Source organism: Phascolarctos cinereus, unplaced genomic scaffold (assembly GCF_003287225.1).
Source record: "Phascolarctos cinereus isolate Bilbo 61053 unplaced genomic scaffold, phaCin_HiC Scaffold_1;HRSCAF=81, whole genome shotgun sequence".
Taxonomy (NCBI): Eukaryota; Metazoa; Chordata; class Mammalia; order Diprotodontia; family Phascolarctidae; genus Phascolarctos; species Phascolarctos cinereus.
The window spans coordinates 88,930,703-89,002,791 of record NW_027555514.1 but is presented as its reverse complement, the minus strand read 5'-3'; the positions used below and the strand labels follow the sequence as shown (position 1 = coordinate 89,002,791).

Genomic DNA, 72,089 nt, shown 5'->3' with positions numbered 1-72,089 from the left:
ATGGCACCCATTATAGTGGCTCCATGGATCTTAAAGAGAATAAAGCATGTGTTTTGCTTCTTTTTGTATCCGCAGTGCTTAGCATAGTGCTTTTCACATACTGGGTGTTTAATAAAAGCTTATTGACTGACTGATAAGAGTTTAGAACAATAAAGAAATCAAATTCAACCTTACAACCATCTAGTGAATATTCTTCAGACAAATTGAATAGGATGTAGGGAATATCATTTGAATACTATAAAGATCCATGCTCTCATCTCTGTAATGAGTTTTCCTTCTACCAATACAAATTGAAACTCCTCTACATTAAGGAAATGGTTTCATGAATTTCTGTGGCTGAAATGGAAGTCAGTGCCTGATGGCCAGTCATCTGGTGATGAGCTTTTCTTATCCTACCTGGATTGGTACTCAGATGACATTCACATACTCCATTACCAGCTCCATGTTAGAATTCTTTGAAACTTTTTAGGACCTGCCAAAGCTTGTTCTCTACCATCATAGCCTCCAAGAAGCTGTTTTTTTTCTTCTGGAGGCTACTTTAGCCTCTACTTTGTAAACCACAGAGGATCTCTGTTACCTCCATGATCAAATATGAAATCTCTGGTTTGGCATTTAAATCCCTTCACAACTTGTGTCCTTTCTACTTTTCCAGTTTTCTCAAACTTTACTCCCATCCTAAAACTCTACAATCCAGCACATTGGCCTACTTGCTTCTACTCAGACATGATGCTCCATTTTGTGATTCCATGAAGTTTTACTGGCTGTCTCTCATGCCTGAATGATTTTCATTTTCACCTTTGGACCCCTAATGGCTTCCTTCAAGTCTTATCTCAAGATCACATTTTCTGCAGGAGATCTCTTCTATTGTTAGTGCCTTTCTTCTGAGACCACCTCTCATTTATACTATATATCTTTTGTCCATATGTAAACCTATGTATATTGCTTCCTATATTAGAATGTAAACTTCTTGAGGGCAGGGAACTTTTTTTTGCCTTTCTTTGTATCTCTGTCAGCACAATTCCTGGCACATAGTGATTAATAAATGCTTGTTGACTGACTGATTCAACAAATAATTGAAGTGCTCACTATGCAAATCGCACTGTTCAGGTGCATTAATAAATCTCACTAGCCTACTTTTAAAAGGCGGTTAAATTTGGGGAATAATTTGGAATTTACAACCTGTATACCATGACTAGTCTATGCAAGTCTATATTCTAGATATTTAAATAAATTAACTTGAGCCTAACTGCTGGACGAAAAAGAGCAAACTAGATTAGAGGTTTTATCAGTTGGAATGTTGATAAAAGTGATTATTATGTACAGATTTTTCCTAGGAAGGAACTCCCTTTTGATCTGGTTATTTTTATTGGAAAGCATTATTTGATCTAGATTAAGGACAGAGAGTCTTAAATAACTGATTAGGAGAGCTTTTCATCGGACTGAGGGTCACATATCACTTGCCTAGGGGCAACTGAAAGAAGAGCTAAGAAAGAAATAAACCAAATTTTGGTCACGAGATGAGCCAAATGTTGAGAGGTGAGAGCACAAGTCTAGGTGGGGCACAAGTTGGGGCTCAGGGTTGAGGGTGGGTGATTTTTGGTTATAATCCTAGCTCCTTTGCTCTCCAGAAGTCCTCTGATCCTTTAATATAGAAGCTTTAAATCTTGTGTTATCCTGACTATGGATACACAATACTTGAATTGTTTCTTTCTGGCTGCTTGCAATATTTTCTCCTTGACCTGGGAACTCTGGAATTTGGCTATAATATTCCTGGGAGTTTTCATTTTGGGATCTCTTTCAGGAAGTGATTGGTGGATTTTTTCAATTTCTCTTTTACCCTCTGGTTCTAGAATATCAGGGTAGTTTTCCTTGATAATTTCTTGAAAGATGATATCTAGGATCTTTTTTTTGATCATAGATTCTAATTTTTAAGGAATTATTTCTTCAGTGAGCTTTTGTGCCTCCTTTTCCATCTGGCCAATGTTACTTATCAAGGCATTCTTCTCCTCATTGGCTTTTTGAACCTCTTTTACCATTTGGCCTAGACTGTTTCCTTTAGTATTTTTTATGTCTCCTTTACCAAGCTGTTGACTCATTTTTCATGAATTTCTTGCATCACTCTCATTTGTCTTTCCAATTTTTCCTCTACTTCTATTACTTGATTTTCAAAATCCTTTTTGAGCTTTTCCATGGCCTGAGACCACTTTATATTTTTCTGGGAGGCTTTGGATGTAGGAGCTTTGACTTTGTTGTCTTCTTCTGAGTGTATATTTTGGTCTTCCTTGTCACCATAGTAACTTTCCATAGTGAGAGGTTATTTCTATTGTTTGCTCATTTCCCCGGCCTATTACTTGATTTTTACTTGACTGTTAACGTAGGGCTCTGCTTCAAGGGTGGAAGGTGTGCTTTACCTAGCTTTCAGGGGTTTTATACAGCTATTTTCAGAGATACTTCTTGGGACTTGTAAGTTTTCAGTTCTTCCAAGGTTGTACGATCTGAGGAGAGGTGTTTACCACTCTCCTGGCCTGTGCTCTGGTCTGTGAGCAACAATAAGCACTCTCTTCAGCCCTGTAGCAGTGGAGGTCTCCCCTCCACTGTTGCCACAAGCTCTGCTGTGTTAGTGCTCTTCCTTGCCTTGGAACTGCCACCCAGATCTGAATATAGGCAAAGCAACAGAGTTCTGCCTCAGTGCTAGCAAAAAGACCCTGTAATCTCCTTCCAACTGGTTGCTCAACCCTCTTACTGTCTATGGGCTGAGAGCTCTGGAAGCAGCCACTGATTCAATGGCTCCCAAGGTCTACTCTTGGTTTGCTGGGGCTAGGGCTGTGCTGGCATGGCCTGAGCTGAACTGTGCTCCTCTCTCTCTCATCCTGATGCAACAGACCTTTCCTGCCAACCTTCTAAGTTGTCTTGAGCTGTAAATTTGTTTCACTAAGTCTTTTTGCACATTCTCCTGCTCTAGAATTTGTTTAGGTAATTTTTAAAGGTATTTGGAGGGGTTTGGGGGAGAGCTCAAGTAAGTCCCTGTCTTTACTCCACCATCTTGGCTCTGCCCTATCGAACTCTTGGCTCTTGAAAATGTATCTGGAAAAGTCTGTGCATCCTCCTCTAGGGCTGTTCTTAGAATCATTCCTCTGGATCAAGGTGTTATCTTAGGTTAAAGTACAAATGCCTTTGTACGACATAACAGTTGCAGACAAGACAGCTCACCTTGGTAGTCTTGGGGCTTAGCCCTGCTGAGTACAAGTACTAATCTCTCTTTGCTTGTTAGATAGTGAGAGACCTTTTATCCCTCAGCTTTGCCACTCTCTAAGTGACCATGCCATCCAGCTCTGGAGCAAGGGTTGTGTGAATTTATCAAGTTAGAATTAGCTCTGAACCCCTATTCTACTGGAAACCATACCTCCTTCCTGAACTTTCAGTGATCCCTGGATATGTGACCTTGGTATAACAGAGTTGACTTCCCAAAGGAAATGCAAGTATGCTTGGATACTATATACGGTATATTACTTTTGGTCATGCAATCAATAAGGGCAATAAAACAAAACATAATAAAAAATCTACTACTCAGCTGCACCTTTATAGCCTCTCCCAGACCCAGGCAGTTTCCAGACAATACACAGGCCTCCCTGAACTTAAGTGTTCCAGGAAATTCATGGTTCAATTTCCTTAGTTGTCATAGTGTTGCTTCCTATTAGGGGGTAGAGGACTGTAGGAAACACAATAGTACTCAACCAATTGAACATTAACTCATGCTTCCAGTTGGGTCAATCTTTGAATGAAAATTGAAGAATTTGGTGCTTGGGGCTTGTCTATTCTTCAGAACCATGAGACATGAATTTGGGAACAGTTGGGAATACCAACACATCTGGAGTCTTCTTGTTGAGAAGGCCTCTGACTGTTTCATTTTGTAGTTTCCTCATCACACATAGAACAGGGTGAGGAGACTCAGCTGCAAACCTAGGAAAGGAGAAACCCATCACTGCTCTTCCTTGGCTTTGAAGTTTAAAGTTTCTGTGTCTTGTGGTTGAGATCTAAGTCCTTTCTGTCCTTACGAGTCCAGTCAGTTTCTCTATGGCCCCATCCTAGGGGCATGCTGGAACTAGCCTGAAGTCTCACAGAGTCTATTGTTAAATTTTCAGTGTGAGCATTTACAGCTGAGAAATCTGCAAATGTTACAAATCAGGGCTTCTTTTATTCATTCATTCATTTACATATTTATGTATTTATTGTTGATTATCACTCAACTTCGGAAAGTGGTGGAGAAAATGTTAATAATGGAGATTTAACTTAAAAAGCATTTAATGCACACTTTTTCCTCCCTCCAGAGCAAGTCATGAACATCCCTGACTCATTGGTGCCGTATCTCATCACTTCCCATTTTGTATTTCTTCTCTCCCTCCACATGGTCACTCAAAGCCCTACTCCCCCAAGAAACAGAGAAGGTGTGGATATAGCAAGAGAGATGCTTCAAAGTGAATGGAATTCAGTTCAACAAACATATATTAAGCACTTTACTATGTGTAAAGCACTTTGTTATGCACTGCAGTTATAAAGACAAGACAACTTGGGACTTACCATCTCAGATCAAGACTGGCTACATTTTCCTCTCAGGGTTCTAGGGTACCCCTTGAGAAAAAGGATTATTTTCTTATTATATTAATAACCAATTTTTATATATGGGACACAAAGATCCTCTCTTTTGCCTTTGCTCATTCAAAGCCAGGTCTCTCAAGGACATTTCTAACCTTGCAAAAATTCACACACACACCCACCAGGCCATCTTATCTAGGTGGAATTTTTACTGTATCTCCACCATTGTTCTAATCCAGTAGGCTTGGGTATAAAATAAATCCTTTTGCATAGCTTGCAGGAGGTGGGATGATCTGGAAGTGTTCATATGATCAAAGTCACATGCTTCCAGCCCCTCCTTAGAAAAAAAGCACACCTCTCATTATAATATTCACTTTCTCATTGTTAACCAATCAGGGTTGATTTTCACCCTTAGGGACACCCCCTTTCCCAAAAGTATTTAAATATTCAATGGATTTCTTGCAGGATCTTTGGTTTCTGCAGGGGCTACTGACCTCAATTTATTGATTATTTGTTAACCTAATTAATAAAGTGGTTATTAATTACCTAGAAACTTTATCCTTCATAATTTCTATTCATCTCACCCTGAGAGTTTAGAGGAGTCTTTTGCTATAGAGGTTTAAGCTCTCATTCAGATGTGTTCTCCCACTGTTATCCATTAGTAATGCCCCAGTTCCATTTACTATATTAACATCAATTAGATTTTATAAAGGTATGTTTACTTCAAAGATGTATATGGCAGGAACATGAATATAAACAGCCAATCAAAATGGATCCTTTTCACCAAATGTTTAGAATACTGGAAACAATTCCATAATGTCTGCACCTGCTTAAAAGTTAATTTGGGAGTTGCATGAGTTGAATATCCTGTTCATGCTCACAAAACCTGGTTCATTGGCCAGTCCTGTCATCCACTCCCTCTCCTTTGCAGATATAAACTAAACAGTCCCTGCCCTTATAGACCTTAGATTCTACCATGGTAAAGATATATAGTAAGTAAATTCAAGGTGGAGGGTGAAGATGAAAGGGTGAGATAAAAAAAAATACCATATTTCACTGCATAATCATGGCAGATTTTTATGCCAAATTTTTTTGCAAAAAAGTGGGGTATGACCATTATATGAAGCTTAAAAAACTGTGTCAGTATTAGTTAAAAATCATTTATTACTAAACTGTATTGCTGGAAGATGAATTAATTGTACAGTTTAGCTAGCATAGGAATATGCAAGTCTTACCATATCATGTGACTTACTCATGGCAGCTTCGCCTGCCTGCCTGTTCCCCTTTGCTCCTCCAGCTGTTCCTTGGGTTGAGTGACTATTAACAATACTGTTAGTCCTGCAGTGCTCTAAACAAAGCAAACAAGTTGGCTTTTGGAAATAGACCGACAATGTGCATGTACTGAGAATTCTAGGCTCGTGGCTTGCAATGAGCAAGAGGTAAATTCACCATATGCCACTGGTGAATACATTGCTGCTCTGGTTACCTTTTAAGCGGCATGATGAACAGAATTATACTATGCAATGATTACACAATGAAAAGTTATAAACCAATTTTTAGACTGAAAAAACCAGGGTGTGACAATTATGCAGTGGTAATGATTATGCAGTGAAATACAGTGAAGCATGCTGGGAAAATGTGAGGTAGGAGAGAACATTAATAACTGTAGGGAATCATGGAATGCCATGGAGCTGTATCTCTGTCTCTTCATTGTTTCTTGTCCTGTGCCTTCATTTTACCTGTTGACATAGGCCTGCCGAGAGTGTGTGCTGACTGTTGGTGGCCTGTTTTTGACCATCTTGGATCCCACACCCCTCCCTACTGAATTTTGTTGGCCTTTTCCTAGACTATTCACCCCACTTGTGTGTACACTCAGCAGCTGACCTCTATTTCCTGCCTTCCATCTGGCTTCCTTGATCTTGGCCATATGAAACAAAGAGTAACTCATCTTCTGTTATCTAGCATGAAATATATGGCATGTGTACATACATGTGTCTCCAAGGATCTTAAGGTATTTCTGGGTTTTGGGTTAGCCTGGCAGCCAGCCACCTACAATGTCTACCTTTCTCCTATTCCCAAGAGCCTATGGTTACTATGTGCATAAATGACTGATGAAACCGCTATGGAAATGGTATTTGAAAACCTGTTTTTCATCCTTTCCTTCTGGGCATAGAATCATCTTTATATTGCCTTCAACGAGCTCTTTTGTGCATCCCTGGAACGTTAATTGCTGGACTGTTTGAATTAGCTAGGTATATTAAGCGTTTTTTTCCCCCTGTTTTGAAAAATAGCAAGCCAATTGATTTACAAAATCTGACAAATCCAGACTGAGTTGTGTTGCCCAAGGTTTTTGATTGCCGGTTTTCTCCAGAGATCCCTGTCAAGGTCTGCCTCACCCTGACTTTGATTCCTTCCTTTGTTTTCTATTCTTGGACTAGGTGAAAATGAAGTTCCTGTCCTGGTTGTCTGGGCCTATGACCCCAACAAAGCAGGCAGTTAAACAAAGGGGCATCATTTTCTCAGGTGGAAGGAGGAGTTGAAGTGTGGTATAGTGGAAAGAACACTGAATATGGAGCTACATTCTCTTCTCTGTCTGTCCTAGATGCCCAAGCTCTGATAACTGTGTCCCAGAAACCTTATCTTAGTATGACCTTGGGTGGACCCTGGCAAATTACTTAACCTCTCAGTTCCCTAGACACCAAATTCTCTAAGACTAAGTTGCTTAGCAGGTGGTGATCTGCATTTGGTGAAGGGAGTTTCCTTACTAGGAGGTGCTGTGCAAATGAAACCATAGATTTAGTTCACTTTGCCTCTCTCCCTTCAACAATCTCATAATACAAATAGGATCATAGGAGCACAAGGTTTTGAACTGGAATGGACCTTAGAGGTCATTTTGTTGTTGTTTGGTTGTGTCTGACTCTTCGGAACTCCGTTTGGGGTTTTGTTGTCAGAGGTACTGGAGTGGTTTGCCATTTCCTTATTCAGCTCATTTTACAGATGAGGAAAGTGAGGCAAACAGGGTTAAGTGACTTGCCCAGTGTCACACATCTAGTGAGTGCCTGAGGCTGGATTTGAACTTGGGTCTTCTGATTCCAGGCCCAACACTTTATTCACTGTGCCACCAAGCAGCCCTCTTAAAGGTCATTTAGTCCAAACTAATTTGGGTTTTATAGATGGGGAAAGGGAGTCTCAGTGAGGTTAAGTCACTTACGTAACATCACACAGGGGCTAAGTAGCAGATCCATCATTTGAATCTAGGCCCTTTGACTCCAAATCCAGAGTGTTTTTTACACACTTGGACATTGTTTCTCTTGGTTGTCCTGAAAGCTTTTTATTCCGTGGATACCCCAGAGAGAAAAGCATTACAGATGTTGCACATAAGTGGTACAAAACTGTTATGTAGGATTTGGGATTTGTCTTCCTCCTTTTCAGAAGAAGAGAAAATCACTGAGCTCAGCATTTTTGATGAGGAAAGGGTTACGTGCTAGTGGCAGGCAACAGCTCAATAAGGGCATTGCAGCTACTCAGCATTTCCAAAAGTGCTTTGCATCTTCAGTACGGCCTGAAAAATCCAGCAGGGCCCACCATAGGCTTGTGAAATACAGTTAGCTTTGCAATAATTGCATTTCAAACCCACAGAAACAATACGGTGCAGAAAAAAAAAAGATTGGTTGGCTCACCATACAGTGCAGCTCTGGAGTCAAAGCTAGCCTTTGGTTTTTCTCAAGGGAACAAAAATAGTTCTGCCGCAAAGATCAGTCAAAATCCTTATAAGGAAACAACACCAGACTGGAAGGGCCCTAGCACTCACAGATGCTGTTCTGCGGTAGGAGAGAGTTACCCATACAGCTGAACTCCAGACTCTAACCTCTTCGAGGCAACTAACTAGCAGGCTGGACAGAGTGTTGGAGTAGAAATGAAGAAGATCTGGATTCCAATCTAGCCTCAGGCACTTACTGCTGTGTAACCCTGGGCAGGTTACTTAATTTCTATCTGCCTCAATTTCCTCATCTGTAAAATAGTGGTAATAACAGTGCCTATTTCCCAGGGTTTTTGTGAGGATAAAATGAGATAATATTTGTAAATCACTTTGCAAACCTTAAAGTGCTATATAAATGCTTGCTACTTTTTAAAATTGAGATTTTCTTACTAGGGGAAGAGGAAAGGAGGGAAATAAGCATTTGTTTATCACTTACTATGTGTCAGGCACTGTGCTAAGCACTTTACAAATAGTATCTCATTTGATCTTACTAAATGTGGCAGTATATGTTTGGATTATTGTTCCTTTGATCCTTTTATGCCCTGAGGAAGTCAGTGACCTATCTCATGCTGGCACTATTCTGAATGGAGAATTTCTATACCAAGACACTTACCCTTCTGCATTTGGCTCTTATGGAGGTTTGTTCAGGCCTAAATAATTGAGGTGGAGAAAGAAATGAAATTGAAATGGTTCCCCTATCTGTAGTCATGAAACACACTTCCCCCTCTCCCAAAGCTGTTTTCATTGGGAAGTATAGGAAAAAGGATGAGTCAGGAAGGGCATTATCAGGCAACCTCAAGCAATGGCATGCTTTTATTGCTTCCAAAAGCATGGACCGGTTAAAATTCATTTTGGTAAGCAATACTGACTTGGAGTCAGTAAACTTCAGCCTCCACTGCTATTGGGATCTTGAAGGTTGGACCTTGCTCACAGAACATTTACTCAGTTGAATATTCAGAACAATTCTGTTGAGTTCAGCCTTTCATGAATTACCCTAGGTCTTAAAAGGACAGACTCCCACAATAGACATTTATTAAATTTTTATTTAGAAACATGAAAATGGCAGAATGTAGATTCCAGTAGAATGTAAACTCTTTGGGAACAAGGGTTGTCTCTCTCTCGCTCTTTTTTTTTATTCCCAGTACTTAGCACAGTATCTGGCATAGTTGGCGGTATGAGTGCTTAGATGTTTAACAAATGCTTGATTGGTGAAAATATTATATACTTTACAGAGGGCACAAGTGAATGCAAAAAATTGTACTTTGAAGGAGATACTCAAGTTTGCTGGAGTTATTATCTTAGTATATATGTGTTTAATGATGGCAAGAAGAAAAAAAAAGAAAAAAGAAAGAGAAAGAAAAAAGAAAAAAAGAACAGGGATTTGATAAGTGAGCACAGAAAAAAACATTTGCTTGATAACTTGACAATAGAAAGAATGATTTTGGAAGAAGAGAAAGAGAAAAGAAAGAGGCAGGTGGGATATACTAGCTGTAAGCATACTGTTTTATTAAGTGCTGTTAGGCACGCTAATATTTGAGGATAAGGGGGCGTGAAAGTCTGCTGGGATGGGGGTGAACAATATCCTGGGTACGTAATTGCCTATTAACTCATTTGTTTTCTGGCCGAGAAGATTTTCACCTCCACCTTGAAAAATTTTTATGGAACATATGGGAATAATAAGGAGGGCCTACTGAAGGTTTTCAGGTAATCAATGAAAATGACAATGAGGATGAGCCCTTGAGAGAAGAAAATAATCCGTCACTTAACACAATGTATTACAGCCTCTTTGGTATAGTGGAAAATAATGGAGTTGGACTAGACTAGTGATGCTTAACCTGTGATCCATGACCTTGTTTTAAAATATATTTTGATTACTCTATTTCAATATCATTGATTTCATTTGTAATCCTATGTATTTTATTTTATGCATTCGAAAATGCTACTTTCAGAAGGGATCAATATGCTTCACCAGACTGCCAAAGGAGTCCCTGACACAAAAAGGATTAAGGAGTCTTTGACTAGGTAGCCTTTGAGATCTCTTCCAGGTCTAAGTCTATGATTCCATAAACATTAGACTGACCCCAGAGAAAGAGGAAAATGTGCAAAAATGTTCATTGCACTTCTTTTGGTGGTGGAAAAGAAGTGGAAACAGAAAGCTAAGGGTGTGTCCATCATTTGAGAAATGACTGGGCACGTTATGTGATAGGCACATATGTGGGCACATATATGAAGGGCATATATATGAATGTGATAGCATATTACTGTGCTGCAAGGAATGAGGAAAGGAATGGTTTCAGAGAAACCTGAAAAGATTTATATGAATGGATGCAGAGTGAAAGGAGGAGAACTGGGAGAACAATTTATGTAATTACCTTAATATTGTAAAGGCAACAGCTTTGAAAGACTTAAAATCTCTGATCAACAAAGTGACCAACCATGATTACAGAGGACTCAGGTTGAAACATGCTATCCTGCTGCTGACAAAGAGGTGATGGATAGACTAAGAATGCAGATTGAGACATATTTTTTTAGACGTGTCCAATGTGAAAATGTTTTGCTTGATAATTCATATTGGTTATGTGGATTTTTTTTTCAATAGAAAGGGTAGAAAGGAGAAAAGATAGATTTTTTATTAAGTAAAAAAATAAAATAAAATAAATTAAAAAACCCCAGCAGTGGATTGGGATGGAGAAGACCTGAGTTCCAATTTTGATTCTGCTTTGTGATCCAGGACAAATAATTTAACCTATAACATCATTCTATAGGCTTGTCTTTCTGTTGTAAATTATAAGTTAAATTAACTCTGAGCCTCAACTTCCCTGGCTTATTTCATAGATAGGCTTTTGGGAAGATCTAATAGATACTGTATGTGAAGGTACTTTGAAAACTGTAAAGCATTATTCATATTAACATCTTTCTAATAGGTAAAAAGAGAGAGAGGAAGAGGAGGTAGCCAACAGTAGAGTGGAAATGGGGCAAAAGTTACCTGGGAATATTAGTCAGTTGAGCTATTGGCAGTCAAGGAGACTTGGCAGAACTGAGGAATACAAGTGGATTTCTAATTACTGTTGAGTGCCTAGAGCCTTAAGTGGTAAGATGTGATTTAGCAATTGCTGTAATTTATATTCCTCTGAGATCCAGTCCAACTCTGCCTATTATAAAGTTCAAACTCCTTTGCTGGTCTTCAAGGCCCTCTGTAGTCTGGTGCTGTCTGAGATTTTTAGGAATCTCATATTATCTCCCTTCTTTTGTTATGCTGAACTGTTCTGAACCTTCAGTCTGGCTACAAACCATGTTCATGCTGTTCTCTTCACTTATAATGTGCTCCATTATTCTCTTTGCCTATTGAATTCAATCCATACTTTTAAAACCCAAATAAAACACCAGCTCTTCCCCTGAACCCTACCTTCCCAAAGCAGAAATGGTCATCAGCCTTGTAACAATCTGGTTTGTGCCTGGCTAATTAATTGACCAAGCAATATTGTTTATAGTACAGTTGTCTGGAGGCTAAGGGTGGGAATAATTATGGTGTAGAGGATAGAGCAATGGACCTGAAGTCAGGAAGGTCTGGATTTGAATCCTGCCCCAGATACTTGCCAGCTCTGTGAACTTGGGCAAATCACTTAACATCTTTGAACTTTAGTCTGTAAAATGAGGGATTGGACTCAATCTTGAAGATTCCTTCCCACTCCAAATCTGGGATTCTATGATCTATGTTCAATTCTTTCTTATCCATACTATATTGTAAGCTCCATGAGAGCAAGGATAGTAGCCTGCTTAATAAAAATGTGATAAATGAATTGAATTGTATGAACTTATATTAAATATATAGCACTTATTAATATAAATACTTTTCACTATAAGTTAGTTTATTTTATTCCTCTGCATAATTTTCAGTTGCTTAGAGACCCAAAGGAAAAGTATTATCTTCGTTTTCTAAATTCCTGTTTGTGGTTTAACGGTAGACGCAAGAGAGGATAGGTCTTAATGTAGCATTTTTGGGATGGGCAGGTAGTAATAATGTTAGTTAAGGAGAAATGGAGGAACTGTTCTTATTTTTTTTTTTAGAACATTAGAATTTTGTTACCTAGAGACATGCCTACAGGCCTGCCTCACAAACCAGGTAAGGAAGAAGTAAAGGATGGAGTGAAAAATGCGTAATAAATTATTAAAAAAAGAAAAGAAAAATACGTAATAAATACAAAAGGACATCAAGGGCATGCTATATATAAATTGGTTGAAGGAAATGAGGGTATTTAACCAGGACAATGAAAGATTTGGGAGACATGAGTAGCTAAAGAACTATCAAATTAAACTTATTTTGCTTGACCCCAGAGGACAGAACTATAAGCAATGGGTAGAGAGGCAGATTTATATTTGATGTAAGGAAAATTTTCCTAACAGTTAGAGCTACCCCAAAGGAGAATGGGCTGCTTTGGGAGCTTGGAAAGGATAAGTGATACCTTTTTGGGTATGTTGTTGAGAGGATTCTTGTTCTTGTTGAACTGGTTGGTCTCTGAGGGCCCCTTCAACTCAGACTTTGTAGCTTGGACTCTATAGACAGCCTGAGCATGTGGTTGTAAACATCACTTCACTTTTTGCAGTTAAAGAGTGATGCAGCATGTAGGACTACATTACTCCATAGGCTTGCATTCCTTTCTGTTGTAACTTGTAGAGCAAAAGTGCCATATTTTTCTTCCTAGATGTTTTATTTCAGCCACAGATAGAATTATTTTTGCTCCTATGTCAAAGTACTTTAATATGCATTCCCTCCCCCCCCAAAAAAAACCCCAGCCACCTATAGATTCTTGTATTGAGGCCTCACCTCTCTTGCTGATGATATATTTTCTCATTTTTTCCCCCCTCAAAGGTGCTCAACACTCATTTTCACCTTTGGTTTTTGGTGTTTACTGTTTCCCTTTATTCCCTCAATTCTCCCAGTCTTCAGTATCCTCTAAGGCAATATCAGCCACTTCCTTCTCCATGAAGTCCTCCCTGACTAATTTGGACCATATTGATCTCTACCAGCTACTTGATTTAGGATCACAGGGTCTTTGACTGAAAGATGGTAGGGACCTCAAAGGACAAACCCCTCATTTTACAGAGGAGGAAAATGAGCCTGTGGAAGTTGTGACCTGACCAAGGTGAATGTAGCATTTATTGTCTGTAACTGATGTAGCAATGGTATGTGCTATGTGTTCATTTGATGTGTGTGCCTAAACAAGGCATTGAAGTTGTAATAGCAGCCCATAGTGCAAGCCCACAGACAAGCAGGTTGTCAGTTAATTGGTTAATTAACCATCAAGGTAATGAGACATATAATTTGGCCATAAGGTGAGATTATATGCAAGTCACCTGCTCAATGACTACCTAAGTGTGTATCACCAATGCCTTTCCTTAGTTGCCAGGACTTCTGTGCAGACCTCCCCAAAGGTTATATTTCCCATTAGAGGGTACTCTTCTACAGACTACTATCACATTATGCCACTGAGCTTGCTCCATTTATGTATAGTGCTGACCGCTATTCAATATTGATCTAAGTATGGAAAGGAAACGGAATATGAAATATTCACTGAAATATTAAAAATTATAAACATCTCAATTGGCTTACTCTGTATCTCAGAAAGTTCTTTTAAGCCAACCAACCCTTTATATTTTTATTGCAAAAGTAATCCACACTGTGGCCTTGTGATTTATTAAAACATGATAAAATAAAAATAACAAGTAACTGTTAACCATTGTCATCTCTATTTCTCTGCTTCAGGCTACATGGAATAAAATAGAATTAAATCAGGCCAGTCTTTCCCCAAAGAAAAAGGGGGAATGGATTTAGGAAGGAAACCTTCAGCCAGCAAAAAATTAAAAGAAAAAAGGGCCAGCTTTTAAAATCACAAGCAAAAATCTCATCCTCCATCCCAATATGGCTCCATTCCTTCCCACAGTCAGGCAACCACAGTCAATGACCTGATGATTCAATTTTTCCTTTGGCAAACCTTAGGGCCCCTCCAGTTCTCACAGGGGTGAAATTCATTGTAGATTCCTTTTCCTTGACATGCCAGACCCATAAACAGTGGTAGAATGGAGTTTACTGACTAGTTGTCAAGACTCATAACAAAGGAAATATAAAATTACCGGAACTTGTAAAATGATGGGATAAGATGATTTAGAGATCATATAGTCTAATATCCTCATTTTATAGATGGGGAAACTGTGATCTAGAACAATGAAACAACAGGCAGTAAGCTGAGGAGACAGGATTCAAACACTAGTCTTCTAATTCTAAATTCAGTGCTCTTTCCACTACTCTAGAGTGCAGATGTGAGATCTACAATCTAATAAGGCATGATGAAGGTTACTTAATTTATAGCAAATTAGGATGTTACAATCCCAGATATAAGCTACAGGTTATAATAGGCAACTAGATATCCAAAGTCAGAGAATCCAGAGGTCCCAGAATCCAGGTAGACAGGTAGGTTGGGTCAAACCATTAATACTTACTGTGCTATAATGTGAATCTGATTCTGAGGTCAGAACCTCACAGCTGGTGTCTAATTACATAATCCCTGACAGGCAAGGAACCAATTGCAAGGTGTGAATGGGAAAATAGCTACCTCTGACTGGGCAGGGAGAAATAAAGAGGTAGTTGCAACTATTCGTAAAATCCTAGAATATCAGAGGTGGAAGGGTCCCTTAAAGGTCACTGAGTACATCTGTGCTTTCTTGTACAGTTGAAGAAATTGAGACTCAGAAATGTGACTTACCTAAGCCTAAGTAGCTGGTTAGTGGTAAATTCAGGACTGGACCCTAAGCCTGTTTATTTCTGGTCTGGTGCCCTTTCCCCTAAATCATGGTCCACATATGAGATGCTGAACCTTTTGGTCATGGGGAAAATAGTGAAAATGCTGACAAGGCTTCTATGGACAATATGCCTACTATGCTAGAATCAATCAGATTAATGCAGATTAATGCTTCTTAATTATGTTAGCACTGTACCATCACTCAAGTTTATAGATACCAGCTGGTAGCAAGTAGAAGATTTACAGTTATCTATATTCATTTGACACCAAAGATAGACAGTGAATAACTTGACCATCTTAATTTCAGGGGCTTATACAATCTCCAAATTTCTGGACAATCTGCACAGTAAGCTTTTTAAAAAAAAATTCCCAAGCAACCATTTGCTTGGGTTTTACCCCAGAGACACTGGAGCAGAGACTGGGGAAGCTGGTGTTTATTGTGCTTGCAAGTCATTACTTTCTTGTCACTTGATTTCCGCTTCTCTAGCTGCCAGCTCTTTATTTATAGTCACTCTCCTTGGCTGGCTTTAGTCTTCACTTTATCCATTCAATAATTTTACTCTACAGACCAGTATACTCTCCTAGGACAGCTCCACAAAATAATAAGTAAGCAGAATTCAGTTGTTTTGACTTGTGTAGCCTTGAGCTTTCACAACATCCTATGCAAAGTAAGCTAGTTTCAGACAGACTCATTGAAGAGTTGAGGATGAACTGGGAATTAGAGACATTTTGAGTGAGAAAAAATCTTAATGATTATGTGGTCCAGTTATATGAAACTCAAATAGAAGAGGAGGCCATGTAACTGTACATAAGGATCTTCGTGGGTACATATTGAATTGGAAAACTACATATTAACATCATTTGTGTTTTATTGCATTTTTATTTATTTTGGTTAAATATTTCTCAATTACATTTTAATCTGGTTCAGTAAGTGCTCAGGGGTTTTGTGGTCCACATGTGTACTTGAAGCCGTGTGTTTGACACCTCCAATCTTGTCTACTCTCCTCATTTTTTTTAACCAGAGGGGAAACTTGGGCCCATAGTAGTAAAGTGACTTGACTAAGATCAGGTCAAGCTCGTATGTTGTGAATACGTAACCATAGATAGAAACATCCAAGTATTCATCAAGAAGGTGAAAAATGTTTAGTACCACTTGGGAAAGTTTGGTAGAGTCAGAGAACAGATAAGTATGAGACAACTAGACAACCAACTGGAAGAGGTAGATAGGTTCAGCTGTGAAATTGCCCTGGAAAGCATTTGTATAAGAAACCTGCAGGCAAATCCACTGGGCAAATGCAAGAGGGAGAAATTGAAGGGGAGAGGAAAGAATAGATATGGAGGGCAAAACGTGTTAATGAGAGAAACACTGCTAAGAGAGAGAAGAAATCAAAATCTATCATTAGTGTCTCAAAGATAGGATTTGGGGTCACCAACAGTAGTTGCTATACATATATTCTTCCTGCTCTTTCTACTTCTCAGAACCAGCTTAAGCCTAAATTGGACTTAAATCTACTTTCAGAAGAGAATAAGACAAAATTATTTGTGTGCCATTGAGTGATTTGTACCCTGGGGATCTGGGAGTTAAGAAACCATATTCCTATTTATTCCCTACCCCTTTCTTACCATTTTAATCACTAGCAACAGTTACTGGCGGAGCTCTAAGCTCAAGATTTAGCTCAGGTGCTATAAATTATTACCCAAGGGCTCTACCATGGATGTGTTGACCAGATGTACCTTGTCTATTCATCCATAACTTGGAAATGGGTCTCCACTGACTGTAAATTTATATAGTGATAACTCATTTACTTGGCCTAGATAGGAGAATGAAATGTTCTACCAATGTAGATTTTCTATATAGCTGAAACTTAGTTTTTGTACTAACCCTTTTAATTTGAATGACTTGAATGAATGAATGAATGAAAAAAAATATTCCTTGTGGTGCTTTGCATCAGACACATAAAATGAGGATATAAATGCAAAAGTGAGACAATCTCTCTCCTCACAGAATTTGCCTGGTAGAAAAGGGATGATAGGTTAAAAGATTTGGAGCTGTTACAAAGCTTATTGGGTGGTGAGAACTAGGGAAGGGAATTTTATTCTGAGGCTTCACAGGGATGTATATTGATCCATAGGTCATTGGATTGATATGCCTTTCCATGTGGGAGAAGGGAAAAGGTAAGGGGAATAGTGTTATAAAATAGGACAGCTGGCAAGAGAGCCAGAATGGATGGCTGGATGAGATATGAACCATAGTTCAAACTGCATTTCCCTACCATGTATAATGATCGTAATTTAACTTGTTCCTGCTAGCTTGAGATTATTTTCAATTCAATTCTACAAACATTTATTAATTATCTACTTTGTATGATGCATTATGCCAGGCATGGCTATGCAAAGACAAGAAATAGAGAAACTTATTAAGTATTACAAGGGTCATACAATAAGTATACAGATAAGTAAATAAAAATTAACTTTATTAGAGATGACTAAAAACTGGGAGAATCAGGAAAGGCTTCATATGAGATGTGGTATCTCATATGAGCTGTAAAGAAATCTGGAGATTTTAAGAAACAGAGATGAGGAGGAAGGGCATTTCTGAAATGGGGGAATGGAGCCTGTGCAAAGGCTTGGAGGTGAGAGATAACAGTATGTTGAATTTGGTAGAGAAGCTAGTAGAATATGTAAAGTATCTGAAAAAGAAGGTTGGAGATACATTGTGAATAGCTTTGAATACTAGGCTGAAGAGTTTATATTTTAGTTTAGAGTCAACAGATAGTCACTGAAGTGTTTGAGAAGGGGAGTGACATAGTCTGACCGGTATTTTAGGACTATTCATTTGTTAATGACATGGAGGATGAATTGGAGAGAGGAGAGACTGGAAGCAGTTGAGAGGTGAAAGGTAAATAATATAATCTAAATAGTTTCTGATAGCTCAGAGCTATCACAATAAAATTTATTTTAAAATTCATTTCTACAAACATTTATAAAGACTTATTATATGTTAATGAATTGGCAGTTTTTCAGCAGAATTAGTAGGGGTCAGGGGACAAAGGAATGAGTACAACAGGCAAAAATTGCTCAAGTTCCAGTGAAATTGTATTCCGTTGTATGAGTTGCTATGATTTTGCTTTTTATCCTTTTTATCCTTTATTAGGTGCTTGCAAAAGCCTCCTTTGGGAGGAACAGATAATTGTTTTGTCATTGCAACCAAGCCAAGCATTACAAATAAATAACAAAATAAATGATTAGTTGGAGTGGAAACATGGTATGGGGAAAAGAATATTAGAGCTTGGAAACAGAAAATTTGGATTTCCATCACCAGAGTGGCAGAGTATGACCTTAGGCAAGTCACTTCAGTTCTTTGTATTTGAAAGTCATTTTTTTTTATTCAGCTCTGGTCTTTTCATCAAGAATGCTTGAAAGTCCTCTATTTCACTGAATAACCATTTTTCCCCCTGAAGGATTATACTCAGTTTTGCTGGGTAAGTGATTTTTGGTTGTAATCCTATCTCCTTTGCCCTACAGAATATTATATTCCATGCCCTGTGGTCCTTTAATGTAGAAGCTGCTAAATCTTGTGTTATTTCTGATTTCCACAATATTTGAATTGTTTCTTTCTGGCAGCTTGTAATATTTTCTCCTTGACCTGGGAACTCTGGAATTTGGCTACAATATTCTTAGGAATTTTCCTTTGGGGATCTTTTTCAGGAGAAGATCGGTGGATTCTTTCAATTTCTATTTTTCCCTCTAGTTCTAAAATATCAGGGCAGTTCTCCTTGATAATTGCTTGAAAGATAATGTCTAGGCTCTTTGTTTGATCATGGCTTTCAGATAGTTCAATAATTTTTAAATTCTGTCTCCTAGATCTATTTTCCAGATCAGTTGTTTTTCCAATGAGATATTTCACATTGTCTTCTATTTTTTCATTCTTTTGGATTTGTTTTACAGTGTCTTGATTTCTCATAAAGTCACTAGCTTCCAATTGCTCTATTCTAATTTTTAAAGAACTATTTTCCTAAGTAATCTTTTGGACTTCCTTTTCCATTTGGCCAATTTTTCTTTTTAGGGCATTCTTCTCCTCATTGACTTTTTGGACGTCTTTTGCCATTTGGGTTAGGCTATTTTTTAAGGTGCTATTTTATTCATTATTTTTTTGGGTCTCCTTTAGCAAGCTGTTGACTTGTTTTTCATGATTTTCTTGCATCACTCTCATTTCTCTGCCCAGTTTTTCCTCTACTTCTCTTATTTGCTTCTCAAAATCCTTTTTTAGCTCTTCCAAGGTATGGGACTGACTCATATTTTTCTTGGAGGCTTTGAATGTGGGAGCTTTGACTGTGTGTGTTGTCTTCTTCTGGTAGTATATTTTGATCTTCTTTGTCACAAAAGTAAGATAATATAGTCAGACTCTTTTTGTGCTGCTTGCTCATGATCCTGGCCAATTACTTGAGTTTTAAACTCTCTGTTAAGGTAAGAGTCTGCTTCCAATGTGGAGAATGTACTGTCCAAAGCTTCGGGGGTTTGTACAGCTGTTTTCAGAGATACTTGTAGGGACCTGTAAATTTTCAGTTCTTCCAAGGTGGTATGATAGGGGATGAGGTGTTCACTCCTTTCCTGGCCTGTGCTCTGGTCTGTTAGTGACCACAAGCACTCCTTTCTGTCCTGGAACTGTGAGGAGGGTTTTCTCTTCACAGCCACTACAAGCTCCACCATGCCAGTGCTTCTCCTCACCCCAGGATTGCCACCCAGAACTGTGACCCAGATCTAAGCATGGGCAAAGCAAGAGAATCCTGCCTCAGCACTGGCAAAGAGATCCCTGCAATCCCCCTCTTATCAGCCACTCGATTCCCCCTCAGTCTGTGGGCTAGAAGCTCAGGAGGCAGCTCCCACCCCGGGCCACACTCAGGGAATGGAGCTGAGACCCCGTACTTCTTTCTCAGCACTGCAGAAACAGACTTTTCCCACTGACCTTCTAAGTTGTCTTTGGTGTTTGTGGGTTGAAAAGTCTGAAAACCGCCACAGCTGCCCACAATTCAGTCCTCTGAGGCCTGCTCCAGGTTTGCTACAGCCTGAATGCCTACGCCACACTGAGCTCCTCTACCAGCCTTGCACGATATACCTTTCTAATCGATCATCCAGGTTGTCTTGGGCTGGAAATTTGTTTCACTCTGTCTTTTTGTGGGTTCTGCTGCTTTAGAATTTGTTTAGACCCATTTTTTATAGGTATGTGGAGGGGTTTGGGGGAGAGCTCAAGCAAGTTACTGCTTTCACTTGGCCATCTTGGCTCTACCCCCAACTTCAGTTCTTTGAACCCCCATTTTTCTCATTTGTAAACCAAGGTTGTTGGATTAAAGGATTCCTTCCACTTCTGAGATGCTGTCATTCTGTGAAGGCTAAGAAGCTAGGAATAGTCAAAGCAGTCATAAAACATTTGGGACTTATTGAAACAACCCATCATACGATTGCTCTCTTGGGTCATAATAGCCCTAATTTGGGTGATCTTCTAACCTCAGAGCTAAGAGGTTAAGTGAGTTTAATCATCCCCAAAGCTGCATAATCTATTTACATTGCCCTGCCTCAAGTGTTGATTCCCTAGAAATGTCTTTTGTATATTGAAATAAAAGAAACTGATTTTTCAGACCCTGGGCACACTGCTGTCAAAGCTGCCAGTAGCGCTTCAGCTCACTAGAGCAGGATCATTGCAGATCAAAGCCTTCTGAGGTAGGACAGTAATGGATGCTCAAAGGCACTCTTTCTCCCCTTTGGGACCCCAGGCAGAGTAGGACCAGCTCTTAAAATGTCCTCACTGACAGCATCACAAAACATCATTTGTGGCTGGAATGGAAAAGACCTCTTTAAGCAGCCAACTCTACTAGTGAAGTACTTTTAGAAGACTTTTTCTGTGGCAAGGGTGGGAATTGGAGGGGATAGGGTATGTGTGTGTGTGTGTGTGTGTGTGTGTGTGTGTGTGTGTGTGTGTAAGTACCAAATGATGTGTGTCATTTGATGGTATGACTTAAGGCTGGCCTTATATATAGGTAAAATGAATAGCTTCTTGTTTGGTATGATTTGAGGGCCCTTTTTGCCCAATAGTATTTTGCCCTTCTATGGGCCTATAAAGTTACTTGAAATCCTACCCTTAGATTTGCATTCCTTTGTGTTAAGGTCAGTCAACAAGCATTTATTAAGTGCCTATTAAGTGCCAGGCATCATGCTAAGTGCTGAGGATATAGGGCAAAGCCAAAACAGAACAAAACAAAAAAAGTCCCTGCTCTCAGCATTGTTGACTCCAGGACTCTTTTTTAGAAATGAAAATAACCCTGAAAGGACACTTTAAAGGAGGTTTCCTACATTGGATGGGAAGTTAGACTACATGATCTCTAAGGTTCCTTTAAACTAGGATCATAGGTTCTTAGATCTAGAATTGAAAGGGAGAACAGAAATCATCAAGCCTAATGTCTTCATTTTATAGACAAGGAAACTGGCACAAAGAAGTTATTTGCCCAGGGCCATACAGGTAATAAGTAGTGGAGCTGGCATTCAAATTCAGGTCCTATGACTCCATTTTCAGTGCTCTTTCTACTGAACTATTATGCCTCCTCTCAGATGAAAGGATTATATAGTTCTTTTGAGGACATACTACAGTATTATTCATCATTAACACCTTAGGCAGCATTTGTTTGTGAGGTTGCTTCATCTTAAGCAAAGGAAGAGGAATAGGTTTGTGGCATGAACTATTCATTGAGGGGAAGGCTAAGTGTGAGGGTTCCAGGAAGCCTGAGGTATTGGGTACCTATATTATATGTTGATACTGGGAGAGGGAAGTGAGGCACAGAAGCAGGGGATGCAGGACCCACAAGCTTATTCAACTTATTTTTTTATCTCATTTTATTTCTATATGGGCCATTCTTTTTTCAAGAAAAGTATTTATGGCCCCATTAAGGGTAATCAGTCTAAGTAGTAGTACCATGGACAGTGCTATGTAGCACATAGATGTTCACTGGCCCTTATTTGTTGGGGATGGGGCTGCCAGAGAGTTGAGATGTGTTTTCTAAGTAAGCTCTAGGTTTGGTTGGTGACAGTTGTATCAGCCACTGAATCGATACTGTTTGCAGGTCAATAAAGAATTTACATGAAAGCAAAGGGAATCAATCAATTTGGAGCTTAATATCAGTACCCCTCAGTCCTAAACTGCTTCTGATCCTTTGCCTCTGTACCACTGGCCTCATGGAGGTGCTACCAGTTTCCAAGCACAATGATAGCTCTCTCTCTCTCTCTCTCTCTCTCTCTCTCTCCCCCCCCCCCAAAGCTGCTATATTCTTTGAACAATAGTGGTTATATATCCTTGAATCTGGAGTTGAAAAGATCCAAGTTCAAATCTTGCCCTAGAAACTTACTAGCTCTATGACCCTGGGCAAGTTATTTTACTTCCCTCACCCTGAGTTTCCTAATCTGAGGATAATAACTCCTCACTTTCAGAGTTTTTGTGAAGATAAAATAAGAGAATATTTGTAAAGCACTACAAAATGCTATAATAACGATAATATTGCTTCCTTTCACCCTTGGGTTGGGCCACTCTAGACCCACGGAAAGAGGTAACTTTTTGAAGTGCCCATTAGACTTTTCTTGGCTCACTCCTATTCTTTTAATATCAAGTTCATATAGAAAGGGAGCAAGTTTAGGCTTTGAATGATCTCTAATAATATCATTAATAGTTGCATAGATGCTCTATTTGTCTCTCTTTGATTCTGACCCCCAAGCTTCTATTAAGGGGAAAAAAATTTCCTATCCATTTCAGTGGTTTGGCTTCCCTTCCCTCCTGCTCTCACCTATCTCTTTCCATGTCTCTTTCCAAACTCACCTCTCCCTCTCTCTCTGACTCTCTCTTGTTCTCTCTTTCTCCTTTTCTCTCTTTCTGGAAACTTAATAACCAAGGAGGCTGTGAATTGATGATTATCAAATTTCTACAATAACAGCTTAAGTAGCAAAGACATAAAAGTAAACAAGGAAACCAAACTTACCCAATGCCATCGAACAAGGGGAAAAACAAGAAGTGAAAGCATTGACTGGCAAACAGAAAAACCACTTCTCCCTCAAGGGATGAATATAGAGTGAATGAAAGATGTAATTAATTGGGTTGATGTTCCTTACTTGTTCCAGGGTCTGAAGATCACTATCTTGCTTCTCTTGTTTCACGCATAGTTAGCAACTGTAGAACAGTCTCACTTTGGATCTTCGTGTAATTAATTGACTCCACCATCTTCTACTCCTGGCCATTACTGTTCCATAATCTATGATCTGGAATGGAGTCCTGGGGCTACCCATCCTGTGCCTTCATCAGTTCTGTATGTCATACCCTTTGCCTCTACTGTCTCCCTTGCTTTTTCCCAGAATTATCTTCAAAGTCACATGTAAGACCATCAGTACTTGGGAACTTTAGGTAGTCTTCTGGGCTCACTAGCAGATACCTTATTTGTAGGTAGATGCCTCAGTTACCACATTTCTATGGCAATGACTATATGGGTAGGACATATATTATCTGTGAGATTTTGGGAAAGTGACTGAAGCTTTTTGTACTTAAGTTTCCTTTTTTAAAGATGGAGTTAATCATGGTTATTCTCCCTGTTTAATAGGGTTAGGTTGAGCTTCAAATGAAATAAAATATGAAAGCACTTACAAACTATATTTATACATGTAAAAAGTATATTATTATCAAAACAAGGGTATATTACAGTTCATTATATTAGAATGTAAGTTCATTGAAGTCAGGGACTGTTTTGTTTTGGTACTCCAATGGCTTGCATGATAGGAACATAATAAATATTTGTGGAGTTGAATTAAATAACCCATTGAGTGTTTATAGTCCTTTGCAGTTTATAAGACACATTTGCATGCATCACTTCATTTGATCCTCATTACATCCTTGTCAGGTAGGCAGGGATAACCATTGGATAAATAATTTGCACCAGGTTTTAGGATAAGAGGATCATAGATTTGGAGCAGGAAGGGACCTTCGAGGCCATCTAATCCAACCTCTACATTCTGCAAATGTGGAAAATAGAACCCAGAGAGGTTAAGTAACTGAAGCAAGGTGACAAAGCTAGTGAATGTCAGAACCAAGAATGTCAAAACCTGGTCTCCTGACTCTAAATCCAATGAAAACCAGGGTATTAGTGATTATTGTTATAATTCTAAATGATTTAAATTCTTTGCACAGTACCAAACACTGTAGGTGTGATACCAGAAGTGCTCTCTATATTTAGGTATAGCTTCACAGAGCCTTCTCCCTCTCTCTCTCTCTCTCTCTCTCTCTCTCTCTCTCTCTCTCTCTCTCTCTCTCTCTCTCTCTCTCTCTCTCTCTCTCTGTATTCAGGGCAGATGCTTTTTTTCTTGCTTTGTTTCTAATAGCAGTAATGATAGCCATATCATGATTTGTCTGCTGGGAAGCTGCCAGATTTTAAATCCCACTTCCTAGCCCTCTTAGTCTCTCTGTTCCTGTCTGAACTCTCCAAAGAGGCTTGTCAGTGAGGATTGTGATCAAGCTGTTTGTACTACTCTGCTGTCCTTTCATTGTTGATGTGCTTGTGACTGTTCCAGGAATCTCTACCTGGTGCAAGCTTGAAAGTAACTTTGGCAGTTCACTTAATGCTCAGACTTCCAGTCTCTCTCTCTGTCTCTCTCTCTCTGTCTCTCTGTCTCTCTGTCTCTGTCTGTCTGTCTGTCTGTCTGTCTCTCTCTCTCTCTCTCTCTCTCTCTCTCTCTCTCTCTCTCGTCTCTACTCTTTCTCTCTGTCTCTTTCTGTCTCTCTTTCTCTGTCTCTCTGTCTTTGTCTCTGTCTCTCTGTCTCTCTCTCTGTTTAAATTTTTAAGTGAGACTTCTTTGGGAGGCCATCTGGATTGGTGGAAAAACTGTTACATTAAGAGTTAGGATTTCTGGGTTCTAGTTTTCCCCCTACTGGTAGCTGGAGACATAATCTTGGTGATGTCATAGGATTAAGAATTTTTACAAATTCACAGGTGCTTTAGCCAATCCTGTGGGTTGAGAACCTATAGGTGACAGGTGGATATAGGATGAGAGTTAGGGGAGTAGAGAGGCTACAGATTTGTTGCAAGGGTTTCAAATCAATTTATGCACTAAGCACTGTCATTTTAATATTCCTTTAGCTCCAACAAAATATGCAGTGTGAATTTACCCATGAAATTTTTTTGTGCTAAAAAGAGGAAAGGTTCCATACATGAGTAACTGTAATTGGCCACTTTACATGATATGTGCATTGGAGAGATGAAAAACAAAATGCTAAGTGAGATCTGATGGGGAATGAAGGAATACTTTACATTTGTGTAGAATCCTTGAATTTCAGGTCAGGAAGGGGCCTTATAGATCATTTAGTCCAGTCTTTCATTTTGCAGATGAAGAATTTGAACCTCAGAAAAGTGAAGTGACTTGTCTCAGGTGATACGGATATAATTACCACAGTAAGGATTTGAAGACCATTTTTCTCACTCCACATTAAGCACTTGCCCTACCATACTTCATAACTGTTTTGAGCCTCAGTTCTTTCCTCTGTAAAATGGAAATAACAATGCCTGCCCTGCCTATTTCACCAAGGTCTTAGGAGAATCTCATGAGAAAAAAGATAAGAAAGTATTCACCACACAGTTAGTAGACATGTGACCTTGAACAAATCACTTTCATTCTCTGGGATTCATTTTCCTCATCTGTACAATGAAGGGGTAAATTAGATGACCTCTGAGTCTTCTTCTAGTTCTAACATTTTAAGATTTCATCTAGATATAGATTCCCTGATTCTACCCTTCATCTCAGTTAATAATGATCTTTCCTCTTACATCTCCCTTAGAACTTTGTGTCATATCAGTCAAATGTAATTTTTGTGTGATATAGTGAATTATGGTTATCAGTATATGTGTGTGTGTGTGTGTGTGTGTGTGTGTGTGTGTGTGTGTATATATATATATATATATATATATATATATTGTCTTCTTATCAAACTGTTAACTTCATATGGGCAGGGAGTATGTCATATATTGATGTCAATTCCATATGGGCAGGGAAAATGTCTTATCAAATGCAGTAAAGCACTTTGCAAACCTTGAAGTATTATATAAATACTAGTTATTGCTATTATTATCTAAACTTTGTATCTATCCTAGCAGCCTTTACAATGTTTCTCAGACAGCAGGTGCTCAAATATTTGTTGAATTGAATTATGTAAAATAGAATCCATCTTTCCATTGGGGAATGGCTAAACAAATTGTGATACATAAATGTGATGGGATATTTCTTTGCCACAAGAAACAATGACTATGGGGAATTCAGAGAAGCAGGGGAAGACATGTAATGTAGTGAAGTAAGCAGAACCGGGAAACAATATACACAATGACTACAACTATACAAATGGGAAAAAAAGAAGAAAAAACCACAAAACTGACACTGTATAATTTTGATGAAGAAATTTGGGCTTGGAGAAGAATTTTTTTTTATTAAAATGCACCTCCTTTCCTTCATTATTGAGGTGGGAGATTATAGGTGTGGAGTACCTACTGTATTTACCATCAGATATAGTCAATGAATTAGTTAATTTTGATGAACTTTTTTTTTAAACCTTTGTTTTAAGGGATGGCTCACTAGGTAGGGGAGGGAGGAGAGATATATTTGAAAATGTGATGTAAGAACAAAAGATATAGGTAAAAATAAGAAATAATGGTCAGCTTCCACAGTTTCCCCAACTGTCATTCAGGAATGAAAAGTGCTTATGTATTATTTTTGATAATGCTTTTACAATGCTTGTCAGTGAATCTTCTGCTTGTTTTTTGTAAGATGAAAGATCCATGGTGACATGCATAAAACATTTCAAAATCACCTAAATATGATGCTATGAGTGCTGAGGAAAATTACAGGCATACATTTAAGATGCCATTTTTATAAGCCCTGAGACTTTTTTGGTACTCTGAAGAAATTACATATTTCATAACGGCTTTACATTGTGTATAAACCATATCCATTCATCACCATGTAACTAGTAAAAAGGAAAATGTTCCAGGGCCCTGGCATGCAAAATCTTTTTGCAAACTATTTTTGCATCTTCCTTTTCTATCTCCCAGTCTTTCTTCTCTTCTTTTATGTTTATAGGCAGTAAGTGGGTTAATAAAAACTACCTCCTCTGGATTCACTAAATTACACCTGAACTTAATCATTAAATGGAAGTTTGCTTGGAGACTCATAAAACAGAGGGAGAAGGAGCAAACTGGCATTTAGAGTTAGCAACAAACATCCTGCACTGAGAAAGGAAGAACTGACCTCACTTTCACCCAAAGCTCAAATGAGCCTTTGAACTGACCTTGTTTTGAGGACCCTGTTACACCCATAACATTTAGGTCCTGCCTGCTATTTGTTGTGTTATAGCTGTTGTTTTATAGGGATCCCCCCCATGGAGGCATCAGCATGTGGCAAGGAAATTGTTCTATTTGTGTTTTTAACAGAGAAGGGCTAAAACTTGTGTCTATTTGAGCAAACTTTTCTGATGTACTTTGGCTGAGCCAAGGGCTTTGAATGATGTGTGGAAATCAGATAATGGAGATTGTCCTACTATTCCTTAAAAGTGATCTTCAAAGACAGGGAAAATGAGTTCTAGATAGAAATATTTACAGCTATGCCACATGGCATGTTAAGAGTCAGGGGGCATGGGGTTTGAGTCATAACATCACAGATTCAGAGGCAGAAGAGTCCTTGGAGGCCATCTAATTCAACCCCCATCCCCATCCCAATTCATTTTACATTGATAGAAACAGGTCCAGAGAGGTTAATTGACCTTCTTCACATCCTCCAGGTAGTGTCAAAGATGGGATTTAAAGCCAGCTCTTGTGACTTCGGTGCCAGGGATTTTCCCCTTCTGCCATACCCTGGCATTGCTACCACTAACTCGTGTGGTATTGGGAAAGTCATAGAAATTTGCAGTTCTCCATCCTACTGGGCTGCAGGTTCATAGGATCATACATTAAGAGCCAAAAAAGATGTTAGAAGCCTTCTAGTCTAACTCCTACCCTTTCAGGATGAGGAACTAAGGGTCAAAGAAGTTACATTACTTGCCCACAGTAAGTAGCAGAATGTCAATCTCCAAGTAAAGTTCATTGCCCACCTCTCAGATAGTAAATTCTCTGAAGGAAGCACCATGACGGATTTATCTTGGTAACCCACAATTCCTAGCGTATTATATTATATGTAGTAGTAAGTGCTAGTTGAAAAGATGGCCTGTCTCACTAGCTTATTGTTTCATTTTATAGAGATCCTTGCATGGAGGCATCAGCATGTGGCAAGGAAATTGTTCTATTCATGTTTCTAGCAGAGAGAGGCTAAAACTCAAGTGTCTTTTGAGCAAACGTTTTTAATGCAGTTTGGCTGAGCCAAGATTCTTCACAATTTATGGGAAAATGGCACACATGTATGTATGTATTTTATGTATATGTGTATATACACATGATCTATATCTATATCTACATCTATCTATCTAGTCTCCCTTACTGAAGCAGAAAGTGCAAAGGTTGTTAATGGTCCTTGTCTCACTGATTGGCATAGGAGGTTTGATCTGTTTCACTTCTGACCTTGATCTATTTGTCCCTCTTTAGAGCACCTAGTAACAGCCTGCTCCCTCAAACTCACCATATTAATGCTGAACTTTGTGCAGGCATTTGATTTGCTTGTCCACTGAAGCTCAGAACACCCGAGCTTAAGACAGCCACTAGCCTCTGTTTGGATTACAGGTATGCACCACCATAGCTGATTTGACAACTCCCTGGAAAAAAGCCTGAGTTTGCTACAATATAAAACATTAAATGCCAAGTCAATTTTCCTTTTACCGATACCTTCACATCATTAGAAAGTTACATCTTTAGTGAATTATTTAGGGTACCCGTTGATTTAAAAAAATCAGCTATACAGAAATATAGAAAACCATATATGCAACAAAGACAAATTAGAGGATGGTTTATAAAAGATACCATCATAAGATTACTATGAATAGATGACCTCCTAAGTCATTTAAGATATAATTTACTAAAATCTGATTAACATGATTTTTCAAGAACACATTTTTTAAGTTAAGCAAGACACATCAGGAGTCCACTAACTTGTACTTGTGTGGTTCCAAGTGTTAATAAAACTACCCCAGTTGGCCAATTCATAATTATAAAATAGTCTAGTCAACTGGAGAGGGTAATTTCTTGTGGTTTCTGACTCACGTGATAGATAAAATTGGATGATCCCACTGGACAATTGGGAATTTGCCGTTTAGCTATAGCAGTGTTCTTTATTTTTGGAGTTTGAAAGGATATTGTTGTAGTCGTCGTCGTCGTCGTCGTCGTAGTAGTAGTAGTAGTAGTAGTAGTAGTAGTAGTAGTAGTAGTAGTAGTAGATGACTACCTCTGAAAACTTCTCCAACTGGCTTGCAAGTGTGGGAAATTGCTCAGACTGGTGTAGGTTGTTTACACCACTGGCAGAAGCGGAGAGTCAAATCATAATAGACTCCATTACCTAGGACAGAGTCTTATAGACATTGGAACATATGGGGGAAAGTGGCAGACTTGGGAGTTGGGACCCCTGAATTCAAATCCAAGTATGATTCTTATTATCTCTGTGACTACTGGAAAGTTGCTTAAATGCTCTGAGCCTCAGTTTCCTTATTTGTAAAATGGGGATAATAATGCTTGTATTAACCATTTTGCATGTTGTGGTGAGTATTCTCTCTAAATCTGGCTTCAATATGGTAAACCTTCGAGAGTAGGTGGCCACCAACCTAAGACAGGTAAAGTGGTTCAGGCTTGACACGGGGCAGATCAAAGCTTCTGTGCCAATCAACAGTGGTATTGGGCATGTGAGGGGCTGCTAGGTGACATGGGGAGATTCAGTTTCACACAGAAAAAGAGCTTGATGGGAGACTAATATGCTTGTTATCTGGGGACTAGTCTAGGTAAATTTGAAGAGGCTTATCAACAGAGGAATAGGCACAAGTAATGAATATTTTTGATTATAGCAAGTCATCAAATTATCCACTAAGGTGTGATGGGTTTGTAATCTAGGTTCATGGAGGAAGTTCCAGGTTGGCTGCAGGGTTAGAAACTTTTTAGTCACTGCAACTCGTAAGGGCCCTCCTCCAGGTAGTTGAGGGGTTGTGATCTGCTTTGGTGGTAGCTCTCACAAGGATGAATTGAAGAATTGAAAATAAACCTGGGATTACTATTTAACTTTTCACATCCAGGCATTTTGTCTTCAGGTACTATCATTCTAATGCAAATTCCTCAAGATTCAAGTTAGATCTTTCATGCTCCTCACAGTGCTTAGCATAGTGCCTTGCAATAGTCAACAAATATCAATCGAAAGAATAGGTGTTCAGTAAATATTTGCTGAATGAATGAATGAAAGAAAATCCTCTTGGGATTCAGTGAACATTTAGTCAACGCATATCATATGGAAGGTACCCTACAAGATATTGAGGGTATAAGGATGAAAAAAAAGACAGTCCCTGTCTCCAAAGAACTTCTAATCTAAGGCAAAATATGAGGAAGTATGACACATGATAGAATTTGATATTTGTGCAAAGGTGAAACCTAGATAAAGCAATCTGGGAAAATTGAAGGAAAGAGAGTAAGCATCATAGTGTAGTGGAAGGGGTGATAAATTTGGAGTCAAAGGATCTGGATTTGCCTCCCAACACTGTTGCTAGTTACTACTTAGGTGATTTCAACATTGTCACTTTTGTTTTGAGGGGAGGCAAAGTTTTATTTATTATTACTTTTTTGTGGGGGGGGGGTGGGGGTGGGGGTGGGGAGGAAACTGGGGTAGGAAAGTAGTTTGGGCCTCCTGTGATGAAGGCCTCATCTGGCTCAAACCAAAGTCATTCTCAGCTTTGATCTGGTCTGGACCTGATGTGGTGTTTGGATGCTTATGCTTGGGTGCTTATGTTTGGGTGCTTGTACTTGGACCCCAATTTCTCCCTAGCCTCAGAAACCCTGTCCCTGACAGTTTCTCCCCAGCCCAAGGGCCCTGTGCCTAGCAATTACTCATGAGTGGGCCCCAGCAAGACCCTTATCTCTCTCCCTGGTACAGTTCCAAACAGCACCTGAAGGATTTATTAGTTTAAACTGGCTTTGCACTGGGTCATAAAGATATTCTTACCCACTACTATACTATCCTACCACCCTATCTCATTATCTACATCCTGGGCTCCTCATTAACTGCATTCTAGACTTAAGACATATGTATACTCCCTACATCTATCTTGTCAAACAAAACATTGATTGGTGGCAGACTGGACAACTCTCAGTTACCCTGAACTCTGGTTGACTTAGTGATGTAGCAGGCCTAAAACCACACCTCCATGTGGCCCCCCCTTGTGGGCTTTTCCTAGTGAACTCTGGGTAAAACGCCTGGGCGTTAGGTACAAGAAGTGCATGTTCTTTTAAGAACTGACCACTCCTTAACCACTCCCTAATCCCACCCTGAATCACCTAGTTAGCATATTTGGCACATGTTTTATTGTATTTTATCCTATATAAACTTTAACTGTACCTCTCTAAGGTTGCAGGAATCCTTAAGAATCCTTGCACACTGAAAAGCGTAACAATAAATTTTCCCACCTTGACTTAAAGAATGCTTGAGTCAGTGAATTCATTCCAGATGACCCATCCTGTATTCAGGTCTTTGAGGTGTCACAACCTCTCAACCTCTCACACTGCAACAGACCTAACTTTGGGGTTAGCAATGCCCCACCTTGGCATCTATTCCAGGGTGCCCTCTGCCTCCGCCTTTTTCTTTCATTGGGGCCTTCCTCAGGTGGAGGACTGCTAGGCCCAAGGGGTCGCCAAGGTGGGTGACAAGATTGCCTTTTCTGAGCACTTGTTCCCTACATTTCCTGGGGTGAAGGCATCAGGGCCTTGGCTGCCCTCATCCTCCAGGGCTATAGTGAACTGGGCTCTCTCGGTAGTCATCTCCGCGAGCATCCAGGACTCGCATAAGGAACCTTCGCTCTTGCCTGAGTCTCCCTGTGATTCTCTGCACCTGGTGAAATCTGTTCAAGACCTGCTCATTGAACAGCTCTATCTCCCGGCAGTGCCCGCCCAGTGCCTGGTCCTGGCGGCGGCTCAGCTCTCTAGCGGAGTCGCCTGCCCTGGGCCTCCTCCTCCTTTCCCTCCTGCTCCAGAAGCCCTGACCCACCCAGGGCTCCCCTCAAGAACTCCACCTCCGTCTCCAGCTCCGACTCCAGGACGTGGCCGCCAAAGAGCAGTCGCAGCGCCCGCTCCGAACCGGGCGGTGCCGAAAGCTCCGCGAAGCCCACGCCAGCCGTGGCGCCGCCCTGCGGAAGGCCCGGGCGCCCCGCGGCTGTCCCTCGGTAGGACTCAGACCTCCCCCCCCCTCTTCTTGGAGCAGCCTTTTTTTTTTTTTTTCCCAATTGTAAGTTAGGATAGCATGAAGGAGCCACTGCTTTCCGACACTTCACAGAAGTCACAAGTAAAAGCTCCGTGATATCGACGAGCAAAATCTTCACAAACACCGCAGCAAAGACCCGAGGGAATGGAAGGTGCAGACAGAGAAGCCTTAGAGCTTCAGGGGGGACTCAAGTGTAGGTGGGCTTCTCCGTGTCAGACACTGGAGAGGTGACTTTTGAAATGTCACTTCATTTCTCTGCACCTGAGTTTTCTCATTTGTAAAATGAGGAGGATTGGATTGGATGTCATGGGAGGTCCCTTCTAGCACTAAATCATTAACCTGTTCTCACTGGGGGATCAGCAAAGGCTTCAAAGGACCTTAGATTAAGAGGCGGAAGGGATTTCTGATGTCTTCTAGTCCACTCCCTTCACTTTCCAGGTGAGGAGCTGAGGCCTAGAGAGGTGAATTGATTTGCACAGGTCACACAGCTGGATCAATAATTGAGCTGGGATTCACACTTAGGTTCTCTGACTCAAAATCCAGTACTCCATTCATCATGCTATGCGGCCTCATGTATACAGGTAAGTAACCACAGAACAAGTGCAAAGTAATTTCAAGTGGCAGTGAGAACTAATGATTTAAGGGCATCAAGAAAGACCTTATCAGGGTTGTGTCATGGACCCCATGGCAGTCTGCTGAAAACTATGGACCCCTTCTTAGAATAATGTTCTTAAATGCATGAGGTAGAATGCATAGGATTATAAAGGAAACCAACTATATTGAATTTCAAAATATTTTTTGAAAAAGTTAATAAGCCCTAGGCTAAGAACCCCTGCCTTAGGTATTAATGACAATTGAGGTTTGTTCAACTTATCTGGAATTTAAAACAATAATGGAGAAACAACTGACCTGGGCCTTGAAGGAAGCAAATGATTTCAACAAAGATGATGGAGTGCCTTCCAGGTATGGGGGTGGAGCTGTGTGAATACATGGAGGTGGGAAACTGTAGGATGAAAATGTAAGCCTTTTTTTTTTTTTTTGCAGAATTGCTCTTTCTTCTAACACTGTTTCCTCTGATGTAGAGATTGGAGAGCATGAAACATTTGTTCAGCTGTGGGCTGCCTGATTCAAAGGCACTTGGATTGTCTTCAAGCATAAGACAATTCATTTGTGTCAGGTTGCAATTGGGATCTGTGGCACATATAGCATTTGAGCGATTTCATTCTTCTTCCCCATCACAGGTTGTTTTCTTTCTCTATTCTGTTCTTTTTCCTGGGGAGAAATCAAACAGCAGTGATCCAATGAATAATTGCTAGGAAGGCAGCCACCTAGGACTGAGAGGATCTTAGGCTTTTCTGATTCTTGTCATTGCTAGTATTTAATATTTATAGGTTGTTCACGGTACAATTCAATCAGTATTTATTTGGTACCTCCTATATAGCAGCCTTGTGGTAGGTGCTGTAGGGTAGTGGTGTCAAACATAAAGAGAAATGGGGTGGGGGGCACTGATCCAAACATAAAGATCTCTGATGATTGATATTGACTTAGAAAACCACATATTAACATTATCTATGTTTTATTGTATTTTTTGTTAACTGTTTTTCAGTTGCATTTTAATCTGGTTCAGCAGCACTTAGGAGTGTTGCCTGGCCTGAGATGCATGACATCTCTACTGTGGGGGATATACAAAATGACCAAATTATGTGATCCTGATGATGATGGTGATGATGATGATAATAATAACAGCCAATGTTAATATAATGCCTACTATGTTCCAGGTGCTGTTCTTAGTGCTTTACAATTTAGAGAAGCACTTAACATAGTGTCTGGCACACGGTAACGGCCGTAAAAGTTTTAGCCATTATTATTACACTTGTAAATCACAGATTCAGACTAAAAAACACCATAAGATCAGAGCAAAGGGATATATTCACTGGGTTGTGGTAGAGACAGATGGACTGTACTTGCATCAGTTAATTTTTAAAATGACTAGATGTTAATGCCCTCCAATAGCATCTCATATTCTTGGGAAGTGCTAGGTAAACACAACAAATTCTCTCCAAGTGCCTTTCTTCTACACTCCATGAGGCCATCACCCTTCTGCCTGCCTACATCTTTCTAACATTACTCTTCACTTCAGCAGTTTCCTAATCAATTGCTTCTCAATGTTACAGCTTATCACCAGCTAACTTCATTTTTTCCTAAGATATTTAAGGAAGATGGAAGCATAGAGAGGTAACAGAAGATAAAAGCTTTTCACAGTGCTATAAAAATGGTATCAGCAGTCCTAAAGCTTACAAGGAATTGAGGCTGATGAGGCCAACCAAAAAAAATTTTTTTTTAAAAAAAGCTATATTGGGGAAAAGAGAGGAATCAGCAAGGGATAAAACCATCAGTTGGGTTAGATGGATTATTTAGAACTGATAACAAAGGGAAGGCAGAGCTGTTCAAGGATTATTTTTCTTCTGTCTTCTCTGCCAAGGAGAATGACTTGGCACTGGGAAGAAACAGAATTAAATTTGCTAAAAGGAAGTTAATGGTCAAGATAAATAAGGAGATAATAAGAGAGGAACTAAGGTAGTGAGGTAGTACAGTGGATAGAGAGCTGGGCCTCAGGTCAAGAAGAGTCATCTTCCTGAGTTCAAATCTAGCCTCAGACACTTACTAGCTTTGTGACCCTGGGTGAGTGACTTAACCCTGTTTGTCTTAGCTTTTCATCTGTAAAATGAACTAGAGAAGGAAATGACAAACTAGTCTGATATCTTTTCCAAGAAAACCCCAAATGGGGTCAGGAAGAGTCAGACAGGACTGAACTACAACAAAGAGAGGAACTATTTTCCCTTGATGAAATCAAGTCATCTGATATAGATTAGCTACCTTGTCAGGGACTGAGAAACCTGGCAGATGTTATCGCTAGTCTAATATCAGTGACTTTTGAAAGATTGTGAAAAATGGAAAAAAGAACCACAGTGCTGGAGATAGGTAAAGGCAGCTATATTCAAAAAGCTATAAAATAGAATCTATAAATTCTAGGCCAATAAACTTGACTTTGGCTTCCTAGAAAAATTCTAGAATGGGTCCTTGAGATTATGGCTAGTGAACATCTAGCAAAAGAAGCAATAAGTGCAAAGAGACAGCACTGTTTTGTCAAGGACAGGTCATATGAGACTAATATAATTTGATTTTTTGACAAAATTGCTAACTGGCAAGTCAGGGTAATGCTGCACAGACCATTTCTTGATGGGTATATCATTGGGCTTAATCTGATAAATTGATATTCAGCAGTATAAAATGTAAAATATTGCCCTTAGGTTAAAAAAATCAATTTCACAAGTACATGATCAGAGAGGTATGGTTAGTAGTTTCTCTGCAACAGATCTAGGTCTTTTTAGTTTTCTGTAAGTCCAGTATGAGTCAGAAATATAATGTGGCATCATGAAATTTTGGGGGGAATTAAGAAAGACCTAGTTTCCAGGAATAAGGAGCTGATAGACTCATGTATTCTGCCCTGGCCAAACCACATATGGAATGCTGTTCCCAGTTCTGCATACCAAAGTTTAAGAGAGACTTTGGTAACGTGGAGAGATTCCATTGAGAGCAACCAAGATGTTGAAATGGTAGTCATCTACTTCTCACTGAAACTTGGTCTTCTAGGAGCTGACACAAACAGTACTCCTGCCCCTGGGATAACTAAACTCTATACAAATTTCATAAATTTTAGTTGTTCAAGGGTTAAGACCCTAAAGTCGCAATCAAATCATTAGATCAGTGGGCTATTGGCTAAAGATTCTTCAAATGAAGTGCATGGCCATCATTTGTGGGACACAACCCCTGTGCCTAAGCTTCATCCCTCCCTCCCTAGTCAGATATCCTTCAGCACTCAGAAACACACAAATTATCTTGGCTTATTGTTCATCTTAATAACAACCCACTCAAGATGGTGGCAAGTTTAAATAGCACTTTAAAGTTTACAAAGCACTCTCCTTATCACCTTAGAAGATAAGTAATCCAAGCATTATTAGCCCTATTTTTATTTTTATTTTTTACGAGGCAGTTGGGGTTAAGTGACTTGCCCAGAGTCACTTAAGTGTTATGTGTCTGACACTGGATTTGAACTCAGGTCCTCCTGACTCCAGAGCCGTTGCTCTATCTGCTGTGCCACTTAGCTGCCCTGATTAGCCCCATTTTTAAAATGAGAAAATAGAAGAAGAGCTTAAATGACATATCCTGAGACACCCAGATGGTAAGTCTGTCTGTACTAAAATCCAGGTTCCTGACTCCTGTGCTTTTTCCATTCCATCATACTCTCTCTACTTCATCACCCCTTAGCAAGAAGTCCAAAATTACAAATCATGGTTTATATGCCAACTCACCAAAGCATCAAGGTCCAGTGATGACTAATGGATAGGATCTTATGGCCTCTGACATGGATAAGCTCAAGAGAAGAGAGACAGGCTCAGAAAGTTTTACAGGGTACAAGGATGCAAAAATCACCACTGTATAACTCTTTCGGTATACTCTATGCCCAAGACTTGTTACTGTTTTTGTTCTTGTTCAGTTGTTTCAATCGTATCTGACTCTTTTGATCCCATTTGGGATTTTCTTGGCAAAGATACTGGAGTGGTTTGCCATTTCCTTCTCTAGTTCATTTTACAGATGAGGAACTGAGACAAAAAGCTAAATGACTTGCCTAGCATTGCACAGCTAGTGAGCATCTGAGGCTACATTCAAACTCAGGAAGATGAGTCTTCTGGACTTTAGGCCTGGCCTTCTATCCACTGTGCCACCTAGCTTCCCTGTGCCACCCAGCTGCTCTAAGACTTGAAGCCACTTTAAATAAAGCTCTAAAGACTGAGACTCCACCCCCCCCCCATACAGATACAGCAATGGGGAACTTAAATACAGGCATTCAGAGAAAGTCCTACTACTATACTCCTGAGCTACATTGCTGCCTGTCTCTGCTGTTCATTCTTCTGTCAAAATATTTCGTGGTGTAGTGACAGTAGAAAGGCCAGCCTAGGGCACACCAGTCCAACGACTTAGACCATCTCTGCATTTATAAACTGACTGTAGGCATCCACAGAGTGGAAGTGTTTCCCTCATTACAGCTATTGGCAACAACTTCGGCCTTCCAGTTGACTCAATTTCACTGCCTCATTGATTCCAATAACACAAAAGAAAGCATGAAAGAGGGTTTAGAATATTTTTTTCTCTTATTAACCACATTGTACAAAAGAAAATACCCTCATTTCCTCTAGAATATTTGCTCTATTTCTGGTAACTAGAAAGGAATTTTTAAAAATATGGAATAAAGGATAACAATTTTAAGCCTTATAGTACCTTTTAATCCAAAATCCAATCTGAGAGGGAAAAATCTTCTGTGCAACATGATCCTGTGTTTATTCCACGTGCATACATCTCATATATAAACACAGTTATGTGTGCTTATATTTATGTCTATATGTACATATAAATATATATGTAGCAAACATAATGAAAAAAATCTATATAATATATTGCAACAAGGCTATGGATAATCCAGAATGCCAGTCATGATGTATGGTATCTGTCAGATCATCCTCAGATTCAAAAATGGATTTTATATTAAAAATACAGATGCTACAAGAGCTTATAGACTATAATTGTATTTTAGCAGCCATCAAGATAAAATGTGATTCATACTTTGGTCTCAGAAAATGTGTAGTTTGCTTTAATAGTAAATATCTATTATTTTACTTAAAATACAACTGAAAGTTATCCAAAGTAATCAGGTGATCATTTATTGTTCCACAAGCAGGTCAGCATCAGCAAACAGATCTATATTCCCCAAATTTTCAGATAAGACCAGGAAAAGGATAAGACATTCAGTTAGAGGGGCTACCCTGTATGATAGATGCTAATGAGAATATAGATTACCTGACTACCTGAAAGTGCCACAGAAGTTGTACATCCTACATTTTAATTTGGAGATGGTTTTCTGAAGAGATTGTGATCCTATTTTATATATTAACAGGAATCAATCCCCCTAAGCAAAAGATATATGAATTAGGATCACAGAATTTTAGTATTGGAAGGGGCCTCAATATCTACCCAATCTAACCCTACTCAACAGGAATTCCCATTCAACATTACCAACTAGGAGTCACCCTACCTCCATTTGAGGGGGAGTCACCACTTTTCCAAAGCATTCCATTTCACTTTTGGACAGCTCTGATTGTTAGAATTTTTTTTCTTTTTGCTCTTTCCCCCTTATATCAAGCCTATATTTTCCTCTTTAAAACTTTCAACCATTACTCTAGGCTCTGCCTCTGGATCAAATTAAGGTCAAGACTAATTCCTCTTTCAAGAGACAGTTCTTCAAATCCTTGGCCATAGCTATCATGTCTTCCTTGCATCTTTTCTTTTATAGGCTAAACATTTCTTATTATTTCAGCCAATCACTCTGTGCCATTTTAAGTGGCTTAGGGTCTTAGGGCAGCTAGGTGGCACAACGAATAGAGTGCCAGGTTTGAAGTCAAGAAGACTCATCTTCTTGAGTTGAAATCTAGACTCACTCACTAGCTGTGTGACCCTGGGCAAGTCATTAGTCTTGTTTGCCTCAGTTCTCATCTGTAAAATGAACTGGAGAAGGAAGTGGTAAACCACTCCAGAACCTTTGCCAAGAAAACCCTAAATGAGGTCACAAGAGTCAGATATGACTGAAATGACTGAACAAGAACAAAAACAGTAACAAGTCTTAGGCATAGAGTATACCAAAAGAGTTACACAGTGGTGATTTTTGCATCCTTGTACCCTGTAAAACTTTCTGAGCCTGTCTCTCTTCTCTTGAGCTTATCTATGTCAGAGGTCATGAGATCCTATCCATTAGTTATCACTGGATCTTGATACATTGATGAGTTGGCATATAAACCATGATTTGTAATTTTGGACTTCTTGCTAAGGGGTGATATAGCAGAGAGAGTATGATGGAATGGAAAGAGCATTGGAGTCAGGAATCTGGATTTCAGTACAGGCAGACTTACTTTCTGGGTGCCCAGGATGTGTCACTTAAGCTCTACTTCTATTTCCTCATCTTTAAAATGGGGCTAATAATGCTTGGATTACATATCTCATAGGATGATGAGGAGAGTGCTTTGTAAACTTTAAAGTGCTATTTAAACTTGCCACCATCTTGAGTAGGTTGTTATTAAGATGAACAATAAGCCAAGATAATTTGTGTGTTTCTGAGTGCTGGAGGATATCTGACTAGGGAGGGAGGGATGAAGTTTAGGCACAGGGGCTGTGTCCCACAAATGATGGCCATGCACTTCATTTGAAGAATCTTTTGCCAATAGCCCACCAATCTAATGATTTGATTCAGACTTTAGGGTCTTAACCCTTGGACATCTAAAATTTATGAGCTTTGGGAGGAGTTTAGTTATTCCAAGGGCAGGAGTACTGTCTGAAGCCAAGTGAACTTGTGTCAGCTCCTGGAGAACCAAGTTTCAATGAGAAGTAGATGGCTACCATTTCCTTCTTCTGTATTCCCAGGGAGTATGTGTTGCTATGTCTTCATGATCCTTACCCTGAGCTCTGCAGTTGAAATTGCTTCTGACAGTGATTATTTTCATACTCCTGACCTGGTTAGCAAGAAGCAGGAATCTACAATGGCAACCAAGTGGGAAAGAAAGAAAAACCAAATTACAATGAAATTTGATATTGTTGGTTCTTTCAAGCAGGACTCACTCTTTAACATCCTTCACCTTTAATATTTCAGAAACATTTAAAAAGTAAACTCTGGTCATTTTCAGCAAGCATAGGTAAGCCTGACAAATGCCGTATGTTCCTGGGCTGTATGATAGAAAATGTGAATGTAATATCATTCTCCCCATTTCTAGGAGAGGGAACAAGAAAATCTAATTTCCTCTGCAGAAAGACATGCTATAAGGGGGCAGGTAGGTGGTGCAGCGGAAAGAGCACCGGTCCTGAAGTCAGAAGAACCTGAGTTCAAATCCGGCCTCAGACCAAACACTTGACACTTACTAGCTGTATGACCCTGGGCAAGTCACTTAATCCCAATTGCCTAAAAAAACCCTAAAACCCCAAAACAGAAAGACATGCCATTGTTGATAATACTTTGGCCAGAGTTATCTAGTGGGAAAATAGTATCTGGACATAAAAGAATGACTAGATGCAACTTTTATAGCACTGGAACCTGTTTTTGATTTTCTGCATTAGATTATCCAATTAGAAAAGCTACAGAACAGTAGAAGAGATACTCTGGAAATTAACCAGACAATTACCCAGTTTTACAACTAATCACGTCAGCACTTTTCAACCTTTTGGGAGTTGCAAACATCCTATTATTATGTACTGGATTTTTGAGACCGTTGTTTTGGCTATCAGTAAACAGATCAAGGATGAGCCAGCCTTCAATGTGACTGAGCTTTATTGCTGTACTGTAGAAATCACTGTGGCCTGTAACTGCAAAACTTTAGAAATGGAAAAAAATGAACAAAAAATACTGCCAAATTTTTTGATAGTTCAAAGGTTTGTGACTTCCTTGCTATGGGAACATTTTGTAATGAAGCAGACAGTCACCCCTCTGTACCTGAGAAGACAGTTTCAGGAGTTTCTCTTTCTAAAATAATTGGTCACCTCATAGTTGACTCTTTGGTTTTGAACCTTTCTCAGCATAGCTAGTAGGTTGGCCCTTGGAATACAGGCATGAAGTTCATTGCTGTGGCCATACTTACAGTTTTCTAGGTTGCTAGGATCTACAGGGTTTGTGTTTTGCCCTCATAACTTTAAAGAGTCTAAAGTCTGCTCTACATACTATATGATACGTGACCATGATGAGACATCACAGGAGGATTTTAATGTAGAACAATACAATCCAAAGGAATTAAAATCACTGTCAAATTGTAATGCCTCTAATGTATTTGTAAAATAGATACATCTTTTCTGTCTTCTCATATGTGTTTGCTATTTGTTTCTATTCAATGCAACAAGCATTGATTAAACACCTACTGTATATACAAGACATTGTACTGTGTTCAGAATATAAAGACATAAGCTAAACAGTTCCTGATCTCAAGGAAGGTGATATTCTACTTAGGGACTCAACATGTATAGAAATGCATATAGTACAGTGAAAACTGAATTGGGGTAATGCACTGCATTTGTAGATTTGAAGAGGTAGAAATAAGAAGAGTTCACATTCTAGGAACGAAGGGTGGATTGTGTGAGTACATTAATATGTAGAGCTCTAGGAACAACTAGTTGGTTAGTCTGGCTAGAATGTAGAATTTATGAAGTGAAGTTATATAAAACCAAGCTGCAAAGTTAGATAGAAATCAGATTGTCCATGGTCTTAAACACCAAGCCAAGAATTTTGGATTAACATTTTTTATAGGTTATACATGTGCAATCATGTTAAACATATTTCCACATTTGTCATGTTGTGAAAGAAGAAACAGAACAAAAGGGGAAAAACCATACACACAAAAAAACCCAAAACCAGAAACAGTGAAAATACTATCTACATTCAGACTTTATAGTTCTTTCTCTGGATATGGATAGAATTTTCCATCATGAGTCTTTTGGAATTGTCTGAGAAGAGCTAAGTCAATCATAGTTGATCTAAGTTATCATAGTTGACCATCACACAATGTTGCTGTTACTGTTTGTGATGTTCTCCTGATTCTACTCACTTCATTCAGCCATCAATTCATATAAGTCTTTCCGGGTTTTTTCTTTTTCTTTTTGAAATCTACCTGCATGTCATTTCTTATAGCACAGTAGTATTCCATTACATTCATATACCACAACTTGTTTATCCATTCCCCAACTGATGGGGCATTCCCTCAATTTCCAATTCTTTGCAGAAAAAAAAGAGCTGCTATAAATATTTTTGTACATGTAGGTCCATTCCCCTTTTTAATGTGTACTAACATTTTACCAACAATGAGGAACCTCTGAAGTTTTTGCAGCATGGGAGTGACAAGGTTACACACTTGTGCCTTAGGCAGATGATTTTGAATGGAGAAGGGAAAGACTAGAATTAGGGAGAACAATTATGAGGTAGTTAGAATGGGTCAAGAGTGGTGATGAGGGCCTGAACTAAGGTGGTAGTTTTATGAGTTAAAAGAAGGGGACATGTAGAAGATGTTCTGGAGGGAGAATGGACAAGACTTGGCAACTAATTAGGCATGGTTGGGGGGAGGGAAGAGAGAGAGAGAGAAGGAGATAAAGAAAAGTATTCCAGGTATGACTCTGACTGATTAGGAGGATTGTGGTTTCCTTAACAAAAATGACTATGTTGGAAGAAGGGTAAGTTTAGGGAGCAATATAATAAATTCTTTTTTGAACATTTTGAGTTTGAGATGCCTATGGAACATTCAGGAGGAGATATCCAACAGGCAGTTGGTGATACAAGGGTATATATATGCATGTTTTATACTTGTTTATTATACTATATCTGTGATTTCATTGATGTGAATATTCTGTCCAGCAATACAGATCACAGTGTATTAATGCCTTCCTATCCTGGGTGACTCTTGTCCATGAACTAACATAAGGTCACTCCTTATGATGGGTTTCTCCCCAATATTCTGGTTACCTTCCCTGTGTTTTGCTTTTTGGAATGAAAATATTAATGGTGCACAGAGGCTGTTAATGCTTCATTATTTTCACATGTCTTTTTCATAATACACTTCTTTGATGCCAACCTTTATTCTGCTTCTCCTTTATACATACATGTTTAGGGGGCATCTAGGTGACCCAGTGGTTAGAGCACCAGCCCTGAGTTCAAATCTGGCCTCAGACACATAACTCTCACTAGCTGTGTGACCCTGGGCAAGTCACTTAACCCCAACTGCCTAAAAAATTTTATATATATATATATATATATTGTGTCTCAGCTTATTCACAGCCACCTTATGCCTATCCATTGTCCTCTGGGTGACACTTATTTTCATTACTTTAGAGATTGTAGTTTTTTCATGACTCGTAGTCATACAACAATATTGGAAGAATACTAGTATAAAAAAGGTGGAGGAAATCCAGAATTGCCCACTTTTAGGTAACTTGACTCTTCCCTTTCTCTTTCACTACCCATAACCAATTAGTGCTAAATTCTGACAGTTCTATCCCTATAATGCATCTGATATCTGTTTCTAATCACTATTACAGGCTATTGCCCTAGCTCATCCTATCACCTCTCAGTGGTGCAGTGGATAGAGTGCAGAATCAGTCAGATATGAATTCAAACACTTACTAGCACTGAGTAAGTCACAACCTCTGTCTACTTCAGTTTCCCCAACTATAAAATGGGGATACTCATAATACCCACCTCCCAGAATTATTGTAAAGATCAAAATGAGGTAGTATTTGAAATGCACCTAGCGCAGTGGCGCACGGGAGGCACTTTAAAAAATTGGTCCTAGGCAGCTAAGTGGCACAGTGGATGGAGCATGCCCCTGGAGTCAGGAGGACCTGAGTTCAAATCCAGCCTCAGACACATAACACTTACTAGCTGTGTGAATCTGGGCAAGTCACTTACTCCCAATTGCCTCACAAAAAAAAAATTGGTCCCTTCCCCCTCCTTTTCTTTTGAAGAGGAATCCCTCCAGATGTTTCTGTTCATGGGTGACATTGTCTTGATTGCCTTGAGCTTTGAAATATTGCAGCACTTTCTAGATAAGATCTATAACCACTCAAAAGAGTCTGGCTTAGTTATCTGGAGAAGAAGGCAAGAAGGCTTAAAAAATGAACTTATCACTAGACTATAGGCAAATAATGCGGATGGTGATAATAATAATTACTGAGCTTTATTTATAGCATTGCAAACAGATAGGTGGCACAGTGGATAGTGCTAGGCTTGGAGTCAGGAACACTCATCTTCCTGAGTTCAAATCTGGCCTCGCATATTTACTAGTTTTGTGACCCTGGGCAAGTCACTTAACTCTGCCTTAGTTTCCTCATCTGTAAAATGAACTGGAGAGGGACATGGCAAACCATTCCAATATCTTTGTTAAGAAAACCTCAAAAGGAGTCATGAAGAGTTGGACGAGACCAAAAATGACTGAACAACAAAAGTTTACAAGGTATTTTACATCCATTATTATCTCATTTGAGCCTTGCAACACCCCTGGTTGTTTCCTTCATGCCTTCATCCACAAGTCTAGAGCAAGTATGATTGCATGTCTTGGGTGGTCAGAAGGGAAAGACCAGGATAAAGAAAATTAATATGTTTAAACTCTTGTCCCTTGCCTGTTATTCTTTCCTCCTTCTCTGCTTAGGCAGCCAGGTGGCATAATAAATAGAGTGTTGATCTTAAAAGTTAAGAATGTTTGGGTTCAAATTATGTCTAAGATATTAGCTGTTTGGCCCTAGGTAAGCACTTAACCTCTCTTAGTCTCAGCTTCTTCATCTATAAAATGGGATAATAACAGCATCTACCTCTCAGGTATGTTTTGAGGATCAAGTGAAATAATGTATATAAAGTGCTTTGCAAACCTTAAAGAGCTATAGAAATGTGAAGAACTATCCCTATCATTATCATCATCATGATGCAAATTATCCTTGTCCAACTAAAAGGTTTAGATGAAGCTGAGCTCAAGTTTTGTAGAAGCCAGGAAAGTGCCAACAAAGGCTCCTTTGGTGTCCTTCATAGGATCCAGAAATGGGATAAACACTATATAGTGGGCAGTCAAGCACCTAATGCTTCTTAAGTTGCACTGATTGCTTCTTTCAATTGAATGTTTCTTTTCAAACTTGCTGAACCAAATCCCAAAGGGGGGAAAATTGCTTCTGGGGAAAACCAGCAGCTTGCTAAGATTCCATCAAGCAGGCGGCTTCATTTGGAAGTCACAAACTTCTGGCTCATTTCCTCTTTCAAACGTAGTAACTCATTCTAGCTAGCTAGTGCTTTTCATACAGTGGTTAGCCTGCTTTTGGAGGCATCTGTCTTAGCACTTGCTGTTGAGTGGTGGCCCATCATGAAGACTGCCTTGATTGCTATATCCATTCCAAAACAGCTTTTGGGATGGGACAAATAGCGCTGGGTAGTGAGACTAGTTGATCTAGGATTGATTCTTGAAGGCTCTGCCATTCGCTTGGACAATCACTGTCCTTACCTGAGCCTCAAGTTTCTCATCTATAAAATGATGGAGTTATTTATGTTAGCATGATAACTAGGGCAACATAGCAGAGCCATGAAGAAACATGTGGAGAGTCTGCCCTTTCGTTTCTAGCATACCAAAGTAGCAGACTAGCTAAGGCATAGAAGGAGACATAATGGTTACCACAGCCAAGTTGTCTGGAAAAAAATACCCTTTAGCTGTAGGTATAGTTAGTTTAGTAGTAAAAGAGATTCTGATCAAGCCTCTCAGCACAAAGAAGAGCCCTGCTGCACCTGTGGGAGTGATTCATTGCCTCATTTCCCATTACTGTTGTGTGTGCATCACCAGTATGTTGATCTTTTGGGATTGCCTCCAAGGGCAAGAATTGTGGTGTGGTCCATACATGTATGAATACATTCTCTGTATACGTGGATATACGATATTTATGCATATGTTAATAAGTACACACATATATGTATATGTATCTATGCCATCTGTCCTACTGAGGCAATGCTTATTATCTAACCTAGAATGAGGAGGGAGAAAGGGAGAGGGGTTGGAAGAGCAAGTCTGTGATTAAGCAATAAATCAATCAGCCAACATTTATTAAGCATCTCACTATGTGCCAGGTGCTAGAGATACAAATGCAAACCATGAAACAATCCCTGCTTTCCAGTATAGACATTAATTATAAATGCTACAAATACAAAGTCGTTAAATGATAATGGCGGATTTTGCCTTAGCTGTGAGTGTTGGAGGATAGCTGTTATGTGAGGATGGGTGCTGGTGTTTGAGAGAGCTCAAATATTACAAGTTGGACTAGTTCACCTCTGAAGCCTCATGAGTCTGTCATGTTCTATGTTTTAAGTTCTATCTAGGCCAGAGGAGCATTCAGCATTCCACTCATTGGATTTGCCATGATGCTAAATCCCTTGGTTTTGTATTGTTGTCCTTGGATGAATTTAAGTACCCCCTGGCATAGACTCAGAATAGAAACAAATATTTCTTGTGTTCTGTGCTGTTAGTTTATCTTGTTTTGTATTTTTATCAAAGCCTTCCACATTCCAGTTGTGTGACTCTTTTCCCCTCTACAACACTAATAGTCATCAGAGAACAAAGTGTGTAGTTGGGACAAACTATGCCATGAAAGAAAGACTTCAAAGATGGTACATAGCCAAGGAAAAATGAGCCAGCATCATGGGTGTTTGTTTGTTTGTTTGTTTTTGTTTTACTAAGCCCTGGAAAAGTAGCCATGGGAGGCGGAACATCCTGCCCTCTGTTCCTGTCTCTCCCTAGGTTCATGTTACCTATAACTGTGCTGTTCATTAACCATGAAAACTTATTAACAGAGGCAACTGTTGTTCTGGTTTGTCTGTCCATCGCTGGAGGGAGGGGCATGCTTCTCTTATGAGTCATGCTCTTGATCTGAATACATTTCTGGTTGTTGTAGGACTGGGTGACATGAATCACCCGGATAGAGACACCTTGTAGGGTGGAGTTTAGAGATAGGAACTCATTATCAAGTGAGGGGCAATTGTGTGGGTCCTAACTCGTTACTGAATGATGAGTCTGCAAATAGATACTTTTCAAGCATAAAAATAAATCAGTAAATATTCAGCACTACTATTTGCCAGGCACGGTGCTAAGCACTGGGAATGCAACACTCCCAAATCTGCTGACTGAAGTCTATTGACACCCATGTAGGTAGTCCCCAAAGAGGGTTATCTCATGAATTTAGGATAATAATAATAGCTAATAATAATGTTGTTGTTCAGTTGTTTCAGTCACGTCCAACTCTTTGTGACCCCGTTTGGGGTTTTCTTGGCAAAGAAGCTAGAGTGTTCTGCCATTTCCTTCTCCATATCATTCTACTGATGAGGAAACTGAAGCATAGATAATAGATAATATTAGTATTAGTGATATTAGCAATTAGTAATAGATAAAGTGCTGGGCTTGGAGTCAGGTAGACCTGAATTCAAATCCAGCCTCAGATATTTACTAGCTGTGTGACCTCGGGCAAGTCATTTAACCTTGGTTTGCCTCAGTTTCCTTAACTGTAAAATGGGGATAATAATCACATCTACCTCCCAGGGTTGTTGTGAAAAAAAATGAGATAATATTTGTAAAGTGCTTAGCACAGTGCCTGGCACATAGTAGGCACCATATAAATGTTATTTATCATTAGTATTGATGTTGTCGTTGATGGTGATGATCCAGTAAAAGGGACTGAGAAGCAGTCATTGAAGGAGGAGCCTGAGGAGAGGGCAGTGTCCGGAAGCCAAGGAGAAGAGAGACTCCAGAACGGGGGCTGGATGAATGGGCTGGGGGGGCCAAAAGCCAGATGGAGGTGAAGGACAAGTCACAGTGTGTCTTCTTGCTGAGGTGCAGCAGGCACAAGTGGGCCTCCGAGGTCCTTGTCACCCTGAGACCTTATGAATTTGTGGTGGCCCCATCAGTACTGGTGTGTGACTTCCTAGAGTAGCATTCAGCAGTCAGGAATCTGCAATCAGCCAGAGCTGAGCAGTGGCCAGCCATGAAGAGTATAAAGACAAAGGTCAAGGGACTCAAAGGGGGCAGATGATGACTGGTGGATCAGCTTTGGTCTGGGTTCAAGGCAGGAAAGCAAGGCCAGAGCAGAGAGGATGGACTGGCAGAATGGGTAGTGAGGGAGGGACCAGAGGTCAGAGAGTGGGTTGGAAAGAGACAGAAACAGATAGAATATTATGAGCAGAGAGGGAAATTTCAGAGTTCAAGATCCTAGAGGGGTCACAAGTGGGACTACCTCTCTAGGGCTGAGGTACAATGGAAAGGTAGGTCATGGAAATGGGGACAAGGAATATTGGACCTCTTCGAGGGCAAGAGCTCCTAAACCAACAATGCCTTGTACACTGTAGGCACAGTGTACATTAAAACATGATTTTTTAATTGAATTAGAGAAGCATGAACTCTGTGAATACTGAATTCCTCAGGAATGAGAACAGGTTCTCAAAGAGGTAACGTGACTGGCCCATATGTGGGGTGACTTACACAGCTGGCATCAGACAGAATCAGACCCAGGCATCCCCAACTCCAAGGCCAGATGTCTCTCCACTATGACATGTTGCCCTTCTACCAACTCTGGCACATCAATTCTCACAGGGATTTTTAAATGACATATTATTGCCCCCTAAATACAAATATTATATATTATATATAATATATAAGTATATCATATGCAATATATACAAATATTGTATATCATATACAATGTATACAAATATTATCTATCATATAAATATATATTATATGCAGTATATAAAAATATAGGTAGACATGTAGATATATAAATATCACATAGATTTGTGTGTATGTGTATATGTATACACATACATACTTCTATATGCATATATGTATATATATATATATATATATATATATATATATGTGTGTGTGTGTGTCTGATTTTATACATGCATATATATATATCAAGTATTCATTCCCAAGACTTGGTTCAGAGTCTAAAGGACCACTAAAACCATGTATTTATAGAAATCCCTTCACTGCTTGTGTATTGCTTCCCCATCAGAATCATTTATATAGCTATTATTTATATAGCTCTTACTGTGTGCCAGGCACTGTTCTAAGCACTTTATAATCATTTGATCCTCATAACAACCCTGTAAGGTAGGTACTATTATTCTCCCCATTTTACAGATGAGGAGACTGAAACAAACAGGTTAGGTGACTTGCCCAGGGTCACAGACCTAGTGGCTGAGGGCAGATTTGAACTCAGTTCTTCCTGACTCCAGGCCCAGTGCTCTATCTATTATGCAACCTGGCTGCCCTATAGTCTAGCTCATGAGTCAGAAATCACTATAAGGTTCTTGGGCTGATGTTTAGTGGACTATGGGCTGGATGCTGTCACCATGCACTTTCTTGATGTCACTTCTGAGAGGCAATTGATGTTTTCCCTTCTATCAGTCTTCGACATATAAGTTGGTATTGGTGTACTCTTCTCAAGAGCTGATGAAAAAACACCTTCCCCTTGTTTGTGAGAGCTGACATCTCCTTCCATCTCTCTAGAGGGGAGTAGGCACTTGGGCAACATCCTCCCCACCATCTCCCTCTAACTCCTGGTATGCCAGAGCTACAGGCTTCAAAATCTGGGCGTAAGATTTTAGAAGGCTCACCAACTTTTAGTGGATACTGGAGGCAGCTAAGTTGTACAGTAGGTACAGTGCTGGGCCTGGAGTAAGGAAGATCACTGTGTCACCTTGGGCAAGTAATTTACATTCTCTCAGATTCAATTTCTTCATTTATAAAATGAGGATGGTATTAGCATCTGCAGAGTTGTTGTGAGAATCAAATGAGATAATATTTGTAAAGTGCTTAGCGGTGCCTGGCACATGGTAGCTGTTTGATAAATATTTATTCCTTTCCCTTGCCCCTAGGCATTAAGACTTGCTAATTCTGTGTCATTCCCTCCAGTCTCTAGCGAGAGACTTGAAATTTTTCAATATTTTAAATGGACTATTCTTCCTTTATTTTCTTTAACTTTTGTAAGACTTAGTATCTACATTGCAGAAGTTAGCCTTAGAGTGTATACATATATATAGATAGATATATAGATATGATATGAAAATATATACTACATATCATATAGTATATATCCTGTATCATGTATTATAGTATATTTTGTGTGTTTGTGTGTGTGTGTGTATGTATATATTGTTTAAAGGAAGCAGCATAGTACTGTGGGAAGAACACTGGCTTTGATGTCAAAGGACCTGGATTAAAATCCTACCTCTTATATTTGCTTTTTCTTTGACCTCGGCAAGTCACTTAGCCTTTTTGGGACTGTTTTCTCATATATCAGATGAGGGGTTTGGACTATGTGATCTCCGAAGTCCCTTCCGTTTTTAGGTCTATGATCCTGGTTCTCAACGTTTCATGAGAGATTGTCTGTCTTGACTAGACTGTTGTTGTTTGTCTTTCTTCTGGAAGAGGACTGTGACATCAGGGAAGTGATGCCATGACATGCAAGTAAACTGGATCTAAGTGAGGGAGGACTGTGCAAAGTCACCAGCCCCACTTTCTCCTCTGGAGTCATCTGGGTCCAGAGGTGAGACATAGATCAGGATGACTGGAGATAGCCTTGGATGCAATGGAAGACCTTGGTCTTTTTAAGCTAAGGTCTTTAACAGATCTCAGTTTGACTGAGGCAATGGCCATTCATTGATGACTAGGTAAGAAATGAGGCAAAGAGTGGCCTCTTCACTTAGTCAAAAAAAAATCAGTCTGGGAGGGGAAGACCCTCAGGGTTTCTGGCCAAAACAGAAATAATTGCTATTTACATTCACTCTCAGTCAATCAGGGTCCAAACATGATCAACTGGGACTTGGCCTGGGACCTATTGTTGGCCAGTCAATGAAAGTCAGAGTGATTTGAGTTTAAGGTGTGGTCCTTAAGAAAAAAAAGTTTCAATCATCAAAATATACATTCCTTTGGGCAGAGCACTCACAGGCAGGTGAGGGTATGATACCCTATGTGGATAGAGGAAAGGCAAAGAAACAAAGAAAGTAAGAAAGAAAGAAAGAAAAGCAGGAAGGAAGAGCTATGTTGCTCAACTGGCCAGTTTCAGTTGGGTCACCAGTGGGGCAGCTCCTATTTCTCCTCATAGACATTGTTGTTTGTCCCTTGTTCTTGAAGAAGACCATGGCATCAGGGAAGTGATGCGGTGACATGTAAGTAAATTGGATTTAAGTGAGGGAGGGCTGGGCAAAGTCACCAGTCTCACTTTCTCCTCTGGAGCCATTTGGGTCCAGGGGCAAGATATAGATCAGGACAACTGGAGAGGGCCCTTGATTAGATTGTAGATCTTGAGTATGATTATATTTCTTTTGTATCTTCTGTGATGCCTGACCTTGGCCGAAGTATACAATAGGTTCTTAATACATACCTTTTGATTATTTTTGTTTTTCCTTTTCATAATTACTCCTTATATTAAACTCATAGCATGAATTCACTTTGCCTACTTTTCCAGATTCCTCCATGATCTATTACTGAATAATACCTTTTCCATACTAACTGAGCCATTATAGTGATGCCCTAGATATGTATAATTTATATAGACAGATAATATGGTTTAGTGAAAAGGGCACTCGATCTGAAGTCAGGAGATACCTAGGTTTCAATTTCCTTTCTGATACTTATTATGATACTAATGTGACCTTGAACAAGTAGTTAATTCCTCTGAGACTCAAATGGAAAGAATCGCACCTGTAGCCATCTACTTCACAGAGTTGTGAAAATCAAATGAGATAATGTATATACAAAATGCTATTTAGATGTATGAGATCATAGTTTTCCCTATCATTTTCAGATACTTTATTTAATTTGATTCTCATATTAATAATAACTTCCATGAGCTAGGGAGGGCAGATGTTTTTATTCCCATTTCACAGATGAGGAAACTGAGGTGCAGAGAAAAGTTTATTGTCTCACTCGAATGACTAAAAAGCAGAGTAGTAGGGTTCAGACATCTTGACTTTCAATCAAATGTTTTTTCCATTATACCACACTGCCTCATTCCCTCTTCTAAAATCTGTGAACCATAATCTCTCCTCTTTTCTGTCTCATCCTTCTCTTAAGATATAATAGCAAAAAGCTCTATATCACTTAGGATTCAGCCTGAATAAAATTCCAGGCAATCACTGACATTTCAAATTCAGCATGCTGCCACCACCTGAGTAGATTTCTCCCATTATACTCAACAAGCCAACCATGTAATTGATCAGTAGCATCAGTAGCGTATCCTCCTCCGGAGGATTGTATGAGTGTCATCACGCTCTTGGAGTGGTGCAACACTTCCTAGATTTTTCTTTAAATGTCTGAAGAAGGGAAAAAATCATGACAGTTGAACAGAAAAATGATATTCTAATTAAAATCTGAAATTGCTTTTGGCCATTATCTTTTACATCTGGTACTAATGTGTCTGTCTCTCAGTTTTGAGAGAGAATATTTTAAATAAACGCCTGGGTAAAAGTCTATTCTATATTCCTCAGGAATAAGGAGAATATATCTGTCAAATACCTTTTTGACAGATAGTAAGACTGAGCGAGTGTTGAACTAGGGATTAGTAACTTAAATAATCTCTCTTTCAAATGAACAACTCTGGCTCCATGAGCAAATTTAAGTGTAGGAAAAGGTGAAATTTAAATTCCTCTTCATACCTGAGTACCTTCATGCTAGATTGTGAAATAGGCTCATTGTATCTTTGGGGCCTTATCAGCTCTCTCTTGGTGTTTTCTTTTCCCTTTTCATTGCATGGGCTTGTCACCATGAGTTATTATAGTGTCTGCTGCTATAGTTATTCAGTCAGATTTAGAGCTGGAAGGAATCTCAGAGGCTGCTGAGTCCAATCTCCTCATGAAGAAACTGAGACACAGAGAGTCTTGTAGTCACAGAGCTGTTGAGCATCTGAGATAGGATTTGAGTTTAGTTAGGTCTTCCTGACTGCAAGCCCAATGCACCATCCATTGTGTCACTAGCTGCCTGTATTGTGCTCCATCATTAATTTGGATTATCCTCCATTCTCCTCTAATTAAATTTAGCTGTCCTTACAATACATTTGTTTAGTCATCAGATTCTAATTTATAATTCTACAGCCACCAATTCAAATCCTGTCCTCTTTCATAGATATCTCAGCCTAACCCAACCTGAAAAAAGTCTCTACCTTCCCTGAACATCTATAGTAATTGTTTTGACCACTCATTTGGCTCCTAATTATGTGCATTAATAATCAATTGTGTGCTTAATTGGGAGATCTGTTATAGTGTGACCTTGTGCTATTGCTTAAATGTTATTATAGTATGGGAGGGGTGCTGTAAGGCCGTACCGGTGACCAGAACGTGTAGAAAGTGAGAGTCACTAGATCCTCTCTCCTTATGGGGAGCACCATTCTTTCTCAGCCCTTCCTTTTTTCTTGACTTTCTTTCTAGTCATTCCCTCAGCTCTACCTTTCTGGAGAAAGATTAAAGTTTCCTTTCAAACTTCCCCAGGAAAACACTGGGGAGAGGAAAATGACTGAGGGACCACTCTTCATACCATTCACAGTTTATCATGGCCCTCCCCCACCCAAACAAACAATGACAACAACAGAAACTTACTGACTCACTGCTTAGAAAGATCTGGCTCCATGCTTTTTCTCTCTGCTCTTAAAATTTACCAAAAAAAAAATATATTTTGTTTAGCTTGATCCTGAAGTCAGGAAAATTGTCTTGGTGAGGATGTCTCTGTCTCTGTCTCTTCATGTCTATGTCTATGATTTCTGTCTCTAATCTATTTCTCTTTATCTTCACATTCTTATCTTTAAACTCTTCACATACCCTGCCCTACCTTTACTTTATAATTGTACATAATTTATAATTCATATAATGCATATAATTCAGTAATGCAATGGTTAACCATGTATACTTTAGGGGAAAAAAACCAGCTTTAAATTTGTCAGTCAACAAGCATTTATTAAGTGCCTACTGTGTGCCAGGCACTGTACTAAGCACTGGGAATACAATGAAAGGCAAAAAAAAAATTGTCCCTGCTCTCAGGTAGCTCATAGTCTAATGGCAACAAAAAGGTAAAAACAGAAGGGAAACAGAAGACAGGTTCTTAAGAAACATCACTTTAGGGAGCAGGCTCCGCTATTCCAGGAATAGGGAATAGGAATAGGAAGAAGGATCTCAGGAGTTTCAGCAAATCCGATGTCTACTCTGCAACTCTGTTGCATGACCTGTCCATAGGGACCCTGTCCTGTAGCATGGCAAGGCTGGTTATCTCCCTCCCCGGTTTCTCAGGGTGCTCCCTTCAGGCCTTAGTGAAATTGTCCTCTCTTCGGGGCAGCTTCACTTGCCTTTGTGGAGTCTGCACTCGCTCTTGTGCTGGTGGTGCATCCTCTAGTGGCTTCAGCTGCTCTTATCCCTTAGGATAGAGGGGCCTGATTTGTCAGTCTGGCCATGTCAGTCCAAGTTAAGACTAATTTTTTGAATGGCGGAGTTGAACGCTGTGTGAATTTACATTCCAACTGGTATTCGTGAATCCTTGGAATATATCCTCTAGCATTCATATATCCTTGAAAACCCCAAAGATTACTACAGAGTGTTACATAAATTAATATACCTGTTATTTCCTTACAAATATATATATATATTTCCCCATATATACATTTCCTCCTATATATGTATACATATACATATATGTATACATATATGTATATACATACATATATACATGAATATTTTTGCAGGAAAGTGGGGGAGATCTTTAACAGATAAGTCAAATAAGTGGTTCTCTTACAGATGGCATGAGACGTTGACCTTTAAGAGACAATGTGAAGTAGTGGATAGACTATTGGCTTTGGAACTAGGAAGACTTGGGTTCAACTCCTGTCTCCCATATTTAGCAGTTGTGTGATCCTGAGCAAGATGTTTAACCTCCTTGAGCCCAAGTTCCCTAATATTTGAAATAAGGGGATTGGACTAGATGACTCATATGGTCTGTTTCAGAGTTAAATTTGTAATCCTACCATTAAAGACTGGTGCTATTTTTGGCAATTTCAGACATTGTGGCAAGTGGATATGCTTTTGCTGCCTCTTAAATTTCACTCATGAAACCAGTTGACCAATAAGACAAATGGCACTGTACAATATAGTGAGATGGGCAGGAAATCTGTCAGATGTGTTTCCTGCCCAGCAGGGTACCTCACTGGCAAGCTACCAAGACTGTCACCCCATTCTTACTTTAGATCCTGATAATTTGTAGAAGGTGACAGTTGAAGCAGGTCTGAGATGAAGCTGCAGGTAAGAGGGAAAAAGTTTACTTAGCAGATGAATAGTAAACAACATGGAGGTGAGGTATATAAGAATGGTGGCCAGAGAGCAGTGTTTAACCTACTTAGCAGAAGATAGAATCATAAATCCTACTTGAAAGGGGCCTTAGAGGTCATCTAGGCTAAGAGCTACCTGAAATATGAACCCCCTCTACAACATTTTTCAAGCATTTTTCTATAAAATGAATATGCTAATTACAGGCAAGTCTTTGCCTTTTATTAAAATGTTTCCCCCAAAGACCTCTATTCCTCAATACTTTGTCAACAATGAGTTTGAGTTATTGTATGCAATTGCAAGTTAAGAATGTAAGATTTCCTTGAGAAATCTGTGCTTCTTCCTGTTTGGTTCAAATTTGTGAGGTTTTGCCATATGTTCATAATTTTTCCATATTTTCAGCTCACAGAGAGGACAAAGATGCCTGTAGCTTGACTGACCAAATTCTGTTCTTTGGAGTGCTATTATGAAGTAAATGGAAACAGTCTGTTACTTCCCAGACTATGAGCTACCAGTTTCCAACTATTGCGTTTTTGATTGTCATCCATCTTAAGTGAAGATGAGTCAGTCAGGACATTGGTGTAGAGGAAAGTACTAGCTGGTTTTTAACAGATTATTTTTCTTCCTAAATCTGTGTTAAATGGCTTGGCAGGGGAAAAAATCATTTGTGCAGCAGGATTTGATTTTAATCATACCAGATTGACTCTGGGCCATTTCATCTCTGCCTTGGTATTTAGCCAGTGAAAGGAGACAATTACTACCCAAGAGGCCGAGTCTTCTATCATGTTGACATGATCACAATTTCTAAACAGGAAATGAATAAGCAAAATGAACACAGCTGGCCTCTTGCTCCATGATGATCTCCATAAGTGCACTGTTTCCCAGGTAGTTTTAGGCATCATGGAGAGATGCCCAATCGAGGAACTTCTGCTGAAGTCCTTAATATGCTCAGTATTCAGACACCATAGAAGTGGCAGGGTATAACTTTGGTTTCAAAACATTGTCATCTGTGAGCCTGGCATCCCCTAGAGACATCCTGGACACTGTGGGTGAGTAAATATTCTATAATCATTGACAAAAATAGAATAGATGGGTGAGACCTTATGGGAAAAATATTCATTTGATTATAAAAATACCTTGCATCTGTACAGTGCATTCTTTTTATTTTATTTTTTTTCTTTGGCATAAAGCTTTTCAATGCAGCTTCATGTATTTTGACTGTTCTGAAACAGCCTATAAGGGAGATAAGGTTTGACTTGTAAGGCTAGTGAGTGGAAGTTGGTTACAGGGAAGGTTTTGCCTAATAGCTATAATAATGAAAGCTAGCATTTATGTAATACTTTAAGGTTTGCAAAATGCTTTACAAATATCATCTCACTTTATCCTCAAAACAACCCTGGGAGATAGGTGTTATTATTATCCCCACTTTACAGATGAGTAAACTGAGGCTGACAATAGTTAAGGACTTGTCCAGCATCAAATAGCTAGTAAGTATCTGAAATGGGAGTTGAGCTCAGGTTTTTATGACTTCAGGTCTAACCCTATCTATTTTTCCACTTGGCTGGCTCATTATAAGAAAAAATTTATGAATAATTAAAGTTGTCCAAAATGGGATGAACTATACTATGAAGTCATATGTTCCCTACCACTAGAGATCAAACAGAGGCTACATAAATACATGTAAAAGTGTTGTAAAGTGGTGATATCAAACTCCCATAGAAACTGGGGCCGCTCATCTATATATAAGGATACCTGAGGGCCCAGTACTGACTTGGTTTTAAAGGAAATGTTATCTATGTCTGTATCTTTATTTATTTTGTTAAATCTTTCCCAGTTACATTTTAATCTGGTTTACATGTTTGACACTTCTGTAGAGGTCCTGCTTCAGGTAAGGGTTAGACTGAGATTCTGTGATTCTAAGTAGGATTATGAGCAATAGAGGTGGAAGGGACCTCAAAGATCATCTAGTTAAACTCTCTTATTTTACAGATAAGGAAACTGAGGCCCAACAAGATTCAGAGACTTGCTCAAGGTTAGAGAGAAAGGGCTATATCTGGAATAGGAGCCCAGTTTCTTCAACTCTAAACCAGGTTTTCTTTCTACTATGTAATGCTATTTCCCTAAGTATTTTACTACTTGTTAGTTAGCAAGAAGACTAAGACACAGAATGGGTAAGTGCCTTATCTGAGGCCACATGATGAGTTAGTGGTAGAGGTGGGATGAGAACCTAGCTTCCCTGGTTTTTAGTTCCCTGCACCATAGTGAAGGCAGACAAAGGCAAGAAGAAAAAAGGCAGGCAGGAACACTCTATTGTATGTGGTTCATTGGAAAGATCACTGACTTTGGAGTCAGAGAACCTGGATTCAAATCCTCCCCATGTTAACTTACTACTTGTGTGATCTTGGGCAAGTTAGCTCACCTCTATGAGCCCTAGTGTCCTCATCTGCAAAATGACCTGGTTGGATCACATGGCTTCCAAGGTGCCTTCCAGTCCTAAATCTATGTTCCTTTTACCAATACATTCCAAACATCAGCAGTGGGTCATGGGAAGGAGGACTGGATTTGGAATCAAGAGACTTGGATTTGAATCCTGGATCTAACACTTAACTAGCTATGTGACGGGTAAATGGCTCCATATCTTCGAAGTACATTTTCCCCTTCTATAAAATGGGCCCCTAATGCTTGTACTCCCTACCTCAGAGGGATGTTGGGAGGCTCGTAGAGCTGGAGCTGGGGGGAGACACCGGAGAATGTCAAGCCTGCCCCCCCATTTTACAGATGAGAGAAATGAAGCTCAAGATTGTGACTTGCTTAGGGTCAGTCGGCTAGTAAGTGCCTGGATATGAACTCAGGTCTTCTGGACTCCAAGTCCAGCACTTTAATTATACCATACTGCCTTTCATAGCACTTTGTAAACCTTAAAGTACAATATAGACATTTTCTCATCTATAAATAAGGAATTTGGACTAGGTGGCCTGTAGGGTCCTTTTTAGAGCTAAACTCTATGACAAATCTAAGTTATTTGAGTATTTCTTTGGAGCTTCATAATCCATGGTCTAAATCATGAATATCCCTGATAAGTCATTCTCCAGTCTTTGCTTAAACAGCTCACATATGTGTGGTCTATGACAATTCAGCGTTAACCATAATTCCTGATTCCCCAACCATGACAGGTGGCTGAGGGATTTCTGGAGCATTCAAAGAAGATCCTCCATCTTAAGAGGAAGTCTAATAATTATCTATAGTGCTTTGTGTTTTACAAAGTACTTTCACATAATAGTTATAACCACACCCTCTGGGAGGGAGACAGAGTAAGTGTTCTTATCCTTATCTGAAATGAGGAACCTGATAATTTAAATGACTTGCCCAGTGGAGGCAGAACACATTTCTTAGAAACAGATAATTTATTTGTGGTGTAGTTGATGGAGGTCTAGAGTCAGAAAGACAAGTTCAAAGCCTGATTCTGACACTTCTTAGCAGTATGACAAGGCAAATCACAATCTCTCTGAATCTCAGTTTTCTTCTCCATTAAATGGGTATGATAATAATTTTGCTACTCACAGAATTGTTGTGAAGCTCAGATGAGAAAATGTTCAGAAGACACTCTGAAGACTTTAATCAGCTGCATCGGTATTCACCATTATCTTTATCATCTTGTCTCTGGTTCAAATTAATTTGTCCGCAGTGGGCTCCTGAGGCTCTCTGCTCCAGGATGTATATGTGACAGTGACTATTCACCGTGACGTTATGCAGAATAAGATGCCATTGCATTATATTGTGATGTGTGGTGAACTGTTCAAAATCTGACTGGAAGTGATGCTTAGAGAAGACCACCTGTGCTCAGCACCTCTCAGCCCTACTAACAAAAAAAGGAATAGTGACAGACTAGGGATTATTATTCACATTGAACAGATAAGAGAACTGAGTCTCACAGAGGGTTAATAACTTGGCAAGGGTCACATAGCTAGTTAATGCCAGAGTTCAGTCTATTTCTACTCAGAATTTTAGGCTTAAAGATATCTATGAAGATTAAAAACTGGTCCCCATTGGGCAGCATTTTAAATTTTGCAGTATGTTGTCTTTTCTTCCACTTAAGTTTGATTTTCATGGAAATCTGTGTCTAAGGTATCAGTTTGAATAATAGAATTGTGGAATCCTAGATTTAGGAGGGGCCTCAAAAGTTATTTGGTCCAATCCATACCCAAATCACTAATCTTCTATGCAACTTTCCTGACAAATCATTCTCTAGCCTCTGCTAAAACAACTCTAATGACAGTGAACCCCCTAATCTCTAAAGTAGCCCTTTCTATTGTTCATTCATGTAAGATTAAGACACTATTTTTAGGTGCCAGGGATACAAAGGCAAAAATAATAAATAATCTCTGTTATCTAAGAGCTTATTTTCTACTGGGGGATCCAACATGTAGAAAGATAAGCAAGCAAAGAATAATTTGAGGAGTCTTATCTGATAAGGAGACTAGGAAAGGCTTGGGTAGGAGGTAATACCTGATCTGAGCCTTAAAAAAAGCTAAGGATTCTAAGACGTGAAAATCAAGTGGGAAACCAGATGTGCCTACTAGAGACCATGCTCCCTTGAACATAAAAGCCCTGCTCTTCTGTATTGGGGATCCACCTGTTTTGGGATAGAGAACCAGGGGTATATTGGAGCCGGCTCTAACTGGCTCATGAGAGCAGATGGTCAAATTGTTATTATGAGCTTTTATTGCTCAGCTTTCAGTAAAAACTGCGAATCAAGACTTGATTTATCACCTTGTTGATTGTCTAGGCTTAGGAAAGTGATGGAGAAAATGATAATAATGCCATGAGTACACTTCTTCCTGGAGAGTTCACTGTTAAATATTTATCAGCACATCCTAGGAAGGAACCCTGGTAGGCACCAGCTCAGAGGACTAGAGAGAGCCTAAGTCCTTTGAGGGGCTCAGACAACAAGGCGTGCTGGATAGTCTCACTGACTGGATAGTCAATTTTCTTGCTTTTGCCTGGCCTCCAGATCATCTCATTTTGGGCCTTGCTTCTAACTTAGGTTTGCTTAGTTGTGCTTATCTCCTGCCCCTCTAGAGATCTACTTGTATCCTTATCTCTCAGTGACTGTGGTGCCTAGGCACACCTGTGTAAAATGCTCTTTGATCTAGCTGTCTTTGTCTTCTCCTCACATATCCCCTTCTTCATGGCCATGGGTGTTCCAAATTTAGCAGAGGTTAAAGGGATGCAGACTGTAGCTATGATTTCATAGATGTATAGAACTCCTGGATGAGAGAACTCCATTAACCAAAGCAGATTCCTAATTTCCCCTGCTAGTGGTAGTCGTACAATGTTGTCTAGAGCATTGAAAGATTAAGTAATTTGCCCAGGGTCACACAGCCAGTACATGTCAGAGATGAAATTGAAACTAGGTCTTTCTGTTTCTGAGGCCAGTTCTCTCTTCACTATTCCAATCTGCTTCTCATGAGTCAAAACATGCAGAATAAAGTCCTATTGTTTTCAGGATACATGAATCAGCATGCTGCTTCTGTGGAAGTTTTACATCTTTTAAAATAGCCATGGTAGATTGAGACTGAGTGGAGAGAAGGGAGCCAGATGCAAGAGAGCCTGCACAGGTGGATTCAATCATATTTGGCAACTGATTCAGTATAGAGGGTATGGGAGAGGAAAGAATAAGGGATGACTCCTAGGTTAAGAGCCTGAGTGAATGAAAGGATGGTAGTGTCCTAGACACAAATAGAGATTTTGGGAAGAGGGGAGGACTTGGAGGGGAAAATAATGTTCCTTTTTTCAGAAATGTTGAGTTTGGACACTGATGGGATAGCTCTAATTCTTTGTGTTAAGCAGATCTGTAATTCTAATGGAAGATCTGCTCTCTAGAATCTCTAGAGTTGAGAAGGGGATGGGTAGAGAAGAAGAGAGCTCTGAGTGTTTGCTACAGAAGATAGTAAGTCACTTGGGATTTGGAAATAAGTATGGTGGGAAATAGTGTTAGAAGAGGGAATTGTGCTAGTTAGGAGGGATCAGACAGTGTCTTTACAGCTGAATGTGAATTTGTGAGATAAATAGTATTTTATGTGTAGCACAAGTTCGAGACTTTCTCCTAACTCCAACTTGCCCTGGCAGGCAGGTCCCCCCTTCTCTGCCTATACCCCCCAGCATGGTTTCTATATCTCATCTCAGGTTTCTAAGGGTAGTCCTCAAGGGATGGGTTTCTAATGCTAAGTGATTCTTGAGCCCCTCTACTGGTGTGCTTCTCCTCATGTTTATCATTTGATATCAATTAGTCAAACATATTTAATTAGCTTTTAGAAAGGGAGTATTTACTAAGGTAGGATAACAAGAAGAATGGTGATTAAGTGGCGATTTGATTAATTGAGGCACAGCCTCCTGGACAAAGAGAATGAGGACACAGTTCCAGTGCAAAGCCAGAAGCATTTATTGGGCCAGCACAGCACAGGTGCTCAAGGAGAACAGCACCCCCTAGTCTACTGAGCTAAAAACTGGGGGCATAGAGAGTGGTTTATGTAGTTTTATAACAAAGGGGCAGGAGAATGGGAGGAATGCAGAGTACCTAGAACCAGGATGTTTGTGCAAGCTCTGTTCATTTGGGGCTGGTATGAACCAGTTTGAGCCAGCCCTATGGTTGCTGGCACAGCAGAGGTGTTCTGGGCTCACCCAGTAGACCCCACAAAGGATCACTGGTATGTCACACTTGAGCAGCACTCATTCTGCTTCCTGATTGGCTGATTTTGATTCCCAGGTTATTTCAGCCTCTCTTGGATAATATGAGAGCTCAGAGTGATTAGTAAACTCATTATTTATTCCATTTCTACAATGGATACGGTTCTGGTTGATTGAATCAAGAAATGTTCTCACCTGACATACTGCCCTTTAAGTGGGGTAGGGCAGTCAGTGGATGCTTACCTTTACAATATGGAAATTACAATATGGAAAAATATTGGAAAATTATGTAAGATTTTATCAATTAAAAAACTTAAGAGGAGCAATGTGGCAAAAAGGAGTAGACTCCAGAGTAAGGAAGGACCTAGGTTCAAGTTCAGTCTCCATGCATACTGGCTGGGGATCCCCGTGCCCCAGGCGACTTTGCAAAGCTTTAAGTTGCTGATAGGCATTGCTGGAGGGAATTCTCTGGAAGCTTCCTAGACCAGTGATATCACAGTCCTGGTCAAAGAAAAAAATTCCACCATGCCAGAGATATTCACATTTCTTTAGTCCTTTTCCCCATATCTATATAAACTGACTCTGGTGGAGGAAATAAAAGGAAAGAGCCTTGAAGACCCTTTTGAATTGAATGTTGTCAGCCTCCTCCTGGACAGTCTCTTTTAGAGGCGTTTACAGCTCTAGTTTCAGTGTTTTTTGTATGCACTAGGCAGACTTTCTCTACTTTTCTGGTGGTTGTTTGCTACTGACTCTGAGAGCTGTCTGTTCTGGTTTGTTTCTTGTGAGTGGCCTGTCCTGGGCATGGCTGTATACTGAGAGTGGCGTAATAAAGGCTAGCTCCCCTGAGCAGTGTAAACTATTACCTCAATAAAGAAAACATCCTATGTCCATGCTGCAACATTCTGCTGTATCCTTTATCAGTCCTGTGGGAAGCTTCAAAGACACTTAAATTACATAAGATTTCAGCAAGTAATTTAAGATGCGGCAGAAATTACTCTTTTTTTTTTTTTAAGGGAGGGGGAGAGAAGGTATCTTCTGGGTCACAGACAGGTGGTAGGTTTTTTGTGTATAATTGCCCACTTTGTAATAGGGTTATAAGCATCAAATGAGAGGTTATGTAAAGCACTACATATATGTATGTCTATATACACATATAGGCACATATGCATGTATGCACACATAATATAACTATATATGTTTATATATTAGATGGGGTGTGTGTGTGTGTGTGTGTATATGTGTGTGTGTGTGTGTGTGTGTGTGTGTGTGTGTGTGCGCACATGCATGGAGTCTTATTCAGGAAGGACCCCTGGTAGCTTAGCTCTAAAAATAGAATAAAATGAGACACTCATAATCTATCTAACAGTGAACAAAAAATAAAAGGAGGTTTACTTAACCATAGCATGGGAAAGAAGTTCAGAGCAATAAGGGCATTTTTGTCCAGGATTAAGTATTAATTAACTTGAACAAGTTCATACTGCTTGTCTATAGTCTATACCCCATAGGTAGGGGGCTCCAGTCATTCATGTCCTGGTTGCTGTGTACTCAGATAGCCAGGAATTTAGGTCAGTCTCCCAAGCTAATTAAATCTCAACAATTTTACTGCCTTTCAAAGGAAAAATGAGTCTGACTTGCTGATCTGTGGGTGGGGGTGGTATTAAGATATTGTTCCTACCGCTGTGTGTGTATATGTATACATACCCACACGCATCCATACTTACATATCCATATATAATGCATTTCTGAACTCATTGTTTATTATCTTATAAACCTGTTTGGAAGACAAGCAAAAGCAGCATTTGCTATCATGTATTGCATATAGCAGAAGAGAGCAGACTAAAGGCTAGTGAAGCCTTACTTGCTTGATCTCCAAGCCAAATGCCGTTGTCATACTGCTGTTATTGTAGCTTAAAGGGATTGGTAGAGTTAGAAGGGACCTCAGAGGTCATTTAATATGACCTAAGCAAGAAACCTATCATCATCATCATCATCATCATCATCATCATCGTCTTAGCTAGCATTTATAGAGTATTTATTATGTTCCAGGCACCATGCTAACTAATTTACAAATGACTTGCCCAGGGACGCACAGCTAGTAAGTGTCAGTCAGATTTGAACTAAAATCTTCCTGACCCCAGGCCCAGATCTCTATCCAGTGTACCATCTAACTGCTTCTTAAGGCAGAATAGCATGGTAGTACTGCCTCCTTTTTCCTGGATGATACCTCTCTTTTAATGTAGTCTTTTTTTAAATTTTAGCTTTAATTGCCAGCGCGAAGAGGAGCACAGCCAGTAGCTATCCATTCCTTAATTCTGGCAGTGGCTTGTATTATCATGTCCTCCATCTGTGACGTGTGGTATCAGATATACCATATTGTTGTGATGCTGACTTTGTATAGTAGGTCCCTATCAGAGCTTTCTCCACCACAAAGCTTAACTGGCACGTAGAATGCGGGAATGAGAAATTGACCAGAGATGTCCAGTTCACCATCCTCCTTTCACAAAAGGAGAAATTGAGGCTCAAGAGGTGAAACAGCCTGCTCAAGGTCAGTGCATCAAATGTATGGGCATGGGGAAAGGGGGAAAGGGAATTAGCATTTATGCAGCACCTACTGTGCCAGGCACTGTTCTAAACGATATTATCTCATTTAATCTTCTCAACCATACTGTGAAGTAGGTGCTATTATTATTCCCATTTTACAGTTGAGGAAACTGAGCAAACAGAGGTTAAATAACTTTCCCAGGGTCACATGACTAGTAAGTGTCTGAGACTGGATCTGAACTCAGGTTTTTCTGATTCCAGGTCTAGTGCTCTATCCACTGTGTTAAATAGAAACCTCTCTATAACTTAGATTGATTTGTCATAGAGAGTTGTTTGAGGTTCAAATAGATTCTATGACTTGTGTATTACCATACAGCTAGCAAGATGTCAGACAGAGGATTTGAATCTGGATTCAAAAGCAGTTTTCTTTCTACTGCTTCACAGTTGCCTCTCCTTATAACTGTATAAATGAGCAGAATAAGTATGCATGAGGCAGCTGCATTGCAACTCTCTGGTTGACTACAGTTTCACATCTCATATCTTTATATACAGAGCTGATTGTAGCAAAATGATTTCCCTACACAGTCAGGGATCTGGAAGTAGACAAGCCTTGATAGCTCATTTCACTGTGAATCAATCCACACTCCAGGGCTGCAATCCTTCTTATCATTAGGAATTCTACAGACATTTTGGCAGGACCTATGGGAGGGTGAAGTGATAAAATGTTGGCTGCCTCAGTGAGGCTGCCCCAGCTTTGAGAAGAAGGTCATGAATTTCTGTACAGTCTCCACAGTGTTGGCCCTTTGAAGGAAACATCACAAACCAACCTCCCCACCCCAACTTGTTTTATTTTTTAACCTGTGGATCTCAGTATTTCATGGCCTTCTGACTCTTTCTGGTGGTGTTGATGTGCATAATCAGCTTAATTCCATGAAATAACTGTCTTTATTTTTTCTTTTGAGATTCCATGAGGGAGTATGATTTAGTGAATATAGTGCTGGGCTTCGAGTTGGTTGGGTTCCAATCTTGCTTTTGAAACTTAACCAATCATATAAGTCTAGCAAGCCTCTTCTTGTCTCTGAGCCTCAGGCAAAGTCTAAAGGACTTATCAACCAAATCATAGCCAGAGAACTATGGATGGAACTTCTTTTGGAGGTCTCCACATTGATAACCTCACAAACCCTTCAGACATTTGCCTTGAGCATGCATCTTGCCAGATAACTAATTCCAAAATTACTCTTTCTAGCCACGGTTACAGAGTCATTCCTAGTGAGCTTTATTACTTTATGTAGCCTTTCTCTGAAATGGGAAGAGATAATGACTTTATATATAGCGATTATACCATTGGAGCATATAGCAATACCTTTTGCAACAATCCTGACCTTTTTATTCCTCTAGCCAACAATCTAGTGGCGTCCCTCATCACCGCCTACAACAGCCTTCACACCTGGCTAATTCTTCCTCATACACAGACCTGATTCTGTCACTCTTCTGCTGAAAACCCTGAAAAGTATCTCTGTTACCTATTAAATAAAGTTCAAAATCCTTAGCCTGAAACTGAATACCCTTTACCATCTAGCACCATTCTACCTTTTCAGATACTCCTTTTTCTGTGTGTGTGTGTGTTGTTGACACCATACATCACAGATGGAGGAGATGATCGTGCTATGTTCTACTTGGACCAAACTGGATTATACATGTCCCATAATATTCCATATCTGCAACTTTGCTCATACCCTGGGGCTAGAATGCTTCCCCCATCTATCTCTGCCACTTTGAATTCCTTCACAACCTTTAAGGTTCATCTCAAGTGTCATTTCATCCATGGAACCTTCCCTTTCCCCATCAGCAATTGTTCTTCCATCCCTTCCCCTTCCCACTACCTTGCAGATCTGAGATAGTCCTTGGCTTGCATCTCTGTTTTGCACTTATCATTTGTCATTTTGTGTTTTGCTTATTTGCAAATGCCATATACTTTAGCAAATGCGAGCTCCATGAGGCAGGGACCATGTCTCATTTAATCTTAGCCTGTCCTCTGGTACTAGCAAAGTGTTCTGTAGTTACTAGGTCCTTAATAATTATTTGTTTAAGGTGATTGTTATTCTTCTCTCTCCTCCTGTAGGAACTAAGTGCTGGGCACATAGTAATACATACTCAATAAATAGCTATTGATTAAAATATATGGTTCTCCTTGAAAGCAGAAGGTTAACTAGGACCCCAATAAATGAATAGTATTCCCTGCTGAGCAGATTTACATTTGAGGCATGAGTAACATGTCATGGCTAATGGCCAAACTCTATGAATAAGGTGCTGGGTTGCCTGAGACAATTAGATATTGCTGTTTGCCTGTAAGGTACAGTCTGCTCCGTCTGTGGCCAGGAGGTGTCACTGTAATATTCCTTGCTTTGCTCATGCCAGGAGGCACTCTAAACATAGAGCACCCTCTGTAGACCTTAATGGCATAGGTCGAATTTTGTCTATGCATTCCAGCCTCAGTGCTTCTTGCTTCTCTTAAGACCTGCTTTGACGTGACTTGTCCAAGGTCAGTCCATTAGTTGTGGTATAAAGGATGTTCATAGCTATTATCTCATGAGATTCCCATAACAACTCTGTGAGACAGGGCAGATATTGTTATGTCTCCATTGTACAGATGAGAGGTGAGAGGATGGCTGCCCCTAACGAATACTGAATATTGATGAGGGACTATTGGCTGCTTTAATGATGACCAATTAATTGAAAATGGTCTAGAAGATAGAGAGCAAGTCTCAGAGTCAAGTAGAGATGGGTTTGTGTGTTATCGCTTGATGTGTACTGGCTATGTGGCCCTGGATAAGTCATTTACCACTGGGCCTTTTAGGGCCCCAAGCAACTCCCTTACAGGTGGAAATAGCAGAGCAGGTGTTGACTGGCATTGATCGAAGGAGTTTTCTAACTGGGAGTTTGCTATATTAGTGAAATTACGGGTCCATTCTCCACCCCACTGTCCCCAATGAAGACGATGGTGATTACTATACAGAGAGAAGGGCCTGGATGTCAGGGAGATAATTTAAATTAGTCACTTTGAATGCTGGTTCTGCTACACATCCATAGAGTTTACAATGAAAATAATTAGATTTAAAAATAATAACAACTAACATTTATATAGTGCTTACTATGTGCCAGGCACTGCACCATGTGCTTTACAAATATTGTCTCATTTGATCCTCACAACAACCTTGGGAGGTAGGTAGTATTATTATCCTTATTTTACAGATAAAATAACTGAAGCAGTGACTTATCCAGGGTCACACAACCAGTATTCTACTTTGCATATATTTATATTATATAAACATATTTATGTTATATATACATATGTGTGTGTGTAAATATATCAGAAGGTATGTCATGGTAGATAGTGAAGTAGTCTAGAAATCAGAAAGCCTTGGGTTCTAGTCATAGGATCATAGATGAAGAACAGGAAGTCACCTCATTCCAACTGTCTCATTCTGTGGAAGGAAAACTAAGGTTCACGGAGGTTAAGTGTCTTGAGCTGGGTCAAAGAGGGGGTAAGTAGTTAAACCAGGAGACTACCTCTGACCTTTACTAACTGTGACACCCTAATTAAGTCACTTAGGCTCTCAGTGTAGATTAATTGCCAATCTGTACTGGAAGAGGGGCTGCTGCCAGGTAGCACAGTGGATGGAGCAAAAGGCCTGGAGTCAGGAATGCCCAAGTTCAAATCCAGCCTCAGACACTTAACTAGCTGTGTAACCCTGGGCAAGTCACTTAATCCTGTTTGCCTCAGTTTCCTCATCTGTAAAAATGAGCTGGAGAAGGAAATGGCAAACTGCCAAGAAAACCCCAAATGGGGTCACGAAAAGTTGGACACAATTGAAAAATACTAAACAACAATTGGGAGAGGGAGTTTCCTCACTCTAGTTCCTTACACTAATAAAATTACAGGTCTGTTTTTTTTTTCAAAGTAAATCTATACCTAGGTATATAGGTATATATATAATATATATTTGCTCTGTAACACATTCTAAAATGGAGTGGTGTGCTTTGGTGGCAGACAAAAACAATAATGAGTCATGCTTCCTTAGAGAATGTGATTGGAAGATGATACCTTGTTTCTTCTCAATATCATTATGACAAATGAATCTTGATTTCAGCAAAAAGTCAATTTGGTAATTCTTTATTCATCATCATTAAGGAATAAACAATTCCACAATACGGAATTTTCCTGATAAACTGAGGATGAACCCTTTAGCATCAACACAAAAAATTTTTAAATCACTTTAGGTGGTAATCTTTCTTAAATTTATTACATACTTTCCTGCTTCCATACACATATGATATGGAAGATTAGCAATCTCCAAAGCCAGATTAAAAGGCCTTTTCCCATTTCCTGTCTTGAACTTTTTCTAAACTTGACACAGATGACTATCATTCCTTTTACAAAGTCTTTTCCTTTGGCTTCCATAATGCACATTCTGGCTGCTCTACCACTTTATCTCCATCTCTGTTCAAATGGCAGTGGGAAGAGCACTGTATTTAGAGTCATAGGATTTGGGTTCAAATCTTATTTCTACCACCCACTGACTATGTTGCCTTGGGGACATTGTTTCATTTCTCTGTGTCTCAGTTTCCCTATTTGTGATATTGTTTTATGATTTGTGTTGGATTAGCTCTAAATTCTTGACCTATGACCTTTTTTAAATACCCTAAACATAAAAGGCCTTTCTAGGATCATGGATTTACATTTGGAAGGAATTTTTGAGATCATCTAACCAGACATGGGAAACCTGTGGCCTTCAAGGCCTTTGAAAGGGACACATGTGAGGACCTAGAGGGCCACATGTGGCCTCGAGGCCACAGGTTCCTCACCCCTGATCTAACCCAACCCTCTCATTTTACGGATGAGGAAATAGGCTCAGAGAGGTAAAGTGGCTTGCTCATGGGTCCTATAAGTAGGAAGTATCAGAGGTGAGACTTGAACTCAGGTCTTCCTGACTCTAAGGCTATCATTTTGTCCATTCTGCCATGCTGCCTTTCAAGTTTCTATCCTTAGCACTTTTTTTTCTCTTCTTCCTGTATGATAATATAATAATAATAATAGCTCACATTTATATAGGTCTTACCATGTACCAAGCACTGTCCTAAGTGCTTTACTATTATTATCTCATTTGATCCTCACAACAACCCTGGGAGGTGGGTGCTATTGTTATGCCCACTTTACAGTGAGGAAACAGAGACGAACAGATTAAGTGACATGACTAGTAATCATCTGAGGCCAGATTTGAGCTCTGGGCTTCCTAATTCCAGGCACAGCACTCTATCCACTGTGCCAGCTAGCTGCAGTATATACTTGCTTCTTTGGCAATCACATCAATTCCTGTTGCCTGTACCTTTATATAGATGACTCTCAGATCATCATTTGTAGACCCATCCATTCTGGAAAGCTCCAGTCTTTCATTTTCAGCTGCCTGCTAGATACCCTTGCCTATGTATCCTGTTGGGAACTCGAGCTTAATTATGAACATAACCAAATGAACTCTACTCCACAGCTATAACTAGCTCTTCCTTATTGTTCACTGCACTTTTTTTTTGATCTCCCTGGATTGAAAACTTTGACTGTTCCCTATTCTTTCATATCTAATCAGATGCCAAGCACTGTTTACTATAGCTTTACAATATTGCTCATAATCATCTTTTTTCTATCCCCAATTATACCAGCATAATTCAGGCTGCTACTATTTTTTGACTAGACTCCTATGATCACTTCTTAAGTAGTTTCTGTGCCACCAGTATTCCTAATCCAATTGATTTTCTTACAGATAGCCTGTGGTGCAAGGCCAATTGTTTTATTTCTTGTTTCTATTGTTGTAATTACTGTAGGGGCAAATAGATGCCACAGTGGATAGAGTGACAGGCTTGGAGTCAGGAAGGCCTGAGTTCAAATTCAGCCTCAGGTACTTACTACCTCTGTGACCCTGGGCAAGTCACTTAATCCTGTTTGCCTCAGTCTCCTCATCTGTATAATGAGCTGGAGTAGGATGTGGCAAACTACTCCAGTATCTTTACCAGGAAAACCCCAAATGGGGTAATGAAGAGTCAGATATGACTGAAATGACTAAACAATAACAGTTATTATATATATCGTTCTCCTTACTTCTGTCTTCACTAGTTTGTGTAAATCTACCCATGTTTCTCTGAATGCCCCATAGCCATTGTTTCGTACAGTTCTGTAACATTTGTATACCTCTGTGCATTTAGCCTTTCTCCAGTTGATGGAGAATTTGTTTCTAGTAATTTGCTTTAACAAAAGTGGTTATATAAATATTTCTGGAAATTTCTGTGTTTAACTTACTTGAGTTATAAGCCCAACAATGGGCTATATTTGTTCAAAGGGCATAAACAATTTTGTATATCTTTAACGACTCCACATTCTTTTCCAGAATGTTCGGATCAGTGGAGTGCTCTTCCAATCGTCTTGTAGCAGCTCCTCTAACATTAATTCTTCTGTCTTGTGTTTTCTGGGTGTCAGGAAAAACTTTAGAGTTTTTTAAAAATATTCACTTCTCTTACCTTGGATGATTTGGAGACTCATGTGATTGTTGATAATTTGCAATTATGTTGATAACCTCTTCCTATTTTTTGACCATGTATCTACTGGGGAATGGCTCTTCATCTTGTATATTTGTGTTTGTTGCTATATATCTTGGATGTCACACTTTAGCAGAGATATTTGATGCTAATATTTGTCTGTTTTAGAATTGTCTTTCTTTTTCTAGCTACTTTAATTTTGCTCATGTGAAAGTTTCTCAATTTCATATCGTCAAAATTATCTGTATTGACTTTTATGATCACTTCTATCTTCGGTTTGGGTAAGAATTTTCTCTGTAGTCGTAATTGTGAAAGGTGCCTCTTTCCATTCCCCACCCCAGTTTTTTATGAGGTGACTTTTTGTGCTTAAACTGATCATTTAGATCTCATTATAGTATATAATGGAAGGTGCAGGTCTAAATTTTACTTTTGTCAAACTTCCTTCAGGTTCATAGAAATTCTTATAGAGTGTTCTTTCCTGTACTCAGGTTTACTGAATGCTGGGTTATTGAATTCAACTGTTGATGAAACTTGATTAACTAGTCTGTTTCACTTCTCTACTTTTCTAGTTTTTAACCAGTCCCAAATACTTTTGATGATTATTGCTTTTAAACATAGCATGATTTCTAGAAATATTATTTCTCTTTCATTCTGATTTTATTTTATTTTTGGGATTCTAGAATTTTTGTTCTAAATGAAATTTGTCATTATTTTGTCTAATTCTTTTGAT

General features: G+C 39.5%; 1 pseudogene; it reads right to left on the bottom strand.

Moving 5' to 3' along the window:
• Positions 1-30,613: 30,613 nt before the first annotated feature.
• LOC110223894 (TCF3 fusion partner-like) lies at positions 30,614-64,124 on the bottom strand (annotated as a pseudogene).
• Positions 64,125-72,089: the final 7,965 nt, after the last annotated feature.